At 42.1% G+C, this 62,752-nt stretch overlaps 1 protein-coding gene across 2 annotated transcripts; it reads right to left on the minus strand.

Moving 5' to 3' along the window:
* Window positions 1-31,028: 31,028 nt before the first annotated feature.
* On the minus strand, window positions 31,029-57,126 carry LOC124292412. Of its 2 annotated transcripts, none has more exons than XM_046729492.1 (16): window positions 56,607-57,126; window positions 47,523-47,614; window positions 47,076-47,394; window positions 46,580-46,629; window positions 45,231-45,569; window positions 42,726-43,067; window positions 42,081-42,125; window positions 41,712-41,840; window positions 41,290-41,314; window positions 40,703-40,734; window positions 40,118-40,177; window positions 39,043-39,108; window positions 38,110-38,175; window positions 35,937-36,002; window positions 32,912-32,974; window positions 31,029-32,419 (listed from the first exon to the last, which is right to left on the minus strand). In XM_046729492.1, exons 2-16 carry the CDS (start codon window positions 47,593-47,595, stop codon window positions 32,370-32,372), a joined length of 1,725 nt encoding a protein of 574 aa, XP_046585448.1. In that variant the 5' UTR covers window positions 47,596-47,614; window positions 56,607-57,126; the 3' UTR covers window positions 31,029-32,369. The 2 variants fall into 2 exon arrangements, with proteins under 2 accessions (XP_046585448.1, XP_046585447.1); XM_046729491.1 differs by having other exon boundaries at window positions 47,523-47,673.
* Window positions 57,127-62,752: the final 5,626 nt, after the last annotated feature.

Here is a 62,752-nt window from a genome sequence, read left to right on the forward strand (position 1 = left end):
CTACGATTTTTCCTGAAACCACATTGAATATTTGTTATAAGGTTATTGGTTTCAAGATACCAAGTTAGTCTATTATTCACCATACGTTCCATGGTTTTACAGACACAGCTAGTGAGAGATACTGGTCTGTAATTAGACGGATCTGTATGATCCTTGCCAGGTTTTGGTATTGGTACGACAATGGCATTACGCCACGAGGGAGGAAAATTTCCGGACGTCCATATTTGGTCAAATATATCTAAAAGTGTCATCAGACATGGTTCAGGTAAGTGTTTCAGTAGCTGGTAATGGATATGATCATCACCCGCTGCAGTGTCATGAGCTTGCTCAAGAGCAGTATGTAGCTCATATAATGAAAAAACTTCATTATAATCTTCACCGTTATTTGATTCGAAATTAAGTTTTGTCTTTTCCTGTTGTTTCTGATATCTCTGAAACTCAGGGACATAATTTGCCGATGAAGAATTTTTGGCAAGAGTTTCGCCAATTTTATCTGCAATTTTAGACTTGTCAGTAATTAAATTATCACCATCTTTAAGATGATGAACAGCAGATTTGGAACCTTTGCCTTTAATTCTTTGAACCATGTTCCATACTCTGGACATTGGCGTACGCGGAATTGATTTTGGAGACATAGTTCCTCCAAGATTGCCGTTTATTTTGTTTGAAGGTACGACGTGCCTTCGCATTGAGCATTTTAAATTTATTTAAGTTATGGACAGTTGGGTGATGGCGGAAATAGTTCTCTGCCTTTTCCTCGCTTTTCTGGCTTGCCTACAATCTGTATTAAACCATGGTTTCCGTACATGTGGAGTTGTAGAGGACTTTGGTATACACTCATCAGCTATTTCATGTAAAACGTCAGAATAAACCTCAATAGGATCAGTTATATCACTGAAATATTCAGTTTTAGTTTAGATGTGCACAAAGTTTGAAATAAGGGCCAGTCCGCCTTGGAAAATTGCCATCTTGTATAAGATGTAGAATCAGATGGATAGATTTCTGAGAGGATAGTTGGAAAGTGGTCACTTCCACAGAGGTCATTGTGGACTGACCAGTCAAATTCATTGAGGAGGTTAGAGTCTGCAAGAGACAAATCTAGAGAAGAGTACGTGCCAGTTGCAGGATGCAGATAAGTGCTTGAATCGTCATTATATATACACAAATCATTATTGGATATAAAATCTTCCAGTATTTTACCTTTAGTGTTAGTGCTTGTACCACCCCAGATCGGGTTATGGCCATTGAGATCACCCATTATGATACAAGGTTTAGGAAGTTGGTCATAGAGAGCTTGAAGTTCAGACTGCTGGAGTGTTGAAGAAGGCGGAATATATAAAGAGCACAGTGTAAAGGTAACGTGAAGGGTTAGTCTCACAGCAACAGCTTGGAGACGAGTTGTGAGTGTTACAGGACTATGGATAACGTCCTGCTTTACAAGGATTGAAGACCCTCCAGTGGCCCTGTCACCCGGAGGTGAAAAAGAATTATATGCAACAAACTGACGTAAATTGAAAGTATCTGTCTGCTTCAGATAGGTTTCCTGCAGACAGAAAGCTGATGGTGCCAAATCTTGGACTAATAGCTGTAACTCATTAAAATTGGTCCTTAATCCTCTACAGTTCCACTGTACTATATTTTTGGAATGGACTATCTTTTAGGTGAAAGGATTGGGATTCTACCCCTCACTTTTTTATTGGGCGACAAGCTATGTGCCCTTGCATGGGAGTGGTCGGACACTTCCATGTCCTCAAGTGAACCATATTTATTATAGAGTTGAACTTGGTTGTCTGATCCCTTTGAGACTCTGCCACTTTGAAGTTTTTTATTTGAATCTGGCCTTGGTTTCGTTTTGTTTTTAACGACTTGTTTGACTTTTGCAGTTGATTGAGAAGTTGATTGATCCTGTGGTACAGATCTTTCACGATTATCCTCAGACTCAGATTGGATTTGGGAGGAAATTACAACTGTTGTTTGAGTGGATTGTTCTGGTGAAAACTTCTCGGGAGTAGTCGTTTTCACCCATGTCAAATCCGTTTGACAGGTTACTGACGTTGTTAAGACTTGGGATTGTTTTGGGTTTGTATCAGATAGTGTTCTGGTGATTGACGTATGATTCCTGTCCTGGTGTTTGTACGAGTTTTTAGCTTCTGCAAAACTGATGTTTTTAGTGAATTTAAGTTTATTAATCTCCATCTGCTGTTTCCACATTGGGCATTCCTTAGAGGAAGAAGAGTGTGTTCCAAAGCAGTTGGCGCACTTTTTGAAATTGCTGTCACAATCTTCCGTAACATGCGTCTTCTCACTGCAGTGAGCGCATGTAACAGACAATGTGCAGGTGTTCATACCGTGACCGAACTTCTGACATTTGAAACATCTGAGAGGGTTGGGAATGTATGTGTCAACCCTGATATTGCAGTACCCTGCCTTTATTGATTGAGGAGCATTTGGAGACGAAAATGAAAAGAGGTAGGTGTTTGTTTGATGGATTTCTGAGTTTTTACGTGTGGTAAACCGTTTTACAAAGGTGACACCTTGATCTTTCATTTCTGAGACTATCTCCAGCTCTGTCATGTCAGCGAACAATCGATCCCGATCTCGTACAATACCTTTGCTGGTGTTAAGAGTACGGTGCGCAGAAGCTGAAACAGGTATACCAACAAGTGAATCAAGGGAAAGGAGGTTGGATGCTTGGTGTCGTTTGCTACATTCGATTAACAAAGCACCTGAACGCAAGCGTTTAATGTTTTTCACCTCTCCTGCAATGCCATGAATGCCTTTAGAGACTGCAAACGGATTTAATTTCAGAGGCATTTTATCAATAGTCTCAATCACTATAAACCGTGGCCAGTAATCAATAGACTGTGAAGGTCGCTGTTCTTCATCATTGTCAAGTGGACGTTTAGTTTTTTTGGGGGGAGTTTCGTAAGCCATATTGAATGTATATTGTTTCATCATCCGAGCTCCCCACCCACCACGGAGTATCATAAAGACAGTGCTAATTACAAGTGGATCTCCAACTTGCAGCACCAGGGATACCCGGATTATATACTCCAGCAGAAAGATTAAACAAGTAATCAGTCTACAAGATTGGCCCATGAGCCATCGCCTTCTGGCACCAGCATCTAGGCAAATTTTATCAAATTTGAAAATTCATATTTAATACAATATATATACAAAACCAAACATGTCAATATTGTGGCCAAATAATTCCAAGCCTAATAGTTTTAGAGCAACGAAATTAAGTGCTCAGCGCTCGGCATGACCAGCCGATTGGTTGAACCGGGCCCATTCAACCACCCGTCTAGGTGAAGTAAGGGGCGAAGTGGTGTGTTGGGCAAAGGAACACTGTTCCTGGAACCAGTGCCCTCAACCACCAGCCTCCCGTCCTCCACCGACACAGGGGCGCAACCCACGGCAAACGGGTTGGTGGACCAAAATATCCCCCCCGGGTCCACAACGGGGGGTTGAAGGGCGCTTAGCGTGACCCAGCACCCACCACGAGGAGGTGGCCCTTCATGGGTGCCAAAATCAACAATAACACCCAATGCACGTGTATGGAGTGTACTGCGTTGTGCACGTGCATCCTATGCGTTGTGCTTCGGGGTGCTGATAAAGAGAACTGGTGGTGCGTTCATAAGATGTCTGTCTTTGAAAAGTTTGTTAACGCTTAAACTTCCTATCCAAATTGAAATATTTTTGGGGACACCACAAATAAGCTTTACACATTGTACCCATGTGGGTAATCGAACCCCGGACTTCGGCGTGACTAGCGAACGCTTTACCACTGGGCTACCCCACCGCCCGTGAACACTGATAGGGTGACTGATTGAGAACAAACAAAAAACAAGCATTAACCGTCTGTGAGTGAGGGCGTATGTGCGTGCGTGAGTTGTTACATGCCTCACTATCTCCATAAAACCGTGCTTTAAAAAAGTGTGGAGTCATTTTTTCAAAGTACCGGAAGAAAAGTACTCCGGAAGTAAAGTACTCCGGAAAAAAGTCCTGTTGTAATAAAAACCTATTTATTCATCAACTTTTATGTCAAAGATTTTAGAAAAACATTGATAACTCACACATATGAAATAGATAAATTGATCTTTTATCTTTTTAATGACACTTATAAAAACATGAAGTACTCACATACAAAGGGTGATTAAAAGAAAGTGCTAAAATATTTCGACTGGTTGAGTACTTTGACAGGACCTGTCACTGGTACCTTCATACGCAAACAAGGTCTGCAGTAACATGGCAGCAGGACGAAAATCAATCCCCAAGTTCCTACATGGCGTGGCAGTGAACATTAGAATGAATAAGACTCAATAGACATTCCAGACCTGTGCTGTATGACGTGGCGTGGCAGTACACATTAGAATGAATACGAGTCAGTAGACATTAATATTCATCAATATTCTGTAGTAGGAATAAAGATGAAAACCTCTGTAATGTAAACAGGATCTGTCTATTTTACGTTTGTTGTATGAACATAGTTGTATGTTGTATGAAAACCTCTGTAATGTATACAGGATCTGTCTATTTTGCGTTTGTTGTATAAACATAGTTGTATGTTGTATGAAAACCTCTGTAATGTATACAGGATCTGTCTATTTTACGTTTGTTGTATGAACATAGTTGCATGTTGTATGTAAACCTCTGTAATGTATACAGGATCTGTCTATTTTACGTTTGTTGTATGACTGACTGACTGAGTTTGGTTTTACGCCGCTTTTAGCAATATTCCAGCAACATCACGACGGGGGACACCAGAAATGGGCTTCACACATTGTACCCATGTGGGGATTCGAACCCGGGTCTTCGGTGTGCGTTTGTTGTATGAACATGCAATACATGGAAGTCAATAAACGCTATGAAAAACTATGAAAAACTAAAAAATTCTTTTTATTCTTATTTCGAAATATGACTTTTTCCGGAGGACTTTTTTCCCAGGCATATTTAGGACTTTTTTCCGGTACTTTTTTTTCGAGACTTTTTTTTCCGAACACCGAACAAGACACCGAAGTTTTTGTTCACATATAAAAACCTTCGGTCAGCGAAAAGGTTTGTCATTGTCAACCGAAACCCCTCGGAGTAAAGTTTTACTCTTTTCGCAAAACATTCTAAGGATTGACTGACCGTAGACGTTGACCTGTACTTGTTTCACTATTGTGAGACCACCAGTAATCACACGGCATGTGTATAGTCCATGGTCTTCCACCTTGACGTCATCAAACTGTAGACGTGTTCTCAGAGACAGTTGTTCTGTGTGGATCCTGCAACCAGAGTGAGTGAGAGAGTGAGTTTGGTTTTACGCCGCTTTTAGCAATATTCCAGCAATATCACGGCGGGGGACACCAGAAATGGGCTTAACACATTGTACCCATGTGGGGAATCGAACCCGGGTCTTCGGCGTGACGAGCGAACGCCTTAACCACTAGGCTACCCCACCGCCCCCCTGCAACCAGAAGCAGACAAAAGAGACCTATAGAAAACAAACCCGAAATGGTTTCACACTCATGTGCGGGGCTCACAAATATTTGATGCTTGGAGACGTCTTATGAAGTCATTATACATGTTCAGCAACATTAGAGCAACATAGGGTCCACACATCGTACCCAAGTTGGAATCAAATCTCGTCATGACGAGCTAGCGCTTCAACCACAAGGCTACCACCCGCCCCTTTCTCACAATCGAAACCGTGTCTTTTTGCGAACGAACGATTTAACAGATGGGCTACCCCACTGCCCCACCATGAGATAAAATTGTGATGCTTGGTCTCTAGAAAGTATTCAATCTCGAATAGAATCTAATTGTTGTTATGGGTCAAAGGCGTTTACATTGCATTAAATTGTATTACAATGAAGGCAACGGCGACTTTCTATAATTCAGGGCCAAGTCTTGGAATACCGAAATACCAGCAAGGAGCAATTAAATACCCCGTATAATACTTGACAGCACAGCGACTCACAATTTCTGTTGCGTGTTTTCAGCGATATATATTTCCATAAAACCGTGCTTTAAAAAAGTGTGGAGTCATTTTTTCAAAGTACCGGAAGAAAAGTACTCCGGAAGTAAAGTACTCCGGAAAAAAGTCCTGTTGTAATAAAAACCTATTTATTCATCAACTTTTATGTCAAAGATTTTAGAAAAACATTGATAACTCACACATATGAAATAGATAAATTGATCTTTTATCTTTTTAATGACACTTATAAAAACATGAAGTACTCACATACAAAGGGTGATTAAAAGAAAGTGCTAAAATATTTCGACTGGTTGAGTACTTTGACAGGACCTGTCACTGGTACCTTCATACGCAAACAAGGTCTGCAGTAACATGGCAGCAGGACGAAAATCAATCCCCAAGTTCCTACATGGCGTGGCAGTGAACATTAGAATGAATAAGACTCAATAGACATTCCAGACCTGTGCTGTATGACGTGGCGTGGCAGTACACATTAGAATGAATACGAGTCAGTAGACATTAATATTCATCAATATTCTGTAGTAGGAATAAAGATGAAAACCTCTGTAATGTAAACAGGATCTGTCTATTTTACGTTTGTTGTATGAACATAGTTGTATGTTGTATGAAAACCTCTGTAATGTATACAGGATCTGTCTATTTTACGTTTGTTGTATAAACATAGTTGTATGTTGTATGAAAACCTCTGTAATGTATACAGGATCTGTCTATTTTACGTTTGTTGTATGAACATAGTTGCATGTTGTATGTAAACCTCTGTAATGTATACAGGATCTGTCTATTTTACGTTTGTTGTATGACTGACTGACTGAGTTTGGTTTTACGCCGCTTTTAGCAATATTCCAGCAACATCACGACGGGGGACACCAGAAATGGGCTTCACACATTGTACCCATGTGGGGATTCGAACCCGGGTCTTCGGTGTGCGTTTGTTGTATGAACATGCAATACATGGAAGTCAATAAACGCTATGAAAAACTATGAAAAACTAAAAAATTCTTTTTATTCTTATTTCGAAATATGACTTTTTCCGGAGGACTTTTTTCCCAGGCATATTTAGGACTTTTTTCCGGTACTTTTTTTTCGAGACTTTTTTTTCCGAACACCGAACAAGACACCGAAGTTTTTGTTCACATATAAAAACCTTCGGTCAGCGAAAAGGTTTGTCATTGTCAACTGAAACCCCTCGGAGTAAAGTTTTACTCTTTTCGCAAAACATTCTAAGGATTGACTGACCGTAGACGTTGACCTGTACTTGTTTCACTATTGTGAGACCACCAGTAATCACACGGCATGTGTATAGTCCATGGTCTTCCACCTTGACGTCATCAAACTGTAGACGTGTTCTCAGAGACAGTTGTTCTGTGTGGATCCTGCAACCAGAGTGAGTGAGAGAGTGAGTTTGGTTTTACGCCGCTTTTAGCAATATTCCAGCAATATCACGGCGGGGGACACCAGAAATGGGCTTAACACATTGTACCCATGTGGGGAATCGAACCCGGGTCTTCGGCGTGACGAGCGAACGCCTTAACCACTAGGCTACCCCACCGCCCCCCTGCAACCAGAAGCAGACAAAAGAGACCTATAGAAAACAAACCCGAAATGGTTTCACACTCATGTGCGGGGGCTCACAAATATTTGATGCTTGGAGACGTCTTATGAAGTCATTATACATGTTCAGCAACATTAGAGCAACATAGGGTCCACACATCGTACCCAAGTTGGAATCAAATCTCGTCATGACGAGCTAGCGCTTCAACCACAAGGCTACCACCCCGCCCCTTTCTCACAATCGAAACCGTGTCTTTGCGAACGAACGATTTAACAGATGGGCTACCCCACTGCCCCACCATGAGATAAAATTGTGATGCTTGGTCTCTAGAAAGTATTCAATCTCGAATAGAATCTAATTGTTGTTATGGGTCAAAGGCGTTTACATTGCATTAAATTGTATTACAATGAAGGCAACGGCGACTTTCTATAATTCAGGGCCAAGTCTTGGAATACCGAAATACCAGCAAGGAGCAATTAAATACCCCGTATAATACTTGACAGCACAGCGACTCACAATTTCTGTTGCGTGTTTTCAGCGATATCTATTTCCATAAAACCGTGCTTTAAAAAAGTGTGCAGTCATTTTTTTAAAGTTCGGAAGCAATTCAAAACGTAACACACTAAATGCAATACTTTTGCGATTCATTTTGTCAACATTATTTGGACTAAGTATATCACCTTTTCGTGCTAGGTGCATCAGAGGCAGACTGTATGGTGCATATTGTGATGTAAGATTACCTGCTGGTGGTTTGGTCATGTCCAATGGTTCTGTAGTTAGGATCCATCCATTCCAACTTGGTGTCTGAGGCTGAATATCCTATGGCTTTACAGGTGAGAACCAGTTTACCCGTTCCTTCGATTCGCGATATTCTGTTATTTTTACTTGGGTAGATACCGACAGCTGGGTCATCTGAAACATCGGGTCACGCACAATAGAATCATCCATGCTTGAGTGAGTGTGAGTGAGTGAGGGAATTGGGTTTCACGCCGTTATTAGCAACATTCCAGCAATATCACTGCGGGGGACACGAGGAATGGGCTTCATACATTGTACCCATGTGGGGATCGAAACTTGGTCTTCGGCGTGACGATCGAACGCTTTAACCACTAGGCTACCCACCGCCCCTTGAGTGAGTGAGTTAGGTTTAGCACCCCTTAACAGTATCATATTCACGTATGTCACTGTTACGTGAAGAAACATTTCACCGCCTTGTTCAATAATGCTCTATGTCATCAAGACGTTAAGAGATGGTACTCGATGCTATCCTATCTGAGGTTAGGCTAGCGGTCATTATTACATCAAATACTGTTCACGTTAAAGTAAAAACACGCCAGTCTGGCTCATCATCAACTCAGGACGCTGGAGTGTCAGAAGAGCAGAAGTTCCTGACTGCAGCAATCACTCTCACAATACCAGTCAATAGATCGGGAGGTACCGAACCTAAAGCACCAAGAACAATTGGGAGTCGATGGATGATATGTTTTTGTCTTCTAATATATTCTAAATATATCCATCTAATTGTGATATATGACTATAATAAAAGGTTCGAATCCCAGATTCGAATGGCTTAAGATCTGTTAATCGGCACTACAGCTGTGTCACGTGTCGACGGTTATCAACCTTGAATTATACCTGCAAGACCTGTATACATCAAAAATTACTGAAATCATGAAAAAGTCCTTTTGGCATTTGTTTAAACAGAAATTCTGGGGTTGAGTAATTCATAAATGTCTGTGACAAGGAATACATATATCAGTAAAATACCATATAAAAACCATATATTGTGATTGGGATCATACTGTGGTATATTTTAGTGATACAGATCTACCCATCACATTTCAGTGGGCTGTGGTTTGTCATGCCAGCAGTCACGTCCAGGACAAACTCATGTTACTATAGAGGGAGGTGTTACAAAGCTGTGACACACATTAAGACCCTCCCTCGGACGCGTCAGTTTTACCTTCTCTTTCAATCTGAGTTAGTGAGTTTAGTTTTACACCGCTTTTAGCAATTTTCCAGCAATATCACGACGGGTACATCAGAAATGGATACACATTGTACCCGGCTCTTCGGGGTGGCGAGCGAACGCTTTATCCACTAGACTACTCCGCCGCCGCTTCAAATAATAGCTTGTGATCTGAATACAATGTTGTTCAAATTAGTGAGTGAGTGAATTTAGTTTTACACCGCTTTTAGCAATTTTCCAGCAATATCACGACGGGTACATCAGAAATGGGTACACATTGTACCCGGTTCTTCGGGGTGGCGAGCAAACGCTTTAACCACTACGCTACCCCAACGCCCCCTCAAAATAATAGCTTGTGATCTGAAGACAATGCTGTTCAAAGTGGCCTGCAGTTTACATACCTTATATATTCATTAGTGTGAGAGCGTGGAGGAGTGTGAGTGGGAGAATGAGTGAAGGAGTACAGTGAGTGAGTGAGTGAAGGAAAGAGATAGGGAAGGGGAAGCGGCTAACCCGGCGGCTAAAAAGATAAATGCAACTCGCTCACAGTTTACCTGAGAAATCCACCCAGATAGTTTTCTTCACAGTCTTCCCTGCGATTGTTGCACTGCATGTATAATTCCCTGTATTCTTGACGTAATCGTCCCAGTATACCCGGAACCCCAACACGTGATAGATGTCTGAGCTTACCAATCTCCTGAAAGTCAAACACAATATGATTTAAACAATCATTGAAGCCATTGGATGGTTATATGTCATCGAATCCCCATTGCGTGGATCGATTTTCCTGATTGCATTGTCTATTCAAGACATCATTTATATATAGAGATCGACGTCGTGTATTAGGGAGATAGTGAGGCATTTAACAACTCACGCAGGCACATACGCCCTCACTCGCAGACGGTTAATGCTTGTTTTTTGTTTGTTCTCAATCAGTCACCCTATCAGTGTTCACTGTGGTGGGGTAGCCCAGTTGATAAAACCCAGTCACGCCGAAGTCCGGGGTTCGATTACCCATATGGGTACAATGTGTAAAGCCCATTTCTGGTGTCCCCAAAAATATTCCGTCGTTGCAGGAGGAAACGCGATTCATCACTGAACCAAACGCCTTCCGAAGGACCCATGCCTGTACCCTGCTGCACCATTGGACACGTCGTTGTCGGTGTAGTCGTGTCAGGACATGTCCAACTTTTGGTCGATATGCTCGAAGTCCCACTTCTCTCCCACTTCGAATTCTTATGGTTTGGTAGGATATTCTTCGAAGACCAGGCACTTGTCCGTTGCTGTAGCAAATCGGTGACGTAGGTGAAACACCCAGATGAATCGGTCCCGGATGAGCAGGGTTGCACGTGGTAACTATTGGTCTTCCACTTTTTGGGACGATCTAAGGTCGATTGAACTGGGTATATCGATGTCATAATCGAGATATGGTGTTGTGGTGGACGTTGAAGTGTCTTGTAACGCGGACGGGGATTCCCATGCTTCCAAACATCCAAAGGCGATATTTCGGTCAGTCTTGGCCTTTTTTTAACTTCGTTCACGTCGTAAATTTCGTAAGAATGAAATGATGAATTTGTATTAACCTTTTATAGTCGATATTTCTACTCTATAGTCGATATTTCTACTCATGTGTCCGACACATTGAACATGCATTACGTAGAAAACATTTTCTGCATACACTTTTCATGTATCGTTATAATTGAAGGAAAACCAAGTTCTATAGATAGTCAATTTCTTTATTGCAATGAGTGCGGCGTTCCGGTGTAGGTACTAACACCGTTATGAAGCAAGTGATGCATAGGGTTGTAACATGGAGAATATATACATAGCTGCATAGTGTGTATATACAATTGACAAGGTTGACATACATGGGATTGCTAATTAGTGATTTGAGCAGAGTAGGTTGATGTACAGAGTGATAGTGATTAAAACTATATGCAGAATGAGTTTATACAATAGATGAGTTGATGTACACTGAGATGGTAATGTGAGTTGAAGAGAGTAGGTTGATGTACACATTGATTGCTTGTGATTACAATACACAAAAGTGGGGCATAGAAGCCATTTGGACGAGGTATGGGTGGATTACTGGTGATATTTAATTATGTGGTGATAAGCTGAAGAGATAAAATAACCTTGATCCCAGTTCCTGGTGGGGTTGAAGCGTTGGATTTGTATGGCTTCAAGAAGTTGTCTATCAATAGAACTTGGTTTGCCTTCATCTATCCAACTTCTAAAATGCCTTTCAAAGAAATCGGTATAATAGTTTATGACAAACATTTCCAAACACATTGTGGATGCGTTTGCGCACAATACCCAACACCCACGACATGATTAACGGGATTCGAGCACAGGAATTATCTTAATGACGATTGCTATCAAAACGTATCGAAATGAACTGCTGAAAACGCCTGTGCGTTTCTGTTTTTGTAAGAGTGTAACATATTGTGAATCTCGTGTAACATATAGTGAATCTCGTGTCACATTTAGTGAATCTCGTGTAACATATGGTGAATCTCGTGTAACATATAGTGAATCTCGTGTAACATATAGTGAATCTCGTGTAACATATAGTGAATCTCGTGTAACATATAGTGAATCTCGTGTAACATAGTGTGAATCTCGTGTAACATATAGTGAATCTCGTGTAACATAGTGTGAATCTCGTATAACATATTGTGAATCTCGTGTAAGATTGTGAATCTCGTGTTACATATAGTGAATCTCGTGTAACATACTGTGAATCTCGTGTAACATATAGTGAATCTCGTGTAACATATAGTGAATCTCGTGTAACATATAGTGAATCTCGTGTAACATATAGTGAATCTCGTGTAACATAGTGTGAATCTCGTGTAACATATACCGAATCTCGTGTAACATATTGTGAATCTCGTGTAACATATTATGAATCTCGTGTAACATAGTGTGAATCTCGTGTAACATATAGTGAATCTCGTGTAACATATAGTGAATCTCGTGTAACATAATGTGAATCTCGTGTAACATATAGTGAGTCTCGTGTAACATATAGTGACTCTCGTGTAACATATTGTGAATCTCGTGTAACATATAGTGAATCTCGTGTAACAGTGTGAATCTCGTGTAACATAGTGTGAATCTCGTGTAACATAGTGTGAATCTCGTGTAACATATTGTGAATCTCGTGTAACATAGTGTGAATCTCGTGTAATTGTGAATACATGTGAATCTCGTGTAACATATAGTGAATCTCGTGTAACATATAGTGAATCTCGTGTAACATAGTGTGAATCTCGTGTAACATATTGTGAATCTCGTGTAACATACTGTGAATCTCGTGTAACATACTGTGAATCTCGTGTAACATATAGTGAATCTCGTGTAACATAATGTGAATCTCGTGTAACATATAGTGAGTCTCGTGTAACATATAGTGACTCTCGTGTAACATATTCGGAATCTCGTGTAACATAGTGTGAATCTCGTGTAACAGTGTGAATCTCGTGTAACATATAGTGAATCTCGTGTAACATAGTGTGAATCTTGAGTAACATATTGTGAATCTCGTGTAACATATTGTGAATCTCGTGTAACATATAGTGAATCTCGTGTAACATACAGTGAATCTCGTGTAACATATAGTGAATCTCGTGTAACATATAGTGAATCTCGTGTAACATAGTGTGAATCTCGTGTAACATATAGTGAATCTCGTGTAACATACTGTGAATCTCGTGTAACATATTGTGAATCTTGTGTAACATATTGTGAATCTCGTGTAACATATCGTGAATCTCGTGTAACATATAGTGAATCTCGTGTAACATATAGTGAATCTCATGTAACATAAAGTGAATCTCGTGTAACATATTGTGAATATCGTGTAACATATAGTGAATCTCGTGTGGATTTTGTAATGACTTCAAACTATCAAAACCTGACAGTTCCGATAATGTTTGATAACCATCTTGTGTACGTTTTGAGCATACAACTTCACCTTTCTTACATGATTTTGATATAGGGAGGTTTCAAATAAGCGTTTTGCTCATCGATCCCTGTTTTCAGTACAAATAAAACTCTAAAATGAAATAGCATGAGATAGATCAAAGGCTCAAGAAACTGTCAGGAGTCAAGGTCACCATTCCACCTGCTTTCTTCACTTAGACTTCCGGCCTGTTGACTGTACACAAGACATCAAGCCGCGAGACTATTCTAAATAACTGGAAGCATTCTTACCTGTCATAATATTCAATTACGTCTCCGTCAGGATCCACCCATTCTACTAATGCCTGTTGTGGGTCTTCAATTCCTTTGACAAAACAGGATACTGACCATGAATGCCCCCCGTTTCTGAGTCTCGGCCCGGGGGATCCAAAACAAGTTCTTGTGCACCTGGTATGAAACATCAACAAATGATTTCATATCATAAAAGAGTGGCTGAATGCATTTGGTTGTACGTCGCTTTCAGCAATATTTCAGCAACATCACAATGGGAGACTCTAAACATCTTTAAATCTATTCGAGTATTTTAACCTGGACCCTCAGCTAGACGTGGGAACGCTTACTCACTGTGCTACCCTGTGTCCTTAAAGGTTTAAAGGGACCACTAATTATAACCTTGCTTAAAGTGATTTCATCAAACCAATGACTTATATCATTGTTTTGAATGAACAATGACTAAATGTGGAGTCTTCCAATATCCTTTTAATGTAGCTCAAGGTATATTCTGCAAGAATGAAATGCAGAGAATAAATAGATACTTCCATGTTTTCATAGTAAATATATATACACCAATGAATACAAATGTAAACATCTCTGAAACCCAAGATTTATACTAAATCTCAAATTCAACATTGGACTCTCCCACGTGGGAACAGGAATTATACTCTCCACATAATATAAATAATATACTTCAGACCAACTATGCTCGAAATGATATGAGCAAATAAGTATTATAACATTAACATAATGATAAACCACTTCAACGTGCCTAAGTACCAACTGATAAGGCATATACCCTAATATACACATGGACTCTTCCAAAAGTTACTCAAATTTGGAAACTATCCTCAAACACAGAATTGTGTGTACAAAGTAATTATTTAAAGAACCGTGAATAAATCTGTCAAGTATTAAACAGTCCTTTCCATTACAAACACTGCTTACATACAGCAAATTGCCTACGCAATATCATCTTCGAAAATGGAATCTTCCAAAGCGTGCATGTGAAGATATTTGAAAAGATAAATGCAGTACTCCACAAGTTGCTATTATTAATGAAATAGTAGTCATTAAATATATTGTGAACATTCTTTTGCATAATATATAATTTCCTACCTGAAGAGTGATTTCTCCACAAAGAAAAGTTAGGCAATATATAATCTCTCTCTCTGACCGTTGCATGTTGCTCAGACATGTGCTCTGTGAGCGCATCGCCAGTTGCCTAAAAAGCTAGTTTATAAGGGGAGAAAATTTGCAATCAATGATGGCTAATTATGCAAACCACTAAGCAAATAAAAGAAGTTTCTAGGGTTCTAGAAAATACATAGCAAATTTTGTTATTAGTTTCAAAATGAAAGTGCCACCAAGCAAATCTGTACTAGTTTACACCTCTGGCATACATTTATAACACTATACAACCCATGATACACAAACAGTGTATACAACTTAAAGCTCAGTAATCATAATAATATTCAGATTTCTTATGTTTCAGAACACCTGTTTAAACGGTATCTACAATAATATATGTTACATGAAGTGATCTCTCTGGGAAATAGAAAGATACATATCTCAGCTATAAAACTGATTTCATACAATATCACCATACTCAGTGATTTCCTAATAATAATAAATGCAAAATTATGGGTGAACGCAAACATACAGGTAAACAATACTGTCGATAGTCCTCTGGTACACAGCTTCCATAAAAATTCAGAACAACCCTCCCACCCAACAAGTGAAGTGTCAGTCACTAATCGTGATTGTTCTCCAGCAATACAATGCATCTCTGCACCGATCTTTTGTACAGTCCATGTTGAGTTTTAACCTGCACATTCCTGACAACACCATCAGTTCCTGGATAGACATCTACTACTCGAGCAAGCTGCCATTGTCCCCGCTGCACATTGTAGTCTACAAGTAGCACAATGTCACCTACTTTCATTTGTCGTGTTTTCACTCTCCACTTGGTTCTGCACATCAGTGTGGGAATATATTCACGAATAAATCTTCTCCAAAACTGTGACACTAGACACTGTACAAACTCAAAACGGCGTCTAATGTTTGTCGTCTCATTGAAGCAACCCTGTGCAACATCTGTTGAAGCACGGCCAATCAGAAAGTTGTTCGGCGTTAGGGGCTGCAAATCATTTGGATCATTCGAACTGAATCCCAGAGGTCGTGAATTCACCAAACCTTTGACTTCCGCAAACACTGTTGTTATTTCATTCCAAGACAGAATCTGACTTCCAACACAAACTTGAATAGCTCTCTTTACTTGTTTTACCATGCTTTCATAAATCCCACCCTGGTGTGGACTTAAGGGAGTTGTGAAAATCCACCTGATTCTGTGTTTAGAACTGAATGCGTGTATCTCTTTCCGCTGTTCAGTAAACAACTTCTTTATCTCCTTTTTCGCTCCCACAAATGATGTCCCATTGTCCGAGATCATGGTTGTTGGCCACCCATGATTTGCTGCAAACCTTCTCAATGCATGTAGAAAGGACTCAGTAGCCAGGCTCTCCACAACTTCCAGATGTATCGCTCTTGTGACTGCACAAGTGAAAACAGCTCCCCATGCTTTGATTGTCTTGTTTCGACCATACCGCAGATAAAAAGGCCCAAATAGGTCAACACCGGTCGTAGTAAATGGAGGCGACAAAATATTGACACGTTCTGATGGTAAGTCATTCATGAACGTTTCATGTGGTAATTGTCGGAGCTTTCTACAGACAATACATTTTCTCACCATAGACTTAACTGTATTTCTGCCTCTGAGAATCCAATACTTCCGTCTTGACTCTGATAAAGTCCTCTCCACTCCGGCATGGTAAAGTTTCCCATGAATGTGTCTGAATATGAGAACTGAGATGTGGTGAGATGCAGGCAATAATACTGGATGGCGCTGTTCATAGGCAAGTGGTGAATGGTGAAGTCGTCCCCCAACTCTGATCAGTCCATTATCTTCAAAGGGAGATAATTCTGAATATTTCTTGTCCCAGTTGTCCAGTGATTTCTGTGCTTCCAGAATCCAATAATTTTCTGCTTTCTGAATTTCTTCAGGTTGTAGACCTTTCATTTGACACTCACCCCCTCTAATTTTCTCTCTCAAATTCTCGATTAAGCGAAAACAAAAGGCTGTCACATGGAGCAGATTTTGCCAACTGGAGAATCTCAGACAGTCTATGAACGGTTCACACTTCTCTTTCTGAACACTTCTGCAGGGTAGTCTTGCTCTTTTCACCTCTGTGCTTTGACCTGCATCAATACTTAAATCCTGTACTGGCCATTCTGACTCTGACTTTTGCAGGAACTCTGGACCCTTGAACCATCTTTCCTTTATTTTCTCTACCTTCATGCCTCTGCTCAATTCATCTGCAGGGTTTAGCTTTGTTGGCACATACCTCCAATTACTTTCTGGCCATTCAAACTGGATTTCCGCCACACGTACTCCCACAAATGGCTTTAAGGTTGAAGATTCTGATTTCAACCAGTGTAGAACAATTCTTGAATCAGACCATAGGAACACTTCAGGGTGACTTCTCAAACTACTATGTATAGTCCTTGCAAGTCTAGATGCAATAAGAGCTGCCATCAGTTCCAGACGGGGAATGGTCGATTGTCGAAGAGGTGCAACTCTTGCTTTTGCCGCTACTAATCTCACACTGGGGTTTCCCTCTGTATGCCATAGAAGATATGCACATGTCCCATATGCATTGTTGCTTGCATCTGCGAAGACATGCAATTCAGGTGTACCATTTCCATTGTTCGGTTTCAAACATCTGTCATACCAAACCTGATTAAGATAGCCCAAGTCTTTGAAAATGTCTCGCCACTGTTCACACTCTTCTTTGGGTAGAGAGTCATCCCAATTGTATTCTTTCAATTTCCAAAGATTCTGCATTGCGATTCTTGCACGAATAGTTACAACAGATGCCAGTCCAAGTGGATCATACAGTTGTGCAATTTGTGACAGGACAGATCTTCTTGTGTATTCCTTCAAGATAATGTTCTTGATTTTGAAATGAAAGGTGTCAGTATTATAGTTCCACAAAACTCCCAATGTTTTCACACTTTCTTGTACATGGCATGAGTCTGGAATTTGTAGTGTTGGTTGGTTTGTATCCCTTTCACAATGACTTTGATCCAATTTAGCAGAAGAGATCCATTCTTTAATCTTGAAACTGCCTGAATCCAACATGGTATCCAGATTTGTCTTCAACTCGGTAGCCTTCTCATCCGAAACACATGAATGTAGAATGTCATCCATATATCTGTCATCTCTAAGAATTTCAGCAGCCTCAGGGTATTTCTCTTGATTCTCGTCCGCAATTTTCAACATAACGTAATTAGCCATGTCAGGGGAAGATTTGTCGCCGAATGTTACTCTCATCATTTTGTAAATGCTGGGTTCACTTGAAATGTCTAAATTCCTCCATAAGTACCTGTGTACTTGTGTATCACTGTCCAAAAGACGTATTTGTAAGTACATCTTTGAAATATCCCCCACAAATGCCACAGGTTCTTCTCTGAATCTCAACAAAGTTGAAAATAGGTTTCCCAGCAGTGATGGACCTCTATATAGAAAGGAGTTCAATGAGACGCCTTCACACAAACAAGCAGGGTCAAAGACTACCCTGAGTGGTGTGCTAACCTTTTCAGGCCGGTAGACTCCATGATGAGGTAAGTAATAGGTAACATCAGATGTCTCATTGTGAATTTTCTCTGACCATCCATTTGTTTCATACTCTTCCATAGCTTTACAATACAAGTCAGCTTTCTTTGGATCCTTTTGTATGTTTCTCTCCAATGCAATTAATCTCTTCTCAGCCACCTTGTAGTTGTTTGGCAATTCTCTTTTGTCACTCTTCCATAGCAACCCTATGACATACCGATCTCCTTCCCTCTTACATGAAGATTCAAGTAACTCCAATGCTTTTCTATCATCAGAAGACATCACTGATTTGGGACAAGTACAATTTGGAGCTTGAATTCCAATAGTTTCAATGTCATACATCTTTTCAATGTCAATTTTCTGCACAAAATTAATTGATGCAACAGAAGGATTCTGTTCTCTTTCACTCCCAATCACGCACCAGCCCAATCTTGTACGTTTTGCAATCGGCTCGAAGGGCTGACCTTCTCTTACTTCTTGGTCCGCATGTAAGTGACTGTACTGGACTCCTAAGACCATATCAATAGGTCCTTCTCTTTGGGAAAACTGCAGATCTTCTAGATGACTAAATGATGATAGCCACTACCTATTCAAAGGTCCAACATTACACACTGTTGTATCAATCTCATGTGCCTCAATGTGAAATTGTTCACTACTGTCCTTAATCGAAGATATCCAAAAGTTCACACGTCGACTGTTCGTCTGAGTGACTTGTTTGCCACCTACTACCGACAGTTCAATGTGTTCTCGTTTTCCTTGAAGACCAAGTTCTTTTGCAAACTGGGTGCGAATGATTGTGGTTCCAGCTCCTCCATCAATAAGAACATTGCCTTGTCTTGTTTTTCCACTAGTAGCATGGAAATTCACTCTTACTACAGGCAAGATTCCTTTCTGATCCAGAGTTGAAGCAGCTGAAACACAAGTACCTTGTGAATCAAAGTGAATCAATGGATTATGAATCCTTACACATCCATTTTTCCCACATGCTTTCTTCGATCGACATTCTTTTACACCATGACCTTTGACCAAACAAGAGAAGCAAAGTTTATGGCTTTTTACAATATCCACTCTCTCCTGAACAGTGGAATTAAGGAAGTTCAGACAATCATTTATCCGGTGAGCCTGTCCACACACGTAGCACTTCAGTCTCTGTCTATGATCAACTTGGGCAGCATGAATTCCTTTCTTTGAAAGATTCTTGTTCATGAGACCCCTTTCTCTGTTCTCATATCTCTGACCTCTTTCCAGATCTCCAAAGTCTGGATCAAATTCCGATTTAACAATCCTGCGTAGAAACAAACTTATTTCTCTCAAGTCAGGAACACATCCTCGTTCCCTTATGTCTGTAACTGTACTCTTCCATCTGAGAATTAAATAATCAGGAAGCCTTTGTATGATCTGTCTCAGTGTCTCAATTGTGTTCACATCGCACAGATAGTTGATTCGTGTCAAAGTTGCAAGACAATTTATCACGTCAATTGAAAAGTCCCTCAGACCTATGCGATCATTCTGCCTGATTTTGTCTCCTTTGGTAAGATGCATAATAAATGTTCTGGCTATCCTACTTGGATGTCCGAACTGTTCCTTGAGAGTTTTCAATGCAGTAGCATACATTATGCCATTTGATCCAAGGCCTGAGATTGAACGTTCCGCTTCTCCACTCAGATGCATTTTCAACTGTGCCATCCTGAAATCATCTGTCAGATTTGGCTTCTTGTGAATGTGGATTCTGAAAGTTTCAATAAACTCCACATAATGTAAAGCATTGCCATCAAACTGCTTTAACTGAAGTGTAGGAGTGTCTCTGCTTGCTTCTAATCTGTATAAGGCCTGTGCAATACTCAAATCTTCTTGTGAAGTCTCGTTTAACTTTGTCTCTGTAAATTCAACTAATTCATCGATCCAAGAGTCCACTGTATTAACTCCTTGAGTAACACATTCTCTCTGAACACTTATTTTCACATCATTTACCCCATGTTGAGATTGTGGCGTTATGCCCACTGGTTCAGTCTTAATGTGGTGATCAGATCCTATATTGAGACCTGCATCCAATTGCTCTTCCTCAATAGATCGTATTTTCCTGTGATGCCTTGCGTCCTTCAATTGGGACATTTCAGTTTCTCTTTCAAGATATTCCTCAACCTTCTGTTTTATACCATAAATATCATCAGAAAGGTCACTCTCCCAATTATCCAACTGTCCAGGTTTGGGGTATTTAAAGTCATACAGTTCGCCATGTAACAACAAAATTTGTTTATAGTCATCTTTTAAATCTGCTAATTCTCTTTCAGCTCTTTTTGCAGTCAATTTCCTTGTTGCTACAGACAACATCAATCTATTAATACTTCTGGTTATTTTGCCTCTCAATAATCTCCTCTTTTGGCGAACAACCTTTTCTCTGTCTTCCATTTCCTGAGATTTATTTGTCTCCTCAGCCTCATGATCTAACAGTTCATGAATCTCTGCCTCAACCTCTTGCATAATAAAGTCTTGGGTAGCCATCATTCATCAACAAAGTGAAAATAACTAGATTGTCAATAGGTGGACACTCTTCACTCTTCAGAAATTTGTTTTGAATGAACAATGACTAAATGTGGAGTCTTCCAATATCCTTTTAATCTCAAATTTGGAAACTATCCTCAAACACAGAATTTTGTGTACAAAGTAATTATTTAAAGAACCGTGAATAAATCTGTCAAGTATTAAACAGTCCTTTCCATTACAAACACTGCTTACATACAGCAAATTGCCTACGCAATATCATCTTCGAAAATGGAATCTTCCAGAGCGTGCATGTGAAGATATTTGAAAAGATAAATGCAGTACTCCACAAGTTGCTATTATTAATGAAATAGTAGTCATTAAATATATTGTGAACATTCTTTTGCATAATATATAATTTCCTACCTGAAGAGTGATTTCTCCACAAAGAAAAGTTAGGCAAATATATAATCTCTCTCTCTGACCGTTGCATGTTGCTCAGACATGTGCTCTGTGAGCGCATCGCCAGTTGCCTAAAAAGCTAGTTTATAAGGGGAGATAATTTGCAATCAATGATGGCTAATTATGCAAACCACTAAGCAAATAAAAGAAGTTTCTAGGGTTCTAGAAAATACATAGCAAATTTTGTTATTAGTTTCAAAATGAAAGTGCCACCAAGCAAATCTGTACTAGTTTACACCTCTGGCATACATTTATAACACTATACAACCCATGATACACAAACAGTGTATACAACTTAAAGCTCAGTAATCATAATAATATTCAGATTTCTTATGTTTCAGAACACCTGTTTAAACGGTATCTACAATAATATATGTTACATGAAGTGATCTCTCTGGGAAATAGAAAGATACATATCTCAGCTATAAAACTGATTTCATACAATATCACCATACTCAGTGATTTCCTAATAATAATAAATGCAAAATTATGGGTGAACGCAAACATACAGGTAAACAATACTGTCGATAGTCCTCTGGTACACAGCTTCCATAAAATTTCAGAACAACCATTAAATCAGTTTCTCCTACCTGTAAATAATACACAGAATTCTTGATCTCATGCTTGCGGTGGCTGGCTTTGTATGCTGGCGATTAGGTGCCTGACTTTGAGGGTGTGGGTTTGAATCCCGGAATCCCGTACTAGAATCTGTACTTTGTTTTTATCTAGGATTGTTTATCAGCCAGGATCTGCTCACTGTGCCCAGCTTCAGACTGAAAACTTTTGGACAGCGCTCTTTCACCTATGCAGCCCCTACTCTCTGGAACTCTTTTCCTTATGACCTCAAAACTATTGACAATTTTGACTTTTTCAGGCCCAAACTTAAAACCTACTTCTTCCAGCAGTATCTCCCTTAAAGTGCTCTAGTATTACTTCTGTACATATGTACAAACTTGACTCTGTAGCGCCTTGAGCATGTCTGTTGAGGAGGATTGAGCGCACACATAAATATGCATTATTATTATTATTATATTTTACAGATTAAAAATGAAAATACAGCAGAGAGGGTTCGGGTGATCCTGGCACAGTCAGGCTTGTAAGGCTCATCATCAGCTCAGGGCCCTCGTCCCCTCTACACGCAGCAAATGGGACTTCTCCCAGGAAACACTGCCTAGTCGAACCCACCAAGAACTTTCCGGAGAATATGAAGGCTCCCCAACACTGCAGCCTTCTGCATTACCCAGAGTGTCAGAAGGGCTGTGCTCCCGGTGGAGAACCCGGGCACTCTCCTGATCTGCGCCAAGACATCAGGAGGTACCAAACCAAGGGCACCGAGAACAATGGGGAGCCTGACGACAGTGTACTTTGGATGCAATCGAGACATTTCAAAGGCGAGGTCCGCATATTTAGTATGCTTTTCCTGAATCTTGCCAATCACATTAATGTCAAAAGGGACAGAAAATTCAATGATATAAATAAATTCATTGGCTTTATCAAAAAGAACAAGATCAGGTTTGTTGGCAGGGATTCTTCTGAATCTGTATATGGGCCTGTTCCACAGAAGTTTGAAAGCATCATTTACCATGATGCCCTGGACATGTTCAGTGTCGTACCATAGATGGATCTCGGAGTCAAAGCCACAGGCATTCCGGAGACGGTAGTAAATGCAACGAGCCATGCCATCATGTCGTTTAAGATATACTGTTTGTGCCAAAGAAGGGCATCCACTGACAAGGTGTTGGACAGTCTCCGTAAATTCATTACATAGTCGACATTTCATATTGATGTTTTCTTTAAGAATCACATTTAGGAGATTACGAGTGGAAAGTGACTGGACCTGAACAGCAAAAAGGAAGTCCTCAGTTTCACATTTAAGACCAGCCGATTTTATCCAGGCGAAAGGAGTCGGTGAGATTGCTATTCTGTTCAACACACTGCATGTACACACGATGCAATGGCTTCTCAGAAGGCTTCTCCACAAAAGACCGACTCTGGGCAGACTTGGTGAAGGACTTTACCTGGTTTTCTCCCATCACTGTACCGTCCAGCAGTACATCGCCATCAACAAAATCAACCTCAAATGTCAGATTCTGTCCAACAACCATGGCACGCTTAAAATAGCTGTGGAATTCCTTGCTTTCATCATGAGTCTTCACATGCATCACCAGAGGATCATCCGATAAATAAATATGTGCAAAAGTACACAATAAAATTCTGTCATGAAGAGCCTCCACATTAATCAAATCCCGACCTCCAGAATCGATTGGCATGTATAAACGGTTAAGAGAGGAACGAGGGTGGTGGGCTCTGTTATCAGACATGATCCTTCTGGTCAGACGGTCAAGACTCTGGATGTCTTGTTTTGTCCAATCAAGTACTCCAAAGGAATATGAAAGGACTGGCACAGCAAAAGTATTGGTGGCTTTGACTTTGTTTCGAGCATTTAGCTCTGAGCTCCAGATTTTCTTTAGGCGAGATTTGTACTCGGCCCGAAGTTTGTCTTGAATCTGGGCATTCTGGAGCTTGTCTCGAACTTGCATTCCAAGATAGGTATAGGCCTGATCTTCCACAAGATGATCAATAACTCCTCCCCCTTGTAACTTGACTGATCCATCATTAGTTACCTTGCCACGTTTCAAATGAAGAGTGTTACATTTGTCGAGTCCAAATGTCATGCCAGTATCATTAGAAAAGGACTCGACAAGGAGAACCTGCTCTTTCAAATTGGTATCTCCCTTGGCAAGGAGCTCGATGTCATCCATGTAAAGGAGATGAGTAAGAGGTGTTGGGGATCTGTGCTGAGGAGGTCCGGGATGGTAACCCTTCTCTTTATTGAGCAGAAAGCTCAAAGGATTTAAAGACAGACAAAAAAAGCAAAGGACTAAAGGAATCCCCCTGGAAAACCCCCCTTCTGATTGGAATAGATTCCGAAGTCTGCACCTGCCCTTGCGAGTACATCTCAAGTTGAGTCGACCAGCAACTCATTAAAGACTTGAGTAAATCAAGTAGTCGCTCAGGTAGGTCAATACAATGAAGAGACTTCAGAATCCATTCGTGAGGAACAGAGTCGTATGCTTTTTTGTAGTCAATCCAGCACTTGGAAAGGTTGCGGTGATATGTTTTAGCCTCTTCCAAAATCATTTTCTGTACAAGAAGTTGATCCTTGCACCCCCAGCATCCCTTTCTTGCTCCCTTCTGCTCTCTGTAAATTATATCATTGGAAGAGCAGTAAGATGACACGAGGTTTGTCAAACACCCTGTGAATATTTTGTATTGTGTATTCAAACATGTGATAGGGCGGAAGTTTTTGGGATCTGTCAAGTCTCCTTTCTTTGGGAGAAGTATTGTGCGACCTTTGCAGAACCATGGAGGAACATCACCTGTGTCCACGAGAGAATTAAAACAGTGTAGTAATGGTGTTTGGACACAGGGAACAGTTTCCAATACCGGTTTCGAATGCCATCAGGCCCTGGAGCTGTATTAGATTTGGACTTTTTTATAACACTTTTCAGGCAATCTGGTGAGATGTAACAGACAAACGACCTAGTTACCAACTCATGCATTGCATGATCATGATCACGGACCCATGGTGCCTCAAGGTTACAGTTGCCTGGTACAGACCACAACTGTTGTTAAAAATATTTTTCGCACGAAGCAAGGGAAGCATGTTGCAAACCTTTGCTCGCTTCCCTGCATATAGAAGGACTGGTTATTTTCTCTCTGTTGCGCAGCCCTATTTGTGCTACAATTTGCCGGTGGTCCGACCTGACAGACCTTGACTTAAGACCCCGCGACGTGAGTGTAGAGCCGGAATTGACATCTCCCATGACAATGTGGAACGCCCATAATCAGTAGGTAACTGTAGGAGGTTCTACTGAGGTCCGAACGCAGTTACGACAGTTATATTTGGGACCTTATGAAAAGAAGACGGGGCACCCAGGTAGCCACCTACTTGGGTTATCAGTAGAGACGTGATGAGGTCATTCTACGACGATGTCGTATTGGCCACAATCGGTTTACTCATGACTATTTGCCTAAAGCAGATGGAGAAGAACCTCCTAAGTGTATCTCTTGTGATGACGTGTTCACCATCAAGCATATTCTGCATGACCCTGTTGACTTTGAGATGCGAGGGATTCACATTATGAAGCAATAAATATGAAACATCTGAAGAACCACGTGAGCGGGCATCTCATTGTGACCTACTTGAGAGAGATTGGTCTCCATCATAACTTGTAACTATGTAATGTGTGTGACAAATTTATAACTGGCTGTTTATATAATATATATACTCTCCCAAAAAAGAAACGCATCATGAAAATAGCGATTTCATGTAGCAATGAATTAAAACGTGATTCATTTTACAAAGGCTTTTCTCTGTTTATGAGTCCTACGGTGTTTATGTTGTGAAACATCACAACAAAACGCACCATCCGTAAAATACCCGTATTTAACAGCATGAGTTTCAATTTCGGCGTGTAGTGTCACAGAATACACAATTCACATGCAATGCACGTGAAAGTTGGGGATCAGATAGTCTCAATGATGGGTATAAAAGGTTGATCGCTGTCTGTCCATTATTCACTGTATTTGGAATATTGTTGACGAACGCAAAATGCCACGTCTAAGTGAAGCCAACCGTCATATCGCCATTGGTTTGCTTGAAGATGGCCAGTCTCAACGTGCCATTGCCCGACGCATGAATGTTCACCAAAGCACCATTTCACGGCTCTGGGAGAGATATCACCGGCAGAATTCGGTAGCTGATGCCCCTCATAGTGGGCGACCTCGAGCGACCACTGCGGCGCAGGATCGCTACATCTGGGTACATCACCTGCGTCATCGAACAGCTACCGCGACCAGTACCGCTCGTCAAATACCCGGATTGAGGAGGCTTTCTGCACAGACCGTCAGGAACAGGTTGAGAGAGGCTGGATTACATGCCAGAAGACCTTATTTTGGCCCAGTGCTTCGACAACAACATCGTCGACATCGAGTTCAATGGTGCACCAACGTTCAGGCCTGGAACCTACCGAATTGGCGTAGAATCTGGTTAAGTGATAAATCACGATTTCTATTGGAACGACGCGATGGAAGAATGCGGGTGTACAGACGTCGACGTGAACGTTTCGCCGACGCTTGCGTTCCCCAGGTGGACAGACTTGGCCGGGGCGGTGTTATGATGTGGGGAGCGATCACCTGCCGTAGGAGAAGTGATTTGATGATGATCCAGGGCAACCTGACAACCCAACGGTACCGTGACGAAATCCTACGCCCACACCTTCTTCCAATCATTGATCGCCAGAGGGAGTTGTCTCAACAGGACAATGCCAGGCCCCACACAGCACGTCACACTAGAGACTTCCTCCAGAACCACAACATCAATGTGCTCCCCTGGCCCTCAAGATCACCGGACTTAAACCCGATCGAACATCTGTAGGATGCCCTGGACAGACGGGTGCGACGCCGTAACCCTCAGCCCCAGACACTTCAGCAACTCGCACAGGCACTACAAGCAGAGTGGGCTGCGATTGGGCAACTCGAGATTCTGAGACTTACTCGATGCCGAGGCGTTCGATGCCGAGGCGATGCCGTGCAGTTCTGGATGCCCAGCCTACAAGATGATGGTCACACGAAGTTCACGTATTGACTTCAGCGCCACCATTGGTGAAATTACGTCTGTTTCTCCATGTGGCACTCAAACTGACTAAAAGTGGTTAGAATTTAGTGTTTTTCTCGAGTTGGTGCCAAAGACGGATAAGTCATTGTATCGAGTTAGGATTTGATGACCCATCAAATACTTCAATCACTGATGACGGCAGTCTATATATACGCGAATCCAGTGATTGACATCATCAAATCGATACAATGACCTGACCATACCCCGTTAGTCGCCTTTCTATATGCCATCTGATTGCTGCCGCACATATTATCTCCAGGCCGTTGTCACGTGCTGCCGTGCAGGTGATAGCCCATGACCAGTTAGTTACAAAAGGAGGATTAAGGTATAGTCTATATAGGTATAGTCGTAGCACTAAACAGACAATACATTACAGTCCAACACAATTCATTACAGTGTTGAAAGTATGATTTGATGGGTGTCTGAGACAATGCTTCAAACAAAAAATTAAAATATTAAAATCTCGGGGATGATGTCCTTCGGGCTCAAAGGATCAACCCAAAATCTACATTTTGACAGGAACCGAGTCAGTGCAGGTGATATCCGACATTTTCATTCATTACAGTGTTTATTTATGAGAAATGAAGGGTTATAATTTATTTATAGGGTTATAATTTGCAAACGGTCCTAACTCGAAGCTCTCCTTTGTACAAAGAAGGTACAGCTCTGCAGGCAGCTCTGACTCTGACCTTCATCTGCTGCACGACTTCTTGGACTGCTATCTTGTTCTTCTCTGAAGGGTGATTGTGTTGAGGAAGAGGCGATGCTAGAATACCATCTCGTATGGTAACTCTGGCTGTGCAGTCTTTTTTGCAGCATTCCCAGTATGTCATAATATTACGTGTAGACTTAACTCTGAATTTGAAACCATCTAACACTAAATTCTAACCACTTTTAGTATTAGCAATGTATCTAAAGTTATTTATGTCAAAACGATAAGCTATGATTAAATCTCAGTAGTTTATTTGTTTTTATTTCAAATTAATTATTACATCAAGACCTATTAAACAGTTCACAACTCATAAGTGAACCAATTTCACCAATTGGCCTTAGCTCCCTTCTACTAATAGTGAGAAGTGTTCACCAATGCCACTAATTAGAACAGACTATAGTCCCACATTCACAGCCCAGTGACCTCCTAATCCCTTATCCAAACATTCAGATGTGGGGAAAGTGGGGTTAAACCCGTCAAATACGTGAACAGAACACAATTGCAACCTCTACATGAGCTGTGGTGAATTATATACTTTCCCAAGAAAGAAACGCATATAGGAATTTCAACTGTATTTTTATGTTTATTTTGAAACATCTTGTAGGCTTTCTGAGTCAATGAAATATAGCGAAATTGCACACTGGGAATGCAGACTTATCCGTCTTTGGCACCAACTCGAGAAAATTCAGTTTGAGTGCCACATGGAGACGTGTGGTGGCGCTGAAGTCAATACCTCGTGTGACCACCGTGGGCATCCAGAACTGCACGGCATCGCCTCGGCATCGAACGAGTAAGTCTCAGAATCTCGAGTTGCCCAATCGCAGCCCACTCTGCTTGTAGTGCCTGTGCGAGTTGCTGAAGTGTCTGGGGCTGAGGGTTACGGCGTCGCACCCGTCTGTCCAGGGCATCCTACAGATGTTCGATCGGGTTTAAGTCCGGTGATCTTGAGGGCCAGGGGAGCACATTGATGTTGTTGTTCTGGAGGAAGTCTCTAGTGTGACGTGCTGTGTGGGGCCTGGCATTGTCCTGTTGAGACAACTCCCTCTGGCGATCAATGATTGGAAGAAGGTGTGGGCGTAGGATTTCGTCACGGTACCGTTGGGTTGTCAGGCTGCCCTGGATCATCACCTAATCACTTCTCCTACGGCAGGTGATCGCTCCCCACATCATAACACCGCCCCGGCCGAATCTGTCCACCTGGGGAACGCAAGCGTCGGCGAAACGTTCACGTCGACGTCTGTACACCCGCATTCTTCCATCGCGTCGTTCCAATAGAAATCGTGATTTATCACTTAACCAGATTCTACGCCAATTCGGTAGGTTCCAGGCCTGAACGTTGGTGCACCATTGAACTCGATGTCGACGATGTTGTTGTCGAAGCACTGGGCCAAAATAAGGTCTTCTGGCACGTAATCCAGCCTCTCTCAACCTGTTCCTGACGGTCTGTGCAGAAGGCCTCCTCAATCCGGGTATTTGTCGAGCGGTACTGGTCGCCGTAGCTGTTAGATGACGCAGGTGATGTACCCAGATGTAGCGATCCTGCGCCGCAGTGGTCGCTCGAGGTCGCCCACTACGAGGGGCATCTGGGAAAATATACCAACATTCACTCTATTGTCATTCACGAGGGCGGGTTAAGCCTGTGTGAAGGCAGCTACAGTACACTGCGTCATAGAGTCAAGTACTTTCGGGTCTGTACATCAATGGACACCGTGACAAGGAAGTTGTATCATGTAGCAGCTCTGTCATTAGATATACATCCTAAAACTTTCACAGCCATTCACTTTGAAAGATTAGCATTGTATAATGTTAGCTTATCTATGCTCTGTTTGGAAAACAACGGAGACGTTTAGCAGTATCTATTTCACACAGCATAATGATTTATCTAATGATCCAAGGGGGAAAAAACCCATGGAATCACCACTTGTAATGTCATGCAGATATCTTGAATATTGCGATTAATGCAACAGCTTAACTGCCGTGAGAACTAAATAAATATATACGTTCCTTTCGTTGTGGTTGACCAGTGAAGATCCGGGTTAGAATTGGTCTTCAACAATCCATGCTTGTCGTAAGTGGATCGGGTGGTCAGGCTTGCTGACTTGTTTGACATATGTCATCGAATCCCAACTGTGTAGAATGATGCTCTTGATGTTGATCACTGGATTGTCTGGTCCAGACTCGATTATTTACAGACCGTTGGCATATAGCTGTTAGCTGAGTACAGCGTCAAACAACAAACTAACCAGCCCACCAACTCCAATCTGCTGTATAAACATCTCAGTTTGTGTACATCTCTTTGCACTCACGACATAACATATATTGTTTTCCATAAAGTTTGTTCTATATTAAGACGATTACGGTTTACAACCTGACATTGTTGGAAGAATGATTTTTGATGATCGACGCGTGATGATATACTTGACACCAAAAGGAAAGAGGGTGGTATTCTGTGTGTACCCCTGATTACGAATATTTAAAGTCGTATCACATGAACATGAACATTACGGATCGACATTACCACTATTCACTCACTCACTCACCAATCGCCTTTGATGACATTACCAAAGATAATGTATAGACCTTTCAATAAATCAATTTTATTCTAAATTTATACCAATGTCGATAACACAATGAAAGAACTTCGCAAAAGCTAAAACAAACAAAAAAACAATGCATTAGCGAAACAACATAGGTGACAGTACTTGAAAATAGACTCTGTATAAACATGAATATACCAGTAGAACAATACTGGGATATATAGTAAACAAAATAGGTTCACATATGAAAATACTTGATATAAAGAAAAGAAACAAATGGAGCTTTCTAAATGCAGAAATAATCATCATGAAAATATATCTCCATGTATATATACTCAAGGAAACAAATAAGGGAACACATGGAAGTACAAGTCTTCCTTTATTCCTTTCCAGGTTTCTTCACAAATGATAGATTTAATAGAAGACTGATGTCTTTTTACTACCAGAAGCATATCAAAGCTTATCAAAACGTCAGTTAACATCATCACCGTCCAGAAAGTAAAAGCAATTCTCAAATCTCGAAGAAAAAAAGACAAATGTTTATAAATGCAACACGTACTCATGCTTGAGTCATTCTCGTTTGTGTGCTCGGACGTGGTGACCTTGGCAACAGGCTATTTTTAGTTGCCCTACAGGAACGTCTGAGATGTGATTGTGGATTGCGCGAAACTGAATGTCTTCCCATATATGTCTAATATAAAGCTCTAGAGCTGTATTAAAAGCACAGATTCTGACAAGCTGAATCAGTTCCGTGTACTGTAAGCTGAGCACATTAAGTTCCGCATCAAGTGCCCCCTACTTAACCAGATCCGTGTATACATTCAGCATAAGACATCTTGCTGAAAAGGACAGCTCTGAATATTGCAAAATGTGGTGAGTTCTAATTACTGGATGGATGAATATTTACAACAGCATTACATTCTTACACAGCATCACCCAATCCTAGGTCTCGCATGTCTCGTTCCGCCCTGAAGATTGGGGAACATCTGATTCCTATTTACTTGTTGTGGGTCAGGGATGTTATATATACTAGTAAAAAGGGGCGGTGGGGTAGCCCAGTGGTTAAGGCGTTCGCTCGTCATGCCGAAGACCCGGTTCGATTACCCACATGGGTACAATGTGTGAGGCCCATTTCTGGTCTCCCCGCCGTGATATTGATGGAATATTGCTAAAAGTGGCGGAAATGTAAACTCACTGGTGGTGATAGCATTTTGGAACATGCAAGCGTTTCTCATGATGTTCGCTTGAATATCGTCGGAGTAAAACTCGAAATTTATAGTGAACTGTGTCGGTGTGATGCATTTTAGTGATAAACGATAAACTGGAAGTTGTTCTGAAATTTATCTAAACTCAATTTAACTGTTTTTGACATCCGGCGTCTGTCACGTCGGGAACGACAACGAGCAATTGTCATGTTGGCATTGTGTCACCAGCACCTAGAAAACACATTGACTGTCAGTAATTAGCAGATTACAGTCACTATATCGACAGAATAATGTCGATCTGGTCTCCCAAGATCGTCAACTGGTGCACAAGACCATTTCAGCAGAACGACTGTGTTACAAAACGCGGTCAATGTACTTTCAAATTGGAGATGAGCTTCACTGATATTCAACGTCTAAAACAAATCTCCCTGTTACACTGTTAAACTATTTATCTCATTAAAGATATATTTAAATATCAATAGTTGTACAACCCTTTTTATTGGATATCTCCTACTTGTTTAATAGTGCATGTATACACATTGCCACTTTTGCGGTGTATTGGCTAGACACATTTCTAATATATTCTATTGGGATATCGTGGTGATTAGAGTTGAAATGAAGCATAACATTCAAGTTCTAATGTCAGGTGCTACGACATTCGTAAGTTTATGACAAACTGAAGGTATAGAGTTACCACAGGTCGTAACGTTAGGAACGCTTTGTGGATCGAGACCCAGGAGAGCAGCTAGGCATGTTGCCTGATTATCCCATCCTAGATACGGACCTGCCGTTACTGAAAGCAAGCCCCAACCAGTACTTGATAATAGTGAATTTGATTTGTGGTAGACTCAGGCACCGACATATACCCCAACCTGATGCATTTCGGGCTGCAACTGTTTACCGACTTCACGCTTTAGGTTGCTCCAGAGCCGACGTTGCTGCCGTTGTCTCCGTCGCTACTGCCTGCAAGAAACGAACCAAGGGGAAATACAAGCTGTTGTATCCGGCTGTTGTGTCCGTATATTATATTCCGTATAAGGAAAACAAAACACAAGACAATTCAAGGCAATCCCAGCCAATCTGGCATAATTCAGTGCTTGTGATCCTTGAGTTCCACCAAATAATTACTAATCTTGGCTGCATTAAAATGCATTTTAAATGTGCATTTCGTAATTCGTGGGAGACATTTAACAATCACACAAATAACCAGGATCATCTTTGCATCCGGAAATAACATTTCAAAGGTTGTTTTAATTTAGAAACAGTTTCCCCCTCCTCCACCTTCCCCAACTACCACGAATACTCGCTCTCTCTTTCTCACCCACTCACTCACTCACTCACGCTTGCATTGTTTGGGTACGGACAAACCCAATCAAAGCCTGGCCCACATAGTCACCGAAGACAAGAGCTATTCCAGGCCCACTGCCAACAGTTTCATTAAAATTCTGGACTCACCTTTGTTGTCATCGTGGTGGACGTCAGTCGGGGTGGATTCGTACAAGTCGTTCTCCTTCATCACTGAAACAGTTGCACGTGCGTCATTAGGTGGGAAATGCCTCCGTGGTAGACTTCAACCAGGAGAGTGGGTATAGTTTTACGCCACTATTGGGAACCGATGACATGTGTCTACCAAGCCAGCGAGCCTGACAACCCGATCCCGTTAGTCGCCTCTTACGACAAGCATGGGGTACAAAAGATTCATTCTAACCCGGATCTTCACGGGTTACACCATATGAGCATTTGACGAACACCATATAAACATCTGACGAACACCATATGAGCATTTGACAAGAACCATATGAACATTTGACGAAAACCACTGAGCATTTGATAAAAAACATAAGGACAACTAACGGACATCTGACAAACGTCCTATCTACATCTGACAACACCATACGAACATCTGACGAATCAAATCAAATCTGACATTTGTACAGCGTTACATATCCAGAATCCTGCTCATGTGTGCGTAGTCGAATGTTCGTTTGAAGAGGATGGTTTTGAGACAAGATCGGAAACTCTTGATATTTTCTTATTTTCTAATTTTCTGACATTTTCAGGCAATCATTTCCAATTTATAGCACCCGCTCTGCAAAATGTTCTGTCCCCGTATGTTGTGGTTCGGACAAGCACTGTATGGAGATCTGACAACTTTAGAAACAAAGCTGACAAAGATTTTACAAATGGCTTACAAATATGCGACAAAATCCGACCAGGCAATAATCAAACAAAAACCAGATATTCACCAGACAAACACTTGGAAAAACACTTACCAAACAACTGACAAACACCAACAGACAAACAATGACACACACAAACACTGAAACACACAATCAATCAGACAAAAATACTGACACACAAACACGAACACACACAAACATTGAAACACTGAAACACTGACACACACAAACACGAACACACACAAACACGAACACACACAAACATTGAAACACTGAAACACTGACACACACAAACACGAACACACACAAACATTGAAACACTGAAACACTGACACACACAAACACTCCCCAACAAACACTGACACACTCAAACACTGACACACACAAACACTCACTCATAAACACTGACACACACAGACAATAACACACACAATAACTCACAGACAGAAACACTGTCATACACTCACACACAAACAAACACAAAAACTGACAAACATAAACACTGACACACACAAACACTGACAAACAAACAGTAACAAACACACACTGACACACAAACAGTAACACACACGCACTGCCTGACAAACAGTGACACACACAGAAACTGACAAACACACACACACTCAAACACTCAAACACAGGCACACTCAAACACTGACACACTCAAACACTGACACTCAAAGTCTGACACACTCAAATACTCACACACTGAAACATTGACATTCTCAAACACTGACACTCAAAGTCTGACACACTCAAATACTTACACACTCAAACACTGATCGTGACACACTGAAATTACTGACTTTCTTAAACACTGATACACTTAAGCACTGAAACACTCACATACAGGCACACTCAAACACTGACACACTCAAACACTGACACACTTAAACACTGATACACCCAAATACTGACACTCAATAACAGACACATACAAACACAAACGCACACAAACACTGACTCACTCAAACACTGAGACACTCAAACACTGACAAATCAAACACCGACACACAGACAGTAACGAACACACACTGACACACACAAACAGTGACACACACACTGACACTAACAAATACACATACACACACACTGACTCACTGAAACACTGACACACTCAATCAATGGCACACTCAAACAGTGAAACATTCATACATTAATCACTGATACACTCGAATGCTGACACACTCAAACACTGACACTCAACGTCTTATACACTCAAACACTGACACACACATACACACACACCCTGACACACACACACCGACACAATTAAACACTGACACAATCAATCAATGACACACTCAAACACCCATACACTGAAACATTCATACATTCAATCACTGATACACTCAAACACTGACACACTCAAACAATGACACAATCAAACACTGATCCACTCAAACACTGATCCACTCAAACACTGACACACTCATACAATAACACACTCAAACACTGACACACACAGACACTGAAACACACAAACACTCATCCACAAACAGACACACACAAACAGACACACACAAACACGAACACATACAAACACTGAAACACTCAAACACTGACACAGACACACACTCCCCAACAAACACTGACACACTCAAACACGACCACACACAAACACTGAAACACTCAAACACTGGTACACACAAAAACTGACACACACAATAACTCACAGACAGAAACACTGACATACACTCGCACACAAACACACACAAAAACCGACACATAAGCACTGACACACACAAACACTGACACACATAAACACTCACACACACACACCGACACACAAACACTGACATACACATACTCTCACACAACAACTGAAAACATAAACACTAACACAGGCAAATTCTGACACACACAAACACTCATACACAGACACTAATACATACACTCACACACAATCACTCACACCTAAACAACTTTACACACGCACACAAACAAACACTCACACACAAACACTTTACACACGCTCACACGCAAACACAAACAGACAATTTACACACGCTTACACACAAAAAATGACACATAAGCATTCACACAACACTCACACAAACGCTCACACAGAAGCACTCACACACAAACACACACATCAACACGCAAACACTGCGCAATGGACAAATGAGCTGGGGCTATCGCTGGTCGGGATGCAATCTCATTCAGTGAACCTGGTGACAGGGACCCGATAAACAGACATGCAGAGACTGACGTGTATAGACAGTTGGACACTTAGTCCAACACCACTGCAAACAGTTGAGGCTGATTGTAATGACGTATAAGTGAAATTCTTAACGCACCTTTGTCCCTGTCTACATCTTGGCCGTCAGCCGGGCTGGACTCATACAGCACGTTGTCCGCCATCACTGAAACATCCGTAGGAATGACATTACTAGGGGCAGTAGGATAGCCTAGAGGAGCCTGGACACATGGGTGAGATGTTGACAGCTCATGTCCCAAACCGTCATTCTTACCACTTCCTCACTCACCCACTCCCTCCCTCCCTCCCTCCCTCACTCAATTACTCAATCACTTGCTCCCTCTCTCACTCGCTCCCTCTCTCCCACACTCAGTCACCCGGACAATCACCCAAACACCCAACCACTCACTTACTCGCTCCCTTCCTCCCGCCCCTGCTCCCTCCCTCCCTCCCCCACTCCTTCCCAGCTACCTCCCTCGCTCCCCACTCCCTCCCTCACTCAATCACTCACACACTCACCTAAACACCCAACCACCAGCCCGACCACTCACTCACTCACTCACTTACCCAAACACCACCCCAACCACTCACTCACTCACCCAAACACCCAATCACCAGCCCGCCCACGCACTCCCACACACGCACATGGGTGCAATGTTGACAACCCATGTCCCAAACAGTCATTCTTACCACTCCCCCACTCCCTCTCTCACTCACTCCCTCCCTCCCTCGCTCAATCACTCAGACACTCACCTAACCACCCAACCACCATGCCGACCACTCACTCACTCTCTCCCGCACTCCCTGTCTCCCTCCCCCCCTTCCTCACTCACCCAAACACCAGCCCGCCCAACTCACTCACTCACTCGTGACACTTCATAAAATGTTCCCACACATACAATCCAAACACACAACACATTGCACATCCCTGTTTGTATCAACAAGCCTCTCACCCAGCAAGGCGGAAATTCAGCTGGTTGCCTTTAGACACTGTTTCCGTGACTAATCAAATTGTCTTTGTACGCACATTTGGTGGTTTAACTTTTTCATCAGCTTGTTTGTCATTTGGGCTGGATTCATATATAACATTATCCTTCACTTCTGAAACACACATAAAACACATAGATATTCACTCACTGACATACACTCACACACACAAAAACAATAACTTAAACACATAAACACTGACACACACAAACACTCATACAAACAAACACTCACACACAAACACTCACACACATAAACACTCAAATACACAAACACTGACATTCAAACACTCACTCAATCATTGACAGAAATAAACACTGACACACGCAAATTCTGACACACACAATCACTCACACATAAACACTTTACACACGCTCATACACAAACACTCACACACAAAGTGGAACGCAGTGGAAGCTGGTAAATTACGTAGTCAAAGGACAACAGAGCACTTTTCTGTAGTTTTTTACAGTTTTATTCCCAAGAGTTTATAGTCCCCAATATGTACAAATATATTTACAGAAATATTGATGTGTCCAATTATGACACAATATGTGTCTCCAAATATTGACACTATAAGAGTGTGTCCAAATATGACACTGTTCAATGGCGTGTTCACAAATATGAACTCTACAACGGCGTGTCCAAATACGACACTACACAAAGGAGACACCAAATGTGTGATCTCTAATGCCTTCAATGAATTCTTCAATAACTATCAAATTTCAAGTTTCTCAAATAATGTCTACAAATTAGACATAATATTCAAAAGTTACTTCAAAATTCATTCATTTATATCAGAAAGATACACAAGGAGACGGTCACCAAAGTGTGACTGCTCTCATATAAGTCAAGAACCGAAAATGAAGCAACCACGTGCTAATCTGCACGGGATGCAGCAGCAAAAATGTCAGTTTCAAATGCGCGTTCGCTCGAACGTTTTAGAATGTCCATGAACTGGAGGTGTTCGGGCGAGTCCTTCTGTCCACAAAGACTTTACACACGCTCACACACAGACACTTTACACACGCTCACACAAACACTCACACACAACGCTCACACAGAAGCACTCACACACAAACACACACGTAAACACTGTGCAATGGACAAATGAACTAGGGCTATCGCTGGTCGGGATGCAATCTCATTCAATGAACCTGGTGACAGGGACCCGATAAACAGACATGCAGAGACTGACGTGTATAGGCAGTTGGACACTTAGTCCAACACCTCTGCCAACAGTTGAGGCTGATTGTAATGACGTATAAGTGAAATTCTTAACGCACCTTTGTCCCTGTCTACATCTTGGCCGTCAGCCGGGCTGGACTCATACAGCACGTTGTCCGCCATCACTGAAACATCCGTAGGAATGACATTACTAGGGGCAGTAGGATAGCCTACAGGAGCCTGGACACATGGGTGAGATGTTGACGGACCATGTCCCAAACCGTCATTCTTACCACTCCCTCACTCCCCCACTCCCTCACTCAATCACTCGCTCGATCCCTCACCCGCTCCCTCCCTCCCTCAATCACTCACACACTCACCCAAACACCCAACCACCAGCCCGACCACTCACTTACTCGCTCCCCCTCCCTCCCTCCACCCCCACGCTACCTCCCTAGCTCCCCACACCCTCACTCACTCACTCAAATACTCCCCACTCACCCAAACACCCAACCACCAGCCCGACCACTCACTCACTCCCTTGCTCCATCCCCTCTCCTCAATCACTCCCTCCCTCCCCCCACTCTCCCCACTCCCTTCCGCTCCCTCAATCACTCACTTCCTTGCTCCTTCTCTCTCCACTCCCTCTCTCCCCCACTCCCTCCCTCACTCAATCACTCACACACTCACCCAAACACCCAACCACCAGCCCGACCACTCACTCACTCACTCACTTACCCAAACACCACCCCGCTCACTCACTCACTCACTCACCCAAACACCCAATCACCAGCCCGCCCACGCACTCACACACACGCACATGGGTGCGATGTTGATAGCCCATGTCCCAAACAGTCATTCTTACCACTCCCTCACTCAGTCACTCCCTCCCTCAGTCAATCACTCAATCACTCGCTCCCTCCCCAACTCACTCACTCCCCCCCCCCCTCACTCAATCACTCACACACTCACCTAACCACCCAACCACCAGCCTGCCCAACTCACTCACTCACTCGTGACACTTCATAAAATAAGTGAAATTCTTGACGCACCTTTGTCCCTGTCTACATCCTGGCCGTCAGCCGGGCTGGACTCATACAGCACGGTGTCCGCCATCACTGAAACATCCGTAGGAATGACATTACTAGGGGCAGTAGGATAGCCTAGAGGAGCCTGGACACATGGGTGAGATGTTGACAGTCCATGTCCCAAACCGTCATCCTTACCACTCCCTCACTCACCCACTCCCTCCCTCCCTAAATTACTCGCTCCCTCCCCCACTCCCTCCCTCCCTCCCTCCCTCAATCACTTCCCCACTCTCCCTCCCTCCCCGCTTCCTCCTTCCCCTCCGTTAATCGCTCAATCACTCCCCCTCCCCACTCCCTCCTCGCTCCCCCATTCCCTCCCTCCCTCAATCACTCACACACTCACCCAAACACCAAACCTCCACCCCGACCACTCACTCACTCACCCAAATACCACCCCGATCACTCACTCACTCAGCTAAACACCCAACCACTCATTCACTCACACGCACATGTGTGCGATGTTGACAGTCCATGTCCCAAACCGTCATTCTTACCACTCCCTCACTCACTCACCCACTCACTCCCTCACTCAAACACTCAATCACTCGCTCCCTCCCCCATTCCCTCCCTCATTCGCTCCCTCCCTCCCTCACTCACTCAATCACTCACACACTCACCAAAACACCCAACCACCAGCCCGACCACTCACTCACTCGCTCCCTCCCTCAATCACCCACTCCCTCCCAAATCCCTCCTCGCTCCCTCCCTCCCCGCTCCTCCCTCCCTCCCTCCCTCCCTCAATCACTCACTCACCTAACCATCCAACAACCAGCCCGATCACTCACTCACTCCCTCTTCCCGTCTCCCTCCCTCAATCACTCACTCACCCAAACACCAGCCCGCCCAACTCACTCACTCACTCGTGCCACTTCATAAAATGTTCCCACACATACAATCCAAACACACAACACATTGCACATCCCTGTTTGTATCAACAAGCAAGCCTCTCACCAAGCAAGGCGGAAATTCAGCTGGTTGCCTTTAGACACTGTTTCCATGATCACCCAAATTATCTTTGTACGCACATTTGGTATTTTACCTTTTTCATCATCTTGTTTGTCATTTGGGCTGGATTCATATATAACATTATCCTTCATTTCTGAAACATACATAAAACAAACAGATATTCAATATTTACCTTACAAACTATTCAGGTTCGTTTTGTCTGAAAGCGTTGAGGATAGTTTCAGTTAATGTACAACGATTAACAGTGATTACACATCACACTGTATGTAAAAATATTTGTTATTAGTTATTTGAAATATCTATATGGATATATTAGATAGGTTTCAAGTACGCTGCGGATGGCTATGAAATATATGGAGTTAGGACTGGGTAATGGTGTCAGGAAAACAATGTATCTTTTGTCGTTGTAATCGTATTTGTAATATTACACAGCAGTATATCCGGTACATGGGAACTATTTCACTAAGACAAAACACTGACAGATATGAGCAACGGTCCACTCCGTCAAGGAACGGTGACAAGCCAATACAAGTATGTCGCCATTTACAACAAAGCATAGAGAACTAGCCGAACTAACTACGAAACGTACCCCAACGAAGTCCGTATATTTGCTGTTAAAGAAATCCTGGTTCTACTTGCGTTAACAGTACTATCTTACCTAAAACATCTGCATCTTCAACGCACGGTGCACTGAGGATACAAAAGAATCAATCATAACAAATATATTTTAAAAAGTTAAATAAATTCACGTAGAACATAGTTATTTTTGTTTTATAAAATAAAAACAACCTAAAAAAAACAACAAAGATTCATGGTTATTTTAGTTGAGGCTTTTTTTATTGAGTGAGTGTGTGAGTTTAGTTATTAACTGAACTCAGCAATATTCCAGCTTTATGCGGCGGTCTGTAAGTAAACGAGTCTGGACCAGACAATCCAGTGATCAACAACATGGGCATCGATCTACACAACTGGGATACGATGACATATGCATGTATGTCATTGAGTTAACCATGTGGGCGAGCCTGCTTTCCCGATCCCGTTAGTCGCCTCTTACCACAAGCATCTGATGATCAATTCTAACCCGGATCTTCATTTTGAAGCGGTCGCGGCTCTTTCTGTTCACTCTGATTTCACTTTTAATTTATGTATGTTTTTTGTAATAATTTCACAATGGCCTTGATCTAATACTGCGATTACTTGAAAACATATTTTCCCTAAATTAATCATTCAGTGACATTTACTTACCTCTCGTGTCCTGGTCCCCTTTGTTCTGAATCAAAATAAATGTTTGTATAAGTCAAAATGATATTTGATACATAATATTATTAAACGAAGACAGCAAAGCGTTTGTGAAAAGAAAGCCTACATCAATACTTGAAGGCTCTTAGTATGAAATAAACAATAAATGCTTAGCCGACGGTTATGTGTTTGATATGGGAGTTCGGAGTTCGAAGTCAGTGCGTGCGTGCGTTCGTGCGTGAGTACACGAGTGAGTGAGAATACCAGACCACACATTGTCCTGATCGTCACGCTGTATCATAAAATATATTGTGTGTAGCAGCAGCTTGTCGACAATGCCGAAACATTCATTGATGTGGTTTAGCATTCAATGCTGTCCTCATTTGCTCTACATTCACTCATTGATAGGAAGAAAATAGGAAACACACCTTTAATTTCACCTGCCTTCTTTCGATTTCTGATGACGATGACAAAGATGACGACAGTCAGAGCAACTGCGCCGACGGTGCACCCAAGGATGGTGTACAGCTGTGTTCTGTCTTCTACAGACTGATGTCCTGGAAAGTGAAAGGTCAGTAGTTCAAGCATTTTCATCTGTTTACTCAGAATATCACAGCGGAAAGTTTTTATAATATAAACAAAAACAAACTGTCCTCGATTCTGACCACAAATGAGGTATGGTCAAACCGCGTTAAGACAACGGACTGTACCAATCTTTCTAATTGATGTAATCATCGTCCAGTAGACACAACACATTATAACACCTTCAAGTGTGCATGGTATGAGTATTTGCTTACCCTTGTTGCTGTCTGACGTCGGTGGTGAACCTGTCACACCCGGGGCTGTGAATGTGAGTGTGTAAAATAGAAATGAAGCGTTCGTAGCATGTGATGGTTTACGTGTAAATAGTTAGTGGCGAGCGTTATGTTGTGCTCCTTCATATATGTAGTGATGTTACCTTTGTCGACTACACTAGCTCAGGATTCAACAATTCAATCCAATGTCATCACCTTCAACAATTCAACCCATTGTCATCACCTTCAACAATTCAACCCATTGTCATCACCTTCAACAATTCAACCCATTGTCATCCCTCCAGTTATCACACTCATTGATAAGAATCATTTGAATGTGTTCTTGTAACATTATATAAGACATGACTTCTAACATCGGCACATAGGCATTTTAACAAGATGGTCTGGTGGGCAGAGTGTTAGTACTCAGTCTCCTGCTGAGACCAGTCCTATCAGTCAACGTTAAATGATGGTACACGTTGTTGCGTCTTAGTCCCTTTGGAAAAGGGGAACAAGGAAATGGGGAATAAGATTGGCAAGCTTGGTATTGAACTAAGCTGGCACAATTTGGCCTTTTGTTCCGGACCAGTACAAGAGTTATACACGCATGCACACACGCACGCACGCATATTAAATTACGATACTCACTTGTCGAAAAGTGTTTCCGCACCGTTATTGATACGTTGTTGCTGTACCATTGCCACTTTTCAATTCCACAAGTCCATGTCGTAGACTTCGAATCATCGTTGATAGCCAAAAGAGTTAGATTGTGTTGACTGTTACTCGCTTTGATCTCACCAATAACAGTAGAGGTCGAATTGCCGACAATGTCATAACTTCCGTTACCGAAGGTCACAATGTATTCTTCGCAGTTCTGACGCCATGTCATAGGTGACGCACGTACAGGGTCCTCCGTCTTCACTGTGCAAGATAAAGAATAGCCTGTACCCTTCTGTACCTCCCCTGGGTACACATCCAAGCTGACATTCCCTGAAAAAAAAGATAGAATATGTGTATGTGTGACATTGCCTTCAAATATAATGATCCGTTCCCGTAATTATGCAAAGTAAGAATTGGTGCTCATCTTTAACAAGAGAACATACTGGGATCACAAATATTCTGAACAACAAGGACGCTGCGAGGAATATGAGACTCATCCAATCCCAGTGCATGTTTTGAAGAGCCGGCTGAACAACTATGATGTGTATATCACTTCCCAAGCCTCCCAAGCCTAATCTTACCTGTTGGTTCCAAGACCTGTATGAACACAGTGTTACTCATTGTCGAAAACACTGGGATTCCGCATGTCCATTCAGTGCCATTCAGCGGCATAGAGACTGGCTACCATGGTTACGTTGTGCTGGTTGTAGCTCTGTGTTACATCCATCACAGCAGGCTTGGTGGAGTTGTCCAAGACGAGATAACTTCCGTTACTGGAGGTCACGAAGATTTCTTCAGAGTTGTGAAGCCAAACCATACTGGAAATATTTTGTTGTCCTCCAGTCTCCACTGTGCAGCTTACAATAAAGTTGTTATCATCGAAGATCTTGTAAGGATAGACATTTAGCGTAACATTTCCTGAAAGATTCAATGATCATGTTTTGGAGAAAATGATCGAATCACAATGTCCTATAGTGAAATAATTAACAATGATCTCTCATCACAGAAAGGGAAATATGAACTAGATGAAAGCGAAAAAACAGAATCTTAAGAAATCTGTGCTAAAAGCAAATCTTATTATATTCCCTGACTACATGAAGAACACGTGTCATAAACACATGCAGAGGCAAGTGAAGCGTTCACCTGAACAAACACGGGAACAGGTGGTACAATGAAAGAAGTAGGGCATTGCATTCTTAGAATTCCTTTCAAATCCCCGTATATAATCTGAGTGGCAATACATATACAGAGTGTGTTTTATGTATTCAAATATCTCTGTCTAAATTTGCATATGTCATTTTAAGCAGAACCCATTCCTGCAACAGTTTGGGAAAAGCATGGTGTACACCAATACACTGGTTTAGTGAAGACGTTTGAAAGAAATTTGGAAGAATTTGGAACTGCAAGATCTGAACACTATTGGAAATGTAAATTTTTTTGCGGCAAATGTACATTAATCTGTTTTCGAAGTAAAACCACAAAAATTGATTTAAAATGTATATAAAAGCACCTACAGAAGTATTATTTGAGTACTGGCCAAGAGCCACTATAGTTCATGTTGTGAGATCTAACATCACTCGCCTAAGTTATCAACTGAAAATGAAACATGATAAAATCAGGTAGTGTGTCTTTGTTGCAAAGTTTAGCATTAACGATTTTTGTTGTTAATTTAATAACCCGTTTTAACGAAACATTGACGATGAACAGAATACACATAAATAAAAGAAGATCAACCAGTTGGAGTGGGGATTGGTATTCCTAAAAAGTGAATCTTCCCAAGTGATGTGTTGTGTTCTCACCTTCAAAGCTGGCACAATTTGGCCTTTTGTTCCGGACCAATGCAAGAGTTATACACGCATGCACACACGCACGCACGCATATTAAATTACGATACTCACTTGTCGAAAAGTGTTTCCGCACCGTTATTGATACGTTGTTGCTGTACCATTGCCACTTTTCAATTCCACAAGTCCATGTCGTAGACTTCGAATCATCGTTGATAGCCAAAAGAGTTAGATTGTGTTGACTGTTACTCGCTTTGATCTCACCAATAACAGTAGAGGTCGAATTGCCGACAATGTCATAACTTCCGTTACCGAAGGTCACAATGTATTCTTCGCAGTTCTGACGCCATGTCATAGGTGACGCACGTACAGGGTCCTCCGTCTCCACAGTGCACGATAAAGAATACCTTGTGCCGTTCTGTATCTCCTCTAGGTAAACATCAAGGCTGACATTCCCTGGAATAAGATCGAATATGCGTATGCGCGACATTGCCTTCAAATATAATGATCCGTTCTCGTAAATTATACAGCATAAGATTTTGTGCCCATCTTTAACAAAAGAAAAATACTTGGATCACTAATATTCTGAACAACAAGGTCGCTTCGTGGATATATGAGCCTCGTCCAATCCCAGTGCATGTTTCTAAGAGCCGGCTGGACAACTATGCTTTATATACACACTTCCCAAGCCTCCCAAGCCTAATCTTACCTGTTGGTTCCAAGACCTGTATGAACACAGTGTTACTCATTGTCGAAAACACTGGGATTCCGCATGTCCATTCAGTGCCATTCATAGCGTCATAGAGACTGGCTACCATGGTTACGTTGTGCTGGTTGTAGCTCTGTGTCACATCCATCACAGCAGGCTTGGTGGAGTTGTCCAAGACGAGATGACTTCCGTTACTGAAGGTCACGAAGATTTCTTCAGAGTTTTGAAGCCAAACCATATTGGAAATGTTGAACTGTCCTCCAGTCTCCACTGTGCAGCTTACAGTAAGATTGCCATCATCGAAGATCTTGTCTGGATAGACATTTAGCGTAACATTTCCTGAAAGATTCAATGAACATGTTTTCGACAAAATGATCGAATCACAAAGTCCTATAGTGAAATAATTAACAATGGTCTCTCATCACAGAAAGGGAAATATGAACTAGATGAAAGCGAAAAAATAGAATCTTAAGAAACCTGTGCTAAAAGCAAATCTTATTATATTCCCTGACTACATGAAGAACACGTGTCATAAACACATGCACAGGCAAGCAGGGCATTGCATACTTAGGATTCCTTTCAAATCTTCGTATATAAATATACAGAGAATGTTTTATGTATTTAGAATATCTCTTTTCAAATTTGCATATGTCTTTTATGCAGCACTCATTCCTGCAACAGTTTGGAAAATGTATGGTGTACACCAATACACTGGCTTAGTGAAGACCAAAGAATTTTGGAAGAATTTGGAACTGCTAGACCCAAACCTCAGACCTCAGATATGTGGCGACAAAAATACATTTATCTGTTTTCGAAGGAAAATGAAAAAAAATCGATTTAAAATGGAATTAAAAGCACCTGCACAAGTATTGTTTGAGTGCTGGCCCAGAGCCACTATAGTTTATGTTGTGAGATCTAACATCACTGACCGCCTCTGTGGTGTGATGGTTAGAGCGTCCGCCCGGAGAGCGGAAGGTTGCGGGTTCGATCCCCAGCCTCGTCATACCAAAATACGTTAAAATATGGCGCTCGGCATTAATGGGTACAACAATGACTGGTCGGCTCGGAGTCAGTATAATGTGTCTGAGTTGGGTATTCATGCGGCATGGTATCTCAGTGGGCTAGCACTATAAAACCATACATACATACACATACACACGCATGCACGTCGTCATATGAGCGAAATATTCTCAAGCACGATGTTAAACCCAATTTCACTTCACCTCACCTCATCTAACATCACTCACAAGTTATCAACTAAAAATGAATAAAAGAAGATCAATCAATTGGATTGGGGATTGGTATTCCTAAAATAATGAATCTTCCCAAGTGATATGTTGTGTTCTCACCTTCAAAAGGGGTTTGCGTAATAGGAGTGAAAGGTGTAACACCTGCTGTACTACCTGAAGAAAAAAGAAACAACGTCATTCTTCAGAAAAGTCCCTTCTTGTATGGCAACTGACATCTTGAGCAAAATTTGCCAAATATGTCATTCAACTGATATCTTAAGACATACCGCGATTGTTTCTTTACTGTCCAAGAGCAAAATTATCTCATGCCATCAAAATAGACAGCACGAATGTGGGACACACAGTCAGTTAATGCCATGGGTCTTCATTTTGTACAGACAATTCACCTAGCATCGCATGGTTACCCGGTAGTTCGGTATGGTAATGTGGCAGGAAACATTCTAGCAAGACATATGAAGTTTGGGCTTCCTTGGAGCTGAAAATGGCAGTCACGAGTACACTGATCTATCGACAAGGACACTGAGCAGGTCAGATACACTGAGTGGGACGATGCATTGTATAATTATGAATATGATAATTAGTACTATTATTGCACTTACTTGACAGTTTAATTGGTTTGCTCCAAGTGGCTGTGTCCTTGTTGTTGTTGCACCTCCATATAGACATGCCTTCGTGCACATGAGAAACGGTCACAGTGTGGGTCCTCCAAGCCATATTCAGATGAACGGATTTTTCAAAGCTATTGTCCAGGATGTGTACATATGATCTGATCCGTTTGTATGTTTCGAATACAAGGGTGTCATTTCGGTACCAGTAGACTGAAAACAGTCCTGTGATGCCCCAACCGCCTGTTTTTGTACATCGTAACCTGAAAGTGTTCGTAGCCGTCATTCTTCCTTTCAGTTTAGGATGATCTATAAAACACGAAACATACGTTATAAGTTTTAACTCAGTGCTAGCTTCTGAAAGAAGGTGTGACACATAATAAACTGGTAAACCTAATGCAATCGTTAATGAGTTTTGTATTTTTAAGGGAACTTACGACATGACGACTGCCACACGAGGAGGACCCAGACTGTTGCAGCAATCAGCCCACGTGCTGAATCCCACATCATGGAATGATGGGTGCTCAACCTGAAACACAGTCAATCAACAGAGACCAAGGATACCTCATCCCATCCGACGACAATGAACTGATAAAAACAACAGAACATAGCACTACAGCCATCAGTGCTAATATATCCCATCTGCTATGTATATTATGTTCTGCCTCTTCCACAGTTGGCTTCCTCCTATTGTTGCTGCAGTTTTACCATCATCCATTGATGTTTTTGGTGTAAATCCCTTTGATAATTCCCTCATGTTGTCTCACTTAATACATTTGTATAGAAGTCGGTTCTGTGCTGTATAACTTTACTCTTGCTTGACAACGGTGTAAGAATCTATACCGAAACATGACATCATAATGCAATAAAGAAGTTGTTATCCATAACGTATCACACCTCTCTTATCATTCATCAAATTCTAAACTGCCATTGAAACAGATCCTTGCGTATTTCACAAAAGGAAAGACACACATGCATAAAATTCCAGTTTCCAGATTGAAAATATCTGACATTTAAGGCCCGAGAGGTTTGGTTTTGATCGTGTCCCTCCTGAAACCCCTATTTGGCAAGTTTATACACTGCTATATAAGATACTTCAGCAATGTAATCGTAATGTAGGAGTTGTATACTTTACACATAAAGTTCAATAGATATGCCTTTGTTTGAATGGGGCATAATTTTACGTGTGGCGTCAAAAGTAGATATTGTTACAGTGGACCATTTCAGTTAGCAAACAACCACGCGCCATGTCTGTCTATGAAAGTCAGATCACTAATATATTTGTGCAAACAGTATAATGAACAAATTAAAAAAAACGTTTTACACTGGTAAATATGTTATATAGATATCTGTATCGACGTAACGTGAGTAGATGCGCGTCAGAGTGACATTAACACCGGCGTAACACGAGTAGATGCGCGTCAGAATGGCATCAACACCGGCGTAACGTGAGTAGATGCGCGTCAGAATGGCATCAACATCGGCGTAACGTGAGTAGATGCGCGTCAGAGTGACATTAACACCGGCGTAACGTGAGTAGATGCGCGTCAGAATGGCATCAACACTGGCGTAACGTGAGTAGATGCGCGTCAGAATGGCATCAACATCGGCGTAGCGTGAGTAGATGTGCGTCAGAATGACATCAACATCGGCGTAACGTGAGTAGATGCGCGTCAGAATGACATCAACACCGGCGTAACATGAGTACACGCGCGTCAGAATGACATTAACACCGGCGTAACATGAGTAGATGCGCGTCAGAATGACATCAGCATCGGCGTAACATGAGTAGATGCGCGTCAGAATGACATTAACACCGGCGTAACGTGAGTAGATGCGCGTCAGAATGGCATCAACACCGGCGTAACGTGAGTAGATGCGCGTCAGAATGGCATCAACATCGGCGTAACGTGAGTAGATGTGCGTCAGAATGACATCAACATCGGCGTAACGTGAGTAGATGCGCGTCAGAATGACATTAACACCGGCGTAACGTGAGTAGATGCGCGTCAGAAAGACATTAACACCGGCGTAACATGAGTAGATGCGCGTCAGAATGACATTAACACCGGCGTAACATGAGTAGATGCGCGTCAGAATGATATCAGCATCGGCGTACCGTGAGTAGATGCGCGTCAGAGTGACATTAACACCGGCGTAACGTAAGCAGATGCGCGTCAGAATGACATCAACATCGGCGTAACGTGAGTAGATGTGCGTCAGAATGACATTAACACCGGCGTAACATGAGTAGATGCACGTCAGAATGACATTAACACCGGCGTAACGTGAGTAGATGCGCGTCAGAATGACATTAACACCGGCGTAACATGAGTAGATGAACGTCAGAATGACATCAACACCGGCGTAACGTGAGTAGATGCGCGTCAGAATGACATCAACACCGGCGTAACGTGAGTAGATGCGCGTCAGAATGACATTAACACCGGCGTAACATGAGTAGATGCGCGTCAGAGTGACATTAACATCGGTGTAACGTAAGCAGATGCGCGTCAGCATGACATCAACATCGGTGTAACGTAAGCAGATGCGCGTCAGAATGACATTAACACCGGCGTAACGTGAGTAGATGCGCGTTAGAGTAACATTAACACCGGCGTAGCGTGAGTAGATGCGCGTCAGAGTGACATCAGTATCCACGTAGCGTGAGTAGATGCGAGTCAGAGTGACATCAGTATCGACGTAAAATGAGTAGAAGCGCGTCAGAATGACATTAACATCGGCGTAAAATGAGTAGATGCGCGTCAGAATGGCATCAACACCGGCGTAACGTGAGTAGATGCGCGTCAGAATGGCATCAACATCGGCGTAACGTGAGTAGATGCGCGTCAGAGTGACATTAACACCGGCGTAACGTGAGTAGATGCGCGTCAGAATGGCATCAACACCGGCGTAACGTGAGTAGATGCGCGTCAGAATGGCATCAACATCGGCGTAACGTGAGTAGATGTGCTTCAGAATGACATCAACATCGGCGTAACGTGAGTAGATGCGCGTCAGAATGACATTAACACCGGCGTAACATGAGTACACGCGCGTCAGAATGACATTAACACCGGCGTAACATGAGTAGATGCGCGTCAGAATGACATCAGCATCGGCGTAACATGAGTAGATGCGCGTCAGAATGACATCAACACCGGCGTAACGTGAGTAGATGCGCGTCAGAATGACATTAACACCGGCGTAACATGAGTAGATGCGCGTCAGAATGGCATCAACACCGGCGTAACATGAGTAGATGCGCGTCAGAATGACATCAGCATCGGCGTAACATGAGTAGATGCGCGTCAGAATGACATTAACACCGGCGTAACGTGAGTAGATGCGCGTCAGAATGGCATCAACACCGGCGTAACGTGAGTAGATGCGCGTCAGAATGGCATCAACATCGACGTAACGTGAGTAGATGCGCGTCAGAATGACATTAACACCGGCGTAACGTGAGTAGATGCGCGTCAGAATGACATTAACACCGGCGTAACGTGAGTAGATGCGCGTCAGAAAGACATTAACACCGGCGTAACATGAGTAGATGCGCGTCAGAATGACATTAACACCGGCGTAACATGAGTAGATGCGCGTCAGAATGATATCAGCATCGGCGTAGCGTGAGTAGATGCGCGTCAGAGTGACATTAACACCGGCGTAACGTAAGCAGATGCGCGTCAGAATGACATCAACATCGGCGTAACGTGAGTAGATGTGCGTCAGAATGACATTAACACCGGCGTAACATGAGTAGATGCACGTCAGAATGACAGTAACACCGGCGTAACGTGAGTAGATGCGCGTCAGAATGACATTAACACCGGCGTAACATGAGTAGATGCGCGTCAGAATGACATCAACACCGGCGTAACGTGAGTAGATGCGCGTCAGAGTGACATTAACACCGGCGTAACGTGAGTAGATGCGCGTCAGAATGACATTAACACCGGCGTAACATGAGTAGATGCGCGTCAGAATGACATCAACACCGGCGTAACGTGAGTAGATGCGCGTCAGAATGACATCAACACCGGCGTAACGTGAGTAGATGCGCGTCAGAATGACATTAACACCGGCGTAACATGAGTAGATGCGCGTCAGAGTGACATTAACATCGGTGTAACGTAAGCAGATGCGCGTCAGCATGACATCAACATCGGTGTAACGTAAGCAGATGCGCGTCAGAATGACATTAACACCGGCGTAACGTGAGTAGATGCGCGTTAGAGTAACATTAACACCGGCGTAGCGTGAGTAGATGCGCGTCAGAGTGACATCAGTATCCACGTAGCGTGAGTAGATGCGCGTCAGAATGTCATCAGTATCGACGTAGCGTGAGTAGATGCGCGTCAGAATGACATCAGTATCGACGTAGCGTGAGTAGATGCGCGTCAGAGTGACATCAGTATCGACGTAGCGTGAGTAGATGCGCGTCAGAATGACATCAGTATCGACGTAGCGTGAGTAGATGCGCGTCAGAATGACATCAGTATCGACGTAGCGTGAGTAGATGCGCGTCAGAGTGACATCAGTATCGACGTAGCGTGAGTAAATGAGCGTCAGAATGACACCGGCGTTACACGAGAAGATGCGAGTCAGAACTTCAGTATGTCGTGTTAAAATGTCAGTCCAGGACCATGTAGCTGTACGAATGGTGGAAGTACTGGTGTCAACCTGTAGTCACGATACTGTATAGAAGTAAGAATTCAATGGGCAACAATCTTATGAGATCGTCCGTTGCCAAAAAATACCCCCCAAAACCGAACAAAAACAATATTGAGTTGAAATACGAGTTTGGTGATCTATCTGTGAGGTGAGGTGAGGTGAGGTGAGGTGAGATGAGGTGAGGTGAGGTGAAATTGGGTTTAACGTCATGCTTGAGAATATTTCGCTCATATGACGACGTGTGATCTATCTGTTACACACAGGACGGGAAAACAGTCTGATCCATGATGACAAATCAAGCAGACAAAACCGAACGCAAACAAAATGAAAGGGAGATAACTCTATCACGACTACTTTACAGATGAATTAAAAATATTCAATTAAAATATAATACTAATCCCGAAATTAAATTTGAATTGTCCACAAACCTAATGTTTTGTTTGTGACAGTTTTCGCAAAAAAAACTGCTTGAATAGAGTTAAAATGTTAATTTAAAATATCGAAGTGGAAACAGAAAATTCGACATTATGACGTCACTATCGTTGAATAACTTAGTTTGGTTACACAACATTCGTTGGATAACCTTCAACTGGTTACTAAGCAACTGTTTCAAATGTCCAAAATGATCTCATAAAGATATTCAGAACACGTGTGTAATAAATAGAGAACCTCACCCGATTGCCTTCTGATATCAGTTATATAAAGGTGATAAAGTTACAAATATCCGATGCTTGCCGGGGATATTTTTACTTTCATCAACGAATGTTGATATTTTTATTTCAAGATCATGATGGTTTATTGTACATAACGACTCTGGCCCGTATACATAGTATTGTAATGACAGGCAAGGTATGGACATTGCAAACAGTGGAAAGCATAATAACATTGTTAAATTAGTTGACAGGAGAAATTAGACTCTTCCTTAACGACACCGAATGTGTTAAAAACAGGGCTAATTTTACATGGACACTTTCGTCTTTTGATGATAGAATTCTTATAAGTGTTTCCCTTGTAGGGTGACCCAGATATTTTTGTGGAATGTACTCCTTTCTTAACCGGCATAAGCGTCACATATAAATAACAGATTATAATCGTCTTCGATATCCGCCATACAGACAGGGCAAAATCTGAAATGTTTGGCGAGTGACTTGTTACGGCCAGTATTGATCATCATATCTGTCAAGCTAAGTCTAAAGGTTAAAACTGTATTTCTAAGTTTCTTGCTTGTAATGTTTGATAGATATGTCTCAGGTTCGATCAGTGTTTTAAAGGACCTATAAACATCAAATCTAGAACTTAAATTAAGAGTATTCATCCAATTCTTGCGAAACATATCAACGGCTCTTTGACGAAATTCATTCATAAACAACAACTCGTTACCGACACCTCCGAAAGTCCACACATATCCAAATCCATACGAAATAACAGATATCTTATATTTGATGCCCATGTTACAATATTATCTAAATTAAGCAGTAAGTTAGAAGACTGTTTTGGTAGACGCTGTTCATGCATTGTAAGTATTTTCAACCAGTATTTTATGCAGCGAAGGTGGGAGTTTATATAAAGTGGGTATCTTCCACATTCTCCATATACCATATAGTTTGGTGTTGTAATGTTAACATTAAGGAACTTCTTACATGCCAATAGATGGATTTTGTCAATCGGTTCCAAAGTCTGGAAACCCCATATCTCTGCCCCATGCAAAAGCATTGGTTCTATCTGTGCATCGAAAAGTTTAAAAAGCATCTTTGGTGTTATTGGCGCTAATGGATAGAGTGATGAAAGTAAATACACCAGAGCTTTTTTTTGCTTTTGCTGATAAGGCAACAGCAGTTTTACCCATATTCAATGAATAATTAAAAAGTATTCCAAGATATTTGTATTCAGAAACTATTTGCATTGATGCATTGAAATGCCGTTATAAGACCATTTTTGGCCATTAGCGATTTGTCCACCCCTTCTCAATACAACACTATTTTACTTATCAAGACTAACATCTAATTTTCATTCTTTCGAGTAGTTCTCCAGAATGTTTAATTATTCTGTAAACCTACCACTGAGTCCCATACTAATATCACTTCGTCAGCAAACAGTAGCATTAAAATCTCCAAAATATCAGGATATATACTGAGTCAAAAAAGAAACTTAACATTCTTTCTTCGGGGCACTATAAAAGAGCAAGAGATGGTAAGATGGTTAAATTAAGATGGTTATTATTTCATTGCTGAGATCTGTGTGATATACTCGATACACTGACAGTGCCATAATCAGTTCCATTAGGCTACACCGCCGTTCCAAAACATGGGTATGCAGAATGTCAAGTCACAAGAATAAAAATGCGAAATTTCTCAGTTCAATATCGTGTATGGCCGCCCCGCACATTCACCACTGCCAAACACCGTCTCCTCATTGACTGTCTGATGCTCGTGAACACGTGGTTTGGGATTCTGCGCCATTGCTCTTGCAAGGCAGCGCCAAGTTCCTGCAAATTCTGAGGTTGGTTCCTAAGACCACGAAGCCTTCTCCCAAGTGCATCCCAAACGTGCTCTATTGGATTAAGGTCAGGGGACCTCGATGGCCAATCCATGACGTTGATTCCAGCATTTTGAAGGAAATTTCGTGTCAACATCGCGGTATGCAGCCGAGCATTATCATGCTGGAACTGTAGACCTGGGCCATGAGCCGCCATGAAAGGAACGAGTTCAGGGGTGAGCACCTGGTCGCGGTAAGCAGCAGCTGTGAGGTTTTCACGGATGACCAGAAGTCGGGAACGGTTGTTCCCACAGAAAGCACCCCACACCATGCAACTTCCAGCCCCCGAATCTGTCGACTTCCTGTACACAACATTGGGCATACCGTTCACGACGTCGTCTCCAGACTCTATGCCTGCCGTCCGCGAATCTGAGGGTAAACCTGGATTCATCGCTAAGGACGACTCCATTCCAGTCTCTCTGGGTCCATCGGAGGTGACGTTGGGCCCACAGCAGACGTTGACGTTGATGAAATGGCGTCAATATTGGCCCACGATATGGACGTCGAGAATGGAGATTGGCAGCCCGCAACCGATTTCGAATGGTCTGTGAGGACAGTCGACCTCTAAACATCTCAGCCCTGGTTCGTGTAGGCGGCAGAAATCTGTAACGTAGGTGACGTCGGACGATTTGACGGTCTTCTGCTCGTGACGTCACACGTGGACGACCCGACCATGGGCGATCAGAAGTAGTGCCAGTTTGTTGTAGACGACCTCGCAAGTCATACACAGTACGACGGCTGCATCCCATTGCTCTTGCGACGTCAATAACTGATCTTCCCGCTTGCAACATGCCAACGGCACGTTCACGTTGCATATTTGCATTATTAAGTACTTTTGCACAATTGCATACAATGTAAAAAATATGGTCAGATGTGGAATAACCTTTCCTGAAGCCAGCTTGCGTTTCAGGAATTTTATCTCTAATATTAGCCCACATGTTGTTGAGGATAGATGTAAACAATTTACCAATACTACTCGTCAGAAATATGCCTCTGTAATTGTCAGGGTTATTGATGTCACCCTTCTTATGTAGAGGTACTATGATAGACTGCGCCCAGGTTCTTGGAAAATATCCAGTCTTAAAAACAAGTTAAAACATTTATGCAAAAATGGCTAATGTCTTTGGAAGCTTTTAACATCTCCACTAAAACCTTGTCCGAACCAGGTGATTTTCCGCTTTTAAGATTTCCTCTGGCATCGACAATTTCGGTTATTATTGAATCAAGGATTTCGGCATCAAGTTCTGTATAACAACTGGTGGAGATTCTATTTATCATAAAAAAAACCACTCTTCATTAGTTTTCTCTGAACACGTTGCTGCCATTAGACTTGCAATGCAGCGATGTCATAGCATTGTGACGTCATCAAGTTCACGACGTCATAGCATTGTCAGGGCGGTATACAAAACCTATTGTCATAGAGGATATTATATGAGTGCTCATGTCATACTATGTTTACGACACGAGTGCCTAAATGTTGGTATTCCCCGAGTGAGAGCGAGGTATATACCATAGTTAGGCACCAAGGTCGTAAACATAGATTACGTATGATATGGGCACGAAAATGACATTCTGTTTACTACCAAAGTCGTCAAATTGAGGAAAATAAACCCAAATCTACTTTCAAACATAGGCAGGCTACCCGCCGTCGCCGCATATAGGACGCTACATCACAGAAGAAAAGTGACATTATAGCATTGTTCATGACGTCACGTCACCATGACAAAGTGATATTTTGCCCTGGGTCATCGTATGAATATGAACCCCGATATTTTCGCCCTCGTAGGTAATAAAAAGCGATATCTCCCTTGAAATATCGTTTTATCTCACACAAGCAATATCCAATGTGGAACACAGTTTGGATGATAAAATCATATATTTAGCTGAACACAGGGATAATACATCCTGATACGAATAACGCTCATTATAACACCCCCTGTGTTATTTTATACCCCAAGGTTTTCAATAATTACCAACACGACACGGCCCAGTTAACCTGTTGGTTGGTGTGTGTACATAGTTGCCTAAAAAGGGACACAAACCACATTATACGAACATACTGGTAGCAGTAGTTCCTATGCAGGTAATTAGGGAAAGAATAGTACACTTAAACTAATGAAATATGCACATAAAGGGGAAGGGACGGAGGGTGGGTTGAGGTGTGTGGTGTGTGTGGGCATGCTGTTTTAGTGATGCCTGAAGAGCCCGACCCGACGGAGTACCGTGGTGTAGCCATAACGTGTGAATGAATATTATCCATAATATGCAGTGAGTAGAGTGAGAAATGCTCAAAAGGTTTTATGACTTACCAGAATAATATAGACGACCTAGAACATGTGCTCCTCCGTCTGTTTGGCGACTGTGTGGATGTGGTGATAACATTGCTTGCAGTGTCAGGTCCACATGATCTACCTCCTGGTTTGTTCCCAGGCCCTCGGTGTCACGTATACTGTTGCCTCTCTAAGCAACTATCCACTAGCTTGAATCAAGTGTCGGTGTGATGTGTCGACTTGACGATGACACCGACAAAAATGACAGAATATATTTGAAATTGACCGCACAAGTTATTTTGACATAAATGGAGTTAAAATGTAACATCCGGCGTGATATCAAGCTTTGGAGGAAGTGAACGAGTGGGTGAGTCCGGTTTGGCTGGGCGAGTGTCTGAGTAAACGTTGGTGAGTGCCTACGTGTGTGTGTGCGTGCATGCGTGAGTCTGGCTTCACACCTGGAATTCTGACGAGCTTGTGAAGTATTTACCCATTCACGGAGAGTTGTCCCTGTTGATCACGTCTGATGTAATCACAAAGCTGACGAAACACCTTGCATTATTGAGCTCAGGCTAAACAGGATATGTTGTGTTATATTTACATGTCCTTGTCAGACAGGACGCTGGAGGAAAGAGATTGTGTTGATACACGTGTTTTTCCCGTCACTTCATGTTTAATCTCTTTGTTTACTGCGTTTTAAAAATCAGTCATGTTAACAATGTATTATTGTGTAATACGCGATGAGATTATCGACAGGCACGTATGTCCTTGTGATTGTAGATATACGCTTACCACGCATTTGTCATAGTGTCTGTGTTGCTATTTAGGGTGAACACTACTACCATCTGGACGGGTTAGAACAGACATCAACGTCACCACCCGCAGACGTTGCTACCTGTACTCCAGTAGGGTGAACACTATTATCATCTGGACGGGTTAGAACAGACATCAACGTCACCACCCGCAGACGTTGCTACCTGTACTCCAGTAGGGTGAACACTACTATCATCTGGACGGGTTAGAACAGACATCAGCGTCACCACCCGCAGACGTTGCTACCTGTACTCCAGTAGGGTGAACACTACTATCATCTGGACGGGTTAGAACAGACATCAACGTCACCACCCGCAGACGTTGCTACCTGTACTCCAGTAGGTTGTACACTACTACCATCTGGACGGGTTAGAACAGACATCAACGTCACCACCCGCAGACGTTGCTACCTGTACTCCAGTAGGGTGTATACTACTATCATCTGGACGGGTTAGAACAGACATCAACGTCACCACCCGCAGACGTTGCTACCTGTACTCCAGTAGGGTGTACACTACTACCATCTGGACGGGTTAGAACAGACATCAACGTCACCACCCGCAGACGTTGCTACCTGTACTCCAGTAGGGTGTACACAACTACCATCTGGACGGGTTAGAACAGACATCAACGTCACCACCCGCAGACGTTGCTACCTGTACTCCAGTATTAAATGTCTCCTCTGTCTAAACAATAACATCACTGGAATGCATATGTACAACGTCCGAGTATTACACATGCATGTATGTATGTGTAAATGCTTACAGTCATAGTTCACATGGTTTCTCATGTTCTCTGTAGGGGCGGTTTGGTAACCTCGTGGTTAAAGCGTCCGCTCCCCACACCGAAGACCCATTTTCGATTTCCCACATGGGTAAAATGTGTGAAGCCCATATCTGGTGTCTGATATTGACATTGTTCGATATTGCTCAAAGCGGCGTAAAAGTGAATTCACTCATTCATGTTTACTCTCTCCCTCTTTCTCTCTCTCTTTCTCTCTCTCTTCTCTCTCTCTCTTTCTCTCTCTCTCTCTCTCTCTCTCATTTTCTCTCTCTCATTGTGTGCGTCTTAGCGCTAACGTAATTTAGGTACTTTATTTATATACCTCAAAACAGAGTAAGACATAAGGTTTGGTGGTTGACAGGTGGACAAAACGTTGTCGAAACGGATACTTATACATGAAAATACTTTGCAGCATAATGTAGGTATACGAACGTCTCCTTTTCCATGTGGACATAACAGAACTTAACTCTGTACATGCTTACAATGATATATTATAACATTGTAAGTTGTGTGAAGAGTATCAAACTTTGTTAAAGCTCGTTTTATCTGAACAGATTTTATATTTTTACTGTTTAAAAAGGATTTGAATGTACAGTATGTGGATAAAAGTTGAGATCATATCACCAGTTTGGGGGATATTAATATACCATTCCAGGTTCTCGACAGAACAAAGAAAAATCAAATCAGTGGAAAACATGAACAATGAGACTGCAAATGCTCACTTCACGTGTTTACATGTTTAGGAAGAAAACAACAATGATTAACAAGTTTATTGCTGTTAATATTACCCATTTTAAACATTGACTAATTCCTCTCACTTGTTGAAGCATAATGATGTCCATATTCTTCTGATATTGCTGAATTTACCACTGGAGATCGATCATCAGTGCGTGTCTCCACTCGTCAAGATCCGGGTTAGGTTCCTTCTTCTGCATCCCATGCTTGTCTCCACTCGTCAAGATCCGGGTTACATTGGGTCTTCTGTACCCTATGCTTGTCTCCACCCGTGAAGATCCGGGTTAGGTAGGGTCTTCTGCATTCCCATGCTTGTCTCCACTCGTGAAGATCCGGGTTACAGTATGTCTTCTGCATCCCATGCTTGTCTCCACTCGTCAAGATCCGGGCTACATCGGGTCTTCTGTACCCCATGCCTGTCTCCACCCATGAAGATCCGGTTTAGATTGGGTCTTCTGCATCCCATGCTTGTCTCCACTCGTGAAGATCCGGGTTAGATTGGGTCTTCTGCATCCCATGCTTGTCTCCACTCGTCAAGATCCGGGTTAGATTGGGTCTTCTGCATCCCATGCTTGTCTCCACTCGTGAAGATCCGGGCTACATCGGGTCTTCTGTACCCTATGCCTGTCTCCACCCATGAAGATCCGGTTTAGATTGGGTCTTCTGCATCCCATCCTTGTCTCCACTCGTGAAGATCCGGGTTAGATTGGGTCTTCTGCATCCCATGCTTGTCTCCACTCGTCAAGATCCGGGTTAGATTGGGTATTCTGCATCCCATGCTTGTCTCCACTCGTGAAGATCCGGGTTAGATTGGGTCTTCTGCATCCCATGCTTGTCTCAACCCGTCAAGATCCGGGCTACATCGGGTCTTCTGTACCCCATGCCTGTCTCCACCCATGAAGATCCGGTTTAGATTGGGTCTTCTGCATCCCATGCTTGTCTCCACTCGTGAAGATCCGGGTTAGATTGGGTATTCTGCATCCCATGCTTGTCTCCACTCGTCAAGATCCGGGTTAGATTGGGTCTTCTGCATCCCATGCTTGTCTCCACTCGTCAAGAACCGGGTTAGATAGGGTCTTCTGCATCCCATGCTTGTCTCCACTCGTGAAGATCCGGGTAACATTGGGTCTTCTGTACCCCATGCTTGTCTCCACCCGTGAAGATCCGGGTTAGGTTGGGTCTTCTGCATCCCATGCTTGTCTCCACTCGTCAAGATCCGGTTTAGATTGGGTCTTCTGCATCCCATGCTTGTCTCCACTCGTGAAGATCAAGGTTAGATTGAATCTTCTGCATCCCATGCTTGTCGTCGTAAGTGATTCGGGTGGATCGGGTGGTTAGGTAAGCTGATTTGGGTGTCTCATTTCTCAGTTGCCATAGATCGAAGCTCCTGACGTTTATCACTGGATTGTCTGGCCCAGACCCGGTTACTTACAAAACGCCGCCATATAGCTGGAATATTGCAAAGTGCGACAATGTTAGGCGACTAACGGTATCGGATGGAGATTCTCGCTTCACTTGGTGGCACATGTCATCGTATACCAAATGCGTAGACCGATGTTCATGCTGTTTATCTCCTGATTGTCTGGTTCAGACTCGATTATTTACAGACCGCCGCCATATAGCTTGAATATTGCGGCGTAAAACAACAAACCAATCAAATATAACGTCACGAAAAATTTAAACGTAGCAAATCAATTGTGTTTATCAAATAACTGTACTGTATCTGCTTTGTAATATTTTGTATACTTGCTACAGTACTTTTCTTATGCATATTGTAATAACGTGAACTAATGTTTACAGCGAAGAGAATAAATGGAGCCAGAGCTTCTCTGAATGGATTACCTTTTTTTAGGAAACTCCCCAGCAAGAGAACGATTTGGCTGGTATGACAGCAGTACTCCTTCCCGGGCATTATCATACCCTTAGTACAGAGGTGAATAATACGATTCTATGGTTACTTTCAGGAAATCCCTCACTTCTAGTTGTGCGACGTATCTAATTAAATTGCAAAGAAAAGGGAACTTCTACACGTGACTTTCATATGTGGCAGATGAATTAACATTACCTAGTATATTTCTTCATGCAAAAAAGTCTTCGAAGAAAACTGCGTTCTCCTGTAGGTTTCACCTTTTTCCCTGTATTTGTTCTCATGTACGTGGTGTTTGCGCCTTCTGGGTAATAACAAACCGTGTACATTGAATGCTGTATGCACATGCTCAGAACCCGAATACATTTATTATCAACATTACAAAAACACCAAACGATCATTTGAGGTAGCATGATGTAACACAAGTACTTCTGTTGGTGTTAATAAACACATAATTGATTTTATAACGAATCTGTTATCGGCGACAATAATATTCATAATCAAATTAGCTGCATTAGATTGGAGCTGTTTATCATCTTCTAGTACATTCGTTTTAACATGGAACAGGAGATGTGTCAAAAATACACTGTTCGCATCACTGGTGTCCTTCCCCTCTTGTCTGCTGTTGATGTCAATGATAACTTGTGAAAGGACACACTTCACCATCTCCTCATGTTCACCTTCAGATGCCACATGCAGAATGTTGCTGTCGTCAAAACCTACAAGGGATACATCAGCACCTTTACTTACAAGGAAGTCATACACTTGTCTGTGCCCATAGAATGCAGTCAGCAGGAGAGGTGTTAACTTCTTGGACCCATATCTACAGTTCATGTTCACCCGAGTATGAGACAAGAGCCGCGTCACTCGTTTAAGATCACCTTCCGTGCAGGCAGCATGAAGTTTGCTTTTTTGTGTCCTTCTCTTCCTGTATTGAGGGGTCACTCCAGGGTAGGACTGCTTCCAACCTGAAGATATGTACGGACATAATACCCTGTAATCCGTGTGTCAGGACATATATGACATAATGTTATTTAGAATGGATTTAGCTGTTAAACACTCGTCACCATTCGACCCTTTCCGTAACCTCCAAGAAGACACGTCCATTTCTCGATGGATTGTATGTGCGAAAATATGATAACCCAAGCAGCAGATATAGGATAGAGGTACTAAAACTAACCCCATGTCCTTAAATCGGTTATGTCACTCTATGATTGTTTAAGAAATCGTGAAAAAATATATGTAGTCATTCTGCCATTATGACGAACATAACTCACCGAATTGTGTTCCCTAATCTGAGGCTTTTAATAAGGATATGGCCATGAACGGTACGAGATTCAAATACAAACACGTGCGTTTGGATCCATAAAGGATCTCACGTTTCCAATTGAGTTTTTATCTGACGATTTTGTTGTCATATTTTCGAGATTTTATGTGCGCTCTCCGACATTTTAAGGTAATGTAATTATAGACAGCTACGAGTCAAAACAAATATGTATTTATATAAAACTAATCAAGTTTTGAATTCCACCAACGGGATCGCAGCATGGTTTACGTTTTCCAGACAAACCGTGACACAGGGCAGATTAAATCATGACAGGACTCTCCAGGGGTTTTTTTCAGAATGAAATGCATTTCAACCTGTAACTAGTTTGGGGATTATTTTAGTTATTGATTCATTCATCAAGAAAAATCATATTTGTAATTCTTAAACGCATTTAGAAATATACATTTGGAAAAATAAGGCGAATAGTTAGTTAGTAATTATTCGTACGAATATGTTTTCATTAAATTATCATCATAATTATTATTATTGTTTAAAACAGGTTATACTATATTAGAAGCAGCTGTTTTTCAGTGTTTCAGTAATATTATTTGCTGACGAAATTAAGCAGAAATAGAGTTGTTCTTGTATGAAGTAGTTCTGATGTTCATACGACAATATGAAATCATTTCAGAGGTGCGCTAGACGCTGTTCAGCTTGTCC

Source organism: Haliotis rubra, unplaced genomic scaffold (genome assembly GCF_003918875.1).
Source record: "Haliotis rubra isolate DU_JTF1 unplaced genomic scaffold, ASM391887v1 Scf517, whole genome shotgun sequence".
Taxonomy (NCBI): domain Eukaryota; kingdom Metazoa; phylum Mollusca; class Gastropoda; order Lepetellida; family Haliotidae; genus Haliotis; species Haliotis rubra.

Excerpts from the sequence above, each read along its gene's own strand:
- LOC124292412 (XM_046729492.1), bottom strand. The coding sequence starts at position 47,595 with ATGATGTGGGATTCAGCACGTGGGCTGATTGCTGCAACAGTCTGGGTC. Across the intron at positions 43,068-45,230 it reads ACAGGTCTTGGAACCAACAG|GGAATGTCAGCTTGGATGTG; the intron begins GTAAGATTAGGC and ends CTTTTTTTTCAG. Across the intron at positions 38,176-39,042 it reads GGATGTAGACAGGGACAAAG|TGATGGCGGACAACGTGCTG; the intron begins GTGCGTCAAGAA and ends CGGATGTTTCAG.